We start from the raw sequence: 72,089 nt of genomic DNA, 5'->3' as shown, positions 1-72,089 counted from the left end.
GGACACACTGTCCTCAGGCTCCAGCTTTATGTTTTATGTTGATAGTATTAAAACAAAGAAAACAATCTGAAGTTGGTGTTTTTAAGTTATATATACCATGATTTTACCGGTCCGGCCCACTTGGGAATAGATTTTCCTCCATGTGGCCCCTGAGCTAAAATGAGTTTGACACCCCTGTATTAGATGAATCCCAGAACATATCCCAGTCTGTACTAGCAAAACAGTCTTGTAGCCTCGCGTCTGCTTCATCTGACCACTTCCACATTGAGCGCATCACTGTTACTTCCTGTTTGAGCTTTTGTTTGTAAACAAAAAGCAGGAGAATGGAGTCATGGTCAGATTTGCCCAAGGGAGGATGAGGGAGGGCCTTGTATGCATTTCTGTGGGTAGAATAAAAGTGGTCTAGAAAGTAAACGCCCCTAGTGACTCAGGAGACGTGTTGGTAGAAGTGAGGTAGGACGGTTTTAAGTCTCCACGCGTTAAAATCTCAGCCCCCGAAAAACGCTGCATCTGGGTGAGCGTTTTCTTGTTTGCTTATGGGCCCATACATTTCGTTGAGTGCCAGAGTAGTGATGGCTTGTGGAGGGATGTAGACATCCATGATAACTATGGATGAGAACTCTCTCGGTAGATAAAAGGGTCTGCAGCTTACCATGAGGTATTCTATATCAGGTGAACAAAAGCTTGAGATTTCCTTCACACTTGAAGCAGCACACCAGTTGTTATTCATGAAAAAACACACTCCGCCTCCTTTCGACTTCCCCGAAGCCGTTGTACAATCCTGCCACTGCCTGGAGAATCCACCGAGTACTACGTGCATAGCGTCATCATCCAGCCACGTTTCAGTAAAACATATAATATTGCAGTTTTTCAAGTCTCTCTGATAAGAGACTCTAGAATGAAGCTCATCCACCTTATTATCGATTGACTGGACAGTTGCCAATAGAACTGAGGGGAGCGCCGTTCGGTTTTCTCTCCGCCTCGTCTCCCACGTCTACGCCTGCAGCGTTTTGGTAGGCCATACTCTCTTAGACTCACTGAGTCACTCAACACTCTCAGTTGGGCCAATATGGAGAGAGAAGGGAACAGAAGAGAAGAAACAGAAGAAACAGAAGAAAAGAGAAGGCCTTGCTGGTTAACGCAAAGTCCCGTCATCCTCCGACCCAATTAGCTCCAGCTGCTGTGAGAGTGCTGAATGAGAAAGCGTGGGAGTCTGCTTTACATTAAGACGGTGACGTTTTAACACACCAAAATGATCAAAGCGGAACACGTGTTCCATGCCGCCAACCGCCAACCCGTTCTGGAGGCCGTGATGTGATGACTTCACACACGGTGATGGCGGACCATGCGATAAACCAGTGACAGTGGACGGACTTCAACCGATGAGTGGAAGCAAACACAGAGCCAAGGCGGAAATGCAATATTCTCCTTCTACACAACAATATGGCTTCCCACCAAACCGCCTCTCTAAACAGGGTCAAGGTTTAGTCTTTAGGAGAGTCAAAGCAGGAATGTGTACTCAAGCAAGTTACACACACACACACACACACACACACACACACACACACACACACACACACACACACACACACACACACATACCATCAGCAGTATCTGTGTTGCATTATGCATTTAACCCTAACCAGCAAAACAAAACAAAAAGGAAATGCAGGCTTTGCCCAAAGAAGCCTGAAATTCCTCAAAAATCTTCGACGGTAAGATTTCTGAATGCATTTTTGCTACTCTGTCAATCAAACACATCCCACAAGCCCTCAGCGTTGTGGAGTGAGCATTGCCAAAGGTTATGGAATGTATTGTAGCAACAATGTCTTTCCACAAGAGATGGTATAGATTGCCCATACTGTAATCATAGTATGTGATGTAGTGCCAGGAGCCTGTTGTCTGTTGCACATGGTATCAGTAGCCAATACTCTTCTTTCTTTCTTTCTTTCTTTCTTTCTCCCATTCTCTCTCTTTAATTTACTGACTTTATTGTCCTCGTGGGGGAAATTATTTTGTTGCAGTATCATGTACATGTTTAAAATGGTGTTTTCACACACATACACACACACACCCTCCCTCTCTAATCATAGTTTTCTGTGTTAACAGCCCCAGCATCTATTCTCCTCATCTGACATTCTCCTCCATATATAGTGTTTCCATTCAAAATATCCTGTCAAAATCTGTTATCTGGGTAAAGCTGGAATTCCGTCAAAGTGAAATTGCGTCTTGAACAGCCCTTTCACTTTGCATCAACCTGCTCCAAATTCCCCTTTAAAAAGACGTCTGGCCAAAGTAGACTTTAATGGCTTCAAGATCTTCAGTTCGTCAAGATTACAATAGAATATAACTCTTAATATGCATACATTTCACAAGGTTTCTTGAGTGAGTTATTGCAGTTCATATGAACTCAGTCTTTGGGAAATTAACCAGAATGGTCTCTGTGTGAATCATCAAAAACAGATAGTTCCTCATCTTGTTGTCATAGAGAGCGCGAGAAAGAGACAGAGAGATCCAACACAGGGGGCTCTGACTAGCACAGATTGACCCGCTCGCGTGTTGACCTCGCTGGGGGAAGAAGACCCAGGGGGGTCCCGGTCTTTGTGGGTATTTTGACTATGTATTTTTACCTAGTATGTACAGTCTATGCATTCAAGGACCTACAGTATGACCGTCCTGGACAGATGTGAATGTGGCCCTTACAGTACAGTGAAGTATGGATCCTCTAAAGGTCCAAGAAACCATCAAGCCATCAGGTTTCAATGTGTCTTTCCTTGCTACCAATGTAAAATGTCATCATGATCTTATTGTCAAAGTGATTGACGCAGTACAGTTAGCTACTGTATGGAATCCCTTACGTGCTAAGAGAGCACTCTCCCGGTAGAATGTTGTAATGAGATAATTGTCAAACAGATTTGATGGATTACTGTAACTCATCTGGTACTGATACTGAAACTGTCACAGACCACTGAATTCATTTTGTCTAAAGACTACGATGATCAAAAGAGATGCCTCAAACTCAAAGCAATCTGTATCAACCCCCTTTACAATCTATATCAACCCCCTTTACAATCTATATCAAACCCCTTTACAATCTGTATCAACCCCCTTTACAATCTATATCAACCCCCTTTACAATCTATATCAACCCCTTTTATAATCTATATCAACCCCTTTTATAATCTATATCAACCCCCTTTACAATCTATATCAACCCCCTTTACAATCTATATCAACCCCCTTTACAATCTATATCAACCCCCTTTACAACTATATCAACCTCCTTTACAATCTATATCAACCCCCTTTACAATCTATATCAACCCCTTTACAATTTATATCAACCCCCTTTACAATCTATATCAACCCCCTTTACAATCTATATCAACCCAGTTTATAATCTATATCAACCCCCTTTACAATCTATATCAACCCCCTTTACAATCTATATCAACCCCTTTTATAATATATATCAACCCCCTTTACCATCTATATCAACCCCCTTTACAATTTATATCAACCCCCTTTACAATCTATATCAACCCCCTTTACAATCTATATCAACCCCCGTTACAATCTATATCAACCCCCTTTACAATCTATATCAACCCCCTTTACAATCTATATCAACTCACTTTATAATCTATATCAACCCCCTTTACAATCTATATCAACCCCCTTTACAATTTATATCAACCCCCTTTACAATCTATATCAACCCCCTTTACAATCTATATCAACCCCCTTTACAATCTATATCAACCCCCTTTACAATCTATATCAACCCCCTTTACCACCTATATCAACCCCCTTTACAATCTATATCAACCCCCTTTACAAACTATATCAACCCCCTTTACAATCTATATCAACCCCCTTTACAAACTATATCAACCCCCTTTACAATCGATATCAACCCCCTTTACAATCTATATCAACCCCCTTTACAATCTATATCAACCTCCTTTACAATCTATATCAACCCCCTTCTCAATATATATCAACCCCTTTTATAATCTATATCAACCCCCTTTACAATCTATATCAACCCCTTTTATAATCTATATCAACCCCCTTTACAATCTATATCAACCCCCTTTACAACTATATCAACCTCCTTTACAATCTATATCAACCCCCTTTACAATCTATATCAACCCCCTTTACAGTCTATATCAACCCCCTTTACAATCTATATCAACCTCCTTTACAATCTATATCAACCCCCTTTACAATCTATATCAACTCCCTTTACAATCTATATCAACCCCCTTACAATCTATATCAACCCCCTTTACAATCTATCCCAACCCCCTTTACAGGAGAATTCAAAAACTAACCAAAGAGCACCCTTCATTTAGTCCCTCCCTCTCTCTCTCTCTGGCATACACATTTACTCAGGCCACCACTGCAGCAGCATTTGTGCACAGAGCCAGTAACCTCATATTTCAACACATTCTCCCATTAGTTCCACGCTGCGCCCAGCAGAGTAGTAGTGGATGGTAACACACTACTAGGTTTAAACAAGATACAGATGGGCCTATACTGCAGCCTGGCCTGCCCCAGCTTGTCCTGCCAGCCATCAGGTTGAATTTGCTGTGGCCCCGCTGCAATGGTCCTGGACACCCTGCTGGAAACAGCCCTGTCCCACCCCTCTTTTCCCGTCCCTGCCACCAATGCAACAGAATCCTTTGTGGCCCCTGGCCAGCACAGACGCAGGCGGGAGGTCTGGGCGTCCTCAGAAACCTAACCTGTGGCTTCTCACTGTGGAGGAGGTTTTACGATTTACAGTTATCTGTTTGGCTGTCTGTTTTGGCTGACTGTTTTGGCTGTCTGCTTCTGTGGCTGGTTTCAAGAATCAAAGTTATGGTCACAATTGAGTTTGATGGGTTTTGTGTGTGTGACGTTGCAGGCATGCATACCATATGTAACTGCATGCATATGCTAAACTTAAACAGTGGCTGAGCAAGGTGCAAGGCTGTGCATAGCTAGTTAGTTATATAGTTAACCAAAAGTAGGAGTCATCAGAGTGCGTCCTACTCCAGACTCTGAATAACGTGTTATGCAGTGGTTTAAAAAACAAGTCGTAAAACAGTGATAACACTTTGTAGGAAGGAGGTCCTCATTGCGTGAGGGAGGCCATTCACCTGTTTGAACTACCGGCACGGGGGTCGGGATTCTTTAGGGGGGAAGGGAGGGGAATACGCCACGGTGCAAAGTGCAAACTACTTTGACACTCTTTTCGCACCTCTGTTTCTCACTCCTTTAGTCTGCCTGGCGTTGTCGGGTGGTGAGTGTCGGGATGGTCAATGCGTTTGACGGTCGGCGGTTGCCCTTTGAAGATTAAGCTCGGCGGTTCATAAAGGATGGAGGTCCTTTGGTGGCAGCTCAAACATTAACCAGACCACAGCTCGGTCATCATGCCTCATCATGGTGTCATTGTTAATAACTATTGCTGTTTTACTCAGTTTTAGAAGCCCCTACATGAAATGAAAGGTCTGAAAAGCCAACACAATACAGTATACTCTCTTTTGTAGTGTTGCTTTGTTTTTCCATTAAATCTTATCTGCAGGATCCCATATGAACATAAAGACTAGTCTATTACATTTTGACAATCTAACCGACATTCCCAAAATGCTTAACTTTATTGTAGTTAACCATTTTCCATTTCCAAAAACATGAATTAGTTATTTAAGGTGAGAACGTTTTAATTACTGACATATCATCATGCCATTGTTGATCTTTCTTCCGTCAATGGAACTAGGGAAGATTCTATCAAAAAGACATCTCAGCAAAACACTGTTTCCTCTAAGCAAGTGGTTAGAGCATTTAAGCCCAATTACCTGAAGGTGCGTCAAATCTCAATTTCAATCCACCACCACAGTCATCTTCGCCTGTCAATTAAACTGTTCAGAATAACACCTGGGAGCGTATTTATTTGACGTAATCAGGCGAGACAACCGGCAGGTCTGCTCAAATCGGCCAGATGATGTTGCGGTTTGAGGCTGGATAAATGAAGTTATCTACGGGGGGGGAAAATGTTTCTCGGGGGGATGGGGGGGGAAGTCCATGGAGATTTGGACGGGGCTTGAGGCGATGTCTGTGCCAAGTCACTGATATGCTATCTCTGTGCCAACAAAATTCTAGAACTGAGGGAAGGGCCCTCCCACTCCCCGCCCCCTCCACCCACTCTATGAACAAGTAGAAAAACTACCGTGAAGTGGTTCTCAAGAAAAGATAAAGCCTGTTTCATCAAAAAAGTCTCTCCTGTCCCCAAAAGCCCCTGGATATGTCACTCTCTCCTGTCCCTTTGTCTTTCTGTTTCCATCTCTCTTTCTCTATATCTTCCCCCTCTCTCTCTCTCTCTCATTTATAGTCTCTATTGTAGTCTCCCTCAATCTCTTTACTTTTCACTGTGCTGCAGCAGTATCCGTCCCTTCATTCTGCATGCCTCCAAGCATTCTTCTTAATCTCTCTGAATTATTCAAGACCCCTTTTCTCAACACTTTCAAGCTATGGAACCAGAAGCTAATAAAACAGGACAAACTCAGTCAGAAAATGCAGTGGAACAGTCTTGCATTTCATTTTCTGTATCTGAAAGACCTTCCTCCTAAAGTGATCGTCTTAGGGGTCTAACACATTTTCCTCATTACCATGAGCGGAATTGGCGTCTCCTTCATTCTCCTTCAGATGCTGTAGTTTCACTCTGAGTTGATAGAGTTCTTAAGTAAGAGGAAGGGAATCTATTTGATTAAATTGGGACAATTGGGTAGTTGAGCATCCTTGCTGACCCCGACCGAATTCGACACGATGAGACAGTCGTGATGAGACAGTCTATCCATCCGGCCATGTCTGTCAGGCCGAGACTGGTCACACCTGAATTGATATTGAACCCACGATTCTTCCTCCTCCATGCCTCCATTCTGAAACTCATTGCATTAGATTACAAAGACGGTCTCCCCTGTGGCCTGTGAGAATCAATATCCCAAATGGACCTGGAAGTGCACTCAGAAGTGCATGAAAGTCCTTTAAGACTCAGACGGACTAATCAGCAAAGTGCACATCAAGGAGGGAAGACGACATGCAACCTGTTTCAATGTGTTTTGTTTTTGTAAGACCAATTGCATTATAATCACTCCACAAATGCAAAGCTATTTGTAGTGGAATGCCTAGACCTTTATATAGATATGATAACCAATATCCAGGTTCAGTCAAAGACAGAGCAAGTAGCAAGATTCAAGGACTTGGACAAAGATAATCATCCAGAGAGAGATCCTGACAGACTAACTGCATGGGCTTAGGCTGTACGTATTTCTTTTTCTCAGCCATTGGCTCTTTGGACCATGATAAAAACAAGTGCCTATCATTATCTCTATAATAAAATGTAAGTACCTATCCCTATGTTGTGTTTCACACACCATAGAAGAAGATGCTGGTCTTGATGACGTTTCCTTTCCCCACCTGGTATCACTTTTGAATTCTACACTAGATAAACTCTGTAACTGAGAACATGTTATGACTGCAGAGGATCCAGAGAGAGTTGGAATCTTTCAATTTACTTACTGTCAAATAGTGCTGGAACTGTTCAATATTTCAGCACATCCAGACAAGCAGCTCATAGCAAAGCTTATCGTACAGTACAGTACATCTCGCTTTGACATCACTCCTCTGCTACTGAAGCTGTGTTCTGTTCTAGTCATATCTTTATGCTACAATTACTGATTGCAGTGGAGGCTGCTGAGGGGAGGACGGCTCATAATAATGGCTGGAATGGAGTTAATGGAATGGTATCAAACACATGGAAACCATGGAAACAATGTGTTTGTTACCGTTCCATTTATTCCGCTCCAGCCATTACCACGAGCCCGTCCTCCCCAATTAAGGTTCCACCAACCTCTTGTGACTAATTGCTATTACAGGTGGTAACAGACAACAGCACTATACCACACACACACACACACACACACACACACTGCTCCAACTCCACCTCATCCTACCCCACCCCACCCTCTCAAAAACCCTAGGAGCCTGCCTTCACACAGAGGTGTCAGGCAGACCATTCTTCTCCCTGTTTGAGAGATGAGGCGGTGTTTGCTTCAGCAGAAGGTGTGCGACCCCAGCACCCCTCCGCACCTCGCTCTTCATTTCCACGCCTTGTCTGACGGTGTAGGCGGCCCGCAGCACAAACAGCCCAGAGGAATGTGTTTCTACAGGGTGTGTGTGTGTATGTGTGTGTGCGTGTGTGTGTGTGTGTGTGTGTGTGTGTGTGTGTGTGTGTGTGTGTGTGTGTGTGTGTGTGTGTGTGTGTGTGTGTGTGTGTGTGTGTGTGTGTGTGTGTGTGCTGACAGAATGATGGATACAGTGAGTGATACTCCTTTGTGGACCCGTGCGAGACACACACATGACACACACACGACACACACACATCCTGGTCCGGTAAAAAGAAAGTGTCAAGGATACTGGGGATAGCGGGGGAACAATTCATTCTTCATTCCTATAGCGGCGGGGTTGTGTCTAAACAAGTCTGTTTGCTTTTCCAGGATGGGAGCCCTGGCGAACCAAAGAGGAAGGCACAGCCTTCCTTTCCTCCTCACAGAAACCGCCACTGACAATCACTTATTCATTTGTATTCATTTGTCACTTTGTGTTTCACCTATTTGGTCAACTTAATTTAATCATTGTCACTCTGTGTTTCTCATAGTTGGCCAACTAGTATAAATCTTGGATTTGACGGCAGGGCTTAGAAATGTAGCCTGTAATATGGAGGGCTGCGATCGGGATATTTTGAGAGTGATATATTATCAGATTCAGAGCCCTCTTAATTGTGGTAACACATCACAGTTTTATACACAACTGGGGTGACTGTCTCCAAAGTGTATTCGTAGCCAGTCACTATAGTAAGAGCGTAGATATTTCCACAAGGCTCAAGCCTGTTTATCTGCCGTAGAGAACCACTCTGAGCTGTGGCAATGGAAACAAACAGCAAACGAAACCCTTTTAAACACCTGCTATGTGTCAAAACAGTCGACATGTGCCATGGATGACTGTCAAACAATCCAGCTCCACTTTCCCCCGACAACAGTCAAATAGACATAAAGACAAAAGGGGAGTTTGACTCAGTTCCTGTTACTACAGGTCGACTGTAGGGCTCTCTGATGCAAACAATATGGGGTTGAATGAGGAGCCTCCTCACACCATGATAATTAATGTGTGCCATGCAATCGCAAATCCAATCTAGAGTGGGTTACAGAGAGAAGTCGAGGTTTATCCACCTTCATCATCATCCTCATCTTTTCCATCAGCATTGTCTCTTGAGACACACAGGCCTATTTGCATCCACATTGCATGCCCTAAGAGATGCCCTTGCATGCTCTGAGTCTTGAACTATTATTATAAATGTTGGGTATACAATGCCAATGAAACACTGCACATTTGCAGAGTTGATATAAAGTACTGACACATACATTATGCAGCAATGCAGTTGATGAAGTCATTCGGGTACTATGGGCTGGGGAACCATCCTCCACTAGGCCTACCTTTCATGTTAACCTTGAAAGCATGCATGTATAGGGCAGTTACTTTGCTTATAAGGGGTGAGATATTTAACAAGGAATCAATTCTCTTCGCCTACATCAACAATACATAATCACAACTTTTAACCACGATCATCATGATAAAATCGTATACAATATTTGCTAGACAGTCAAAACACAGCCAAGTCAATATCAGACTACAATTTTCCAATAATTAATTATCCTTTATCTAAAGTAGGAGCACTCACATTCTCACCAAGCTCCTGCATGCTCTCTCTCTCCTCATCTATGCATGAATACATATTATCTTTAAGTGGTTCATAGGCATATCTGGCAATAAAAAGTACTACCATATCTTTGATCCTGCTGCGGCATTGTCCCTATCTCTATAGCAGCTGATGTATCCTCGCTATTGGAAACAGTGTACTGAATGAATTCAATGAAAGCCACAAAACACAGCCAAGTGGCCGCATTTTGTCCGATGTGATAACTTCCTCCATGTGCTTTATTTGCCTTCATGGGGACAGATGGGAAAGCATACATCTAAAAGGGCCAGTTCATTGAAGATAGGAATCCATATCTACTACGATTACTTTTCTTCTTGTAGGCCTAAAGTGTTCACATTCATAAACTATGTCCGATGATATCGTTGAAGACCAGCACATAATAAAAAGCTAATAATATGAATACTAATAATAGCCTATTAATAATATTTAGAATGATTACAATAGTAATGATAACGTGTTATGGTTGTAATTAATAATGATTGCCTAATAATATCACATTTATTTGAGTATTAAGGCTTAATAGGTGGATTAACATTTTGCAAATTGTTTCCAAGGAAGGCAAATTCCTATTTTATTGTTTTAAAAAATTGCAATACATTTGATATAATAACAATAATAATAATCATAATCATAATGGTTTCGGGTTGAAATAAGGATTTTTTTCAATATACTTTTTAAAAATCGTTTTATGATACATCAATTAACGTAATTTAGACCTATAATTAACTTTGATTCAAACGACAATTAAATGGGCAGAGAAGACTGTGTTCAATTACTGTGGTGGGGCAGTTTAAATGCTCTTTAAATAAATTACAGTGCGTCGCTTTATTGCAGTGATGAAGTTGGAACTGTACATCAATTTGCCCCATGAGAAACATTTCAATGCGGTGCATGATTAGACATTGTGATGTGGCGGTCTTTCTGAAGTGGGTGGTTGTTATAAACCTCCATTTGAGCTATGGCGGTAACGGCCTTTAAGGTTTTCAAATTGAGAACTCATTGCATGTGACTTTTTATGTGCATGGACGCGCGACATAATTTCATTAAAATAGTGCATTTTGTGTTGGGCCTAACAGTGGTTTTGATTTATCCTTAATTCAGACCTCTATAACAACCGTACAGCCTTGTTTTTGATAGCCTACATTTTCAAATCACATCAGTATCATGTTTTAATGAAAGCATGGACTATTAATACAGCGTGGGCTGATCAGACAAAAATTGACATAGCCTAATAAAATGCTTACAACTATAAAAATTAATTTCGAGACTAAATTATAATAACAATAATAATGATCATTATAATAACATTTTAATACTAATAAGGATTTTTAATTGTTTTCCATAACTATATAAACTACAACAAAGGATGGGCAATTTTTCCTCGAGCCTTGGAGTTGGAAACCTAAATTACACAGAAGGTTTTGTAAAATTGTGTGAACTTGATGGGGCGTAAAATGATGTGCTACAATCCCATTTCTAATTCATGACAATACAAATAACTCTTATGGTATTTCGACAACTTTCATCCAGAGAAAATAATAGGCCTATCTGAATCTTTGTTTTTCACCAGAATTGACAAAGATTACCAAACTTAAAAACAGCCAAATCACTCATGACTGTCCAAACAAGAGTCACCAAATAATTCAATTTATGCCAAAGGTATTTTTGCTTGTGATACAGACATTGTGTGGAGAGGAAACTGCTGCAGTGTTTAAAGATAATTTGGATGATTTTTTAAGACAAATATAATGTTTTGACTTACCGACACATTCGTTGGCTTCTCTAGCTGTTGCGCGTTGCCACGGCCGATCATAATGGAAAGGCTTGCACCTGTCGCACTCCGGTCCCGCCGTATTATGTTTGCACTCACAAACAAGGTTTCCATCCCTGTCTTTTACGCACCGCGAAGCGTGGCCATTGCATTTGCATCGACCGCCAACTTGCAGATCGGACACCGCATAGAAATAAGAGTCCCGGGATAGCTCCGAGTCATCCTCGTTCTCATCACCGAAAGTGTGCAATCGGCTGAACGTCACCTTGATATCCGTGGCGGTGACCCAGTCCTGGAGCACTGGCGAGTTGTCGAAGTCGTGCGCCGACGGTCTGCCGTCCAGAGTGCTGAAGGCAATGAGACCGCCGGATAGAGGGTGCATGTCCGTGTGGGAGTCCGTGCATATCGCCTCTTGTTCGTTCTGTTTGGTAATGGTGGCCTTGCTCGGTTTGGAGTACATCTTCCTGCACTGGGCGGAATAGAATTGGAAAGGTACCCAAGATTTGCCGTAGTCCATAGACTTGAAGATAGCCATAGATTCGGGTCGAGGTGAGCAGAACTGCAGGCTTACGTAGGTGACTTCGAATTTCTTGCCCAGTGACAGTGTTATGGTGACGTTTTGGGGGTATTGGATGTAATTTTCCGATTGCCAACATGTGAGGTTATGGGGGTTGTTGAGATCCGTTAGATATGCCGGTGGGTGATACTTTTTAGGGTCCGAGGCATCGCAAGTATGGCAGTTCCTATTTCTCTCGTCGCCCTTCTCAGTTACCAAGCAGTACCTACCCGGGGTCTTACCACAGGTGCTGGAAGTGCGGACTTCCTTCCCGAAAGCGGAGTTCACAAAATCGGGGATGCATCTCCTTGGGTTACCGTTCTCGTCGTAGCAAGGGTCCGGGGGAGATGTTTGCGCTGCGAACATGCTCATCCCGTAGCCACCGAGCACCCCCTCGACCACAAAGGAAACGGTCAAGACAGTGACCACGGTATCCAAAATCCTTAGCATTGTATTCCTAGTTCTTCAGTGTCTCGTGCGCTGAAAAACGCCAGCCGTTCCCTGAAAAGACAGATAAGAAATGACACTTTTGCATGATGTCCAAAAGAGCACTGCAGATGTAAAGCTATGAATTAGAATAGAAAAGCAACACCTCAATTGATATTTGAATTTACCATGCACATAGATCGAATAACATTTTCATAAAGATTACCATCACATGAATAGCCTACATAAAACATAATTTGAACCGTTATTAATATGAACACACTGTCAGGAGAAATGTATCGATTTATAACATTAGCCTATCATAATGCACCTATTAAGTGAAATAAATCGGCTTACGAGGTTAAGAAATCTCCACATATGACACTATTCCTCGGAATAATAATTCAACTAGACAGAAAAGTCATTCAAATATCAGCAGGCTCGCTCTCTCTGTCGGGTGCCTGTCCTGTCACAAGCGCGAGCTGTTGTGTTCTTGTTTGTTTTATTTGGAATCTCCGGGAGCAAAATATCTACACGCGTCTAGATGTAAGAACCGCTACTCTCCCTGTGTCTGTTTCACTCCCTGTGTGCCGGTCTTTCTCATTCACTCACTCCCTCTCTCACTCCCTCCCTCTAACCTTCTATCTCTGTCTGCCGCACTGACTGTATAGAAAGTGAAGGACGATTGGAGAGCTTGAGGTCATCTTGAGGAGTGACACTCGCGCATAAAAGGAGTGAACAACGACATCCACTGGTAGTTTATCGATGACAAGAACAACAAACTGATCAAGGTTATCTGATTATCACGTAGATTACATAATCCAAGGCTTCCATATTGAAGTTGTTTTCATATTTCTTATCGAAATGGCAGCTTGTATTTCATCATGAATATTGACTTTGTCACATTAGCCTTTTATTAGGTTAATATATATGTTTTTTAATCTATTTATTATTATTACTAATGCTATTATTCTTTCTGGGGAATTATGGTGCATTTGTACTTCATAATTTAGACTGTGACCCAGATTCACTTGTTAATTAACAGTTATTAAGCACATTTTACGCATCCTTGATGGGTTTTTTCCCCATTCAGTAGCCCTATCAGTTTTCCAAAAAGTTTAAATTATCAAACCTTCATAGAAACGAAGTGCAAAGTACAAACAAGTCTGTCCTATTCTATAATATTACAAGGCTTCTGTGCATATTTTATGAACTGCTCAAGACCACTATAAAATATGCCTATTTCGATATTTCTGACTTGACCATTTTTGAAGAGAAAAAGCAGTGGAGACCATACATATTCTATCTCGTGTAATGCTTCCACAGCCTATTCATTGGGGATTACATGGAGCGCAAAATGGCTATAATACACTATATATACAAAAGTATGTGGATACCCCTTCACATTTTTACATTTTACATTTTAGTCATTTAGCAGACGCTCTTATCCAGAGCGACTTACAGTTAGTGAGTGCATACATATTTTATTTTTTTCAAATCCAAATGAGTGGATTCGGCTATTTCAGCCATACCCGTTGCTGACAGGTGTATACAATCGAGCACACAGCCATGCAATCTCCATTTACAAACATTGGCAGTAGAATGGCCTTACAGAAGAGCTCAGTGACTTTCAACGTGGCACCGTCATAGGATGCAACCTTTCCAACAAGTCAGTTCCTCACATTTCTGCCCTGTTAGAGCTGCCCTGATCAACTGTAAGTGCTGTTATTGTGAAGTGGAAACCTCTAGGCGCAACAATGGCTCAGCGGTGAAGTGGTAGACCGCACAAGCGTAGCACGTAAAAATAGTCTGTCCTGGTTTGCAACACTCACTACCGAGTTCCAAACTGCCTCTGGAAGCAACATCAGCACAATAACTGTTCATTGGCTGCTTCATGAAATGGGTTTCCATGGCCAAGCAGCTGCACACAAGCCAAAGATCATCATGCGCAATGCCAAGTCCCCACAGCAATGTTCCAACATCTAGTGGAAAGCCTTCCCAGGAGAGTGGAGGCTGTAATAGCAGCAAATGGGGGACCAACTCCATGTTAATGCCCATGATTTTGGAATGAGATGTTCAACGAGCAGGTGTCCACATACTTTTGGTCATGTAGTGTATGATTGACTGGCTCTCTGAACATGCAATACAAACCATCCTTCACATTCCATTGCAGCTTGACCTTCTTCGATGTGTCACATACCTGGCTTTCGCACGCGCATTACCCACGGGGTGCTCGAGGACTAGAAATAGGCCCTGCAGTGTAGGCCTGCTCTATTGCCAGAATAGTGTGTTAAAATCGACAAAGTTCTAGATGGTTGGGTGTATAACGCAAACGTCTAGCAACCCAAAGTTGCCTCATCATTGACAACTTTAGCATTTTAGCTTATTAGAAACTTTTCAAATACTTACTACTTTTTAGCTACTTTGCAACTACTTAGCATGTTAGCTAACCCTTCCCCCAACCCTAACCTTAAACCTTTTAGCTAACCCTTCCCCTAACCCTAACCTTAACCCTTTAACCTAACTCCTAAACTTAACCCTAACACCTAACCATAAATCCTATCCTAGCTAACGTTAGCAAGCTAGCTTACGTTAGCCACCTAGCCACCTAGCTAGAATTTGTAACATACTGTATCATACATTTTGCAAATTTGTAACATACTGTACGTTTTGCAACTGCGTAACATATTGTACGTTTGCAAATTCATAACATGTCAAACGTTTTGCAAATTCGTAACATATTGTACGTTTTGCAAATTCGTGACATATAATACAAATTGTAATTTGTAACATATCATACGAAATGGGTGATGGACATCCACAAATTAATACATACCATACGAAACGTAACAAATCATACTAAATGGTGTGTCTCGGATTTACATACAGAATAATACAGTTTGCAGCTAAAGATGATGTGCAGGAGCTTGCAGGGATTTGTAGTCTTGCATGATGTCTACTTTGATGCTAAAAAACATTTTCAAATCCGAGAGTAAATAGAGCCGAATATATTGATAAAAGTTACCTTGTCCGAGAGACATTTACATGGTTATCAAAACGTCATGCCAGGGTAAGCCTACACAAAACACAGCCCTTATTTGAAGTGCTTCTGAAATTCCCTATTGGAAAAATGAATGGTGGAAAAATGATTGGAACCATTTCCCTGTTTGACCGCTAGGTTTTATGGGTATTATGACACCTTCACTGTGGGGCTCTATATCTTGGGTCATGGGTCACGTGTGTAGGCACACAGGTGACCAGGAAGTGGGAATGCACAGGTATGGAGAGCATACATTTCACCGTTTACACCTTGGAACTGTGATTTCGCCTACGCTAATAGGCCTGTATGTAATGCTTTCAGTGTATTTATCTTTGCTGCTAATAAATGGGCAAAAGACTCAACCAAAGATTACATCTGGAAAGTGCTTTGTTTGGCATGCGTTGATGGACATTTGCAAACACCTATGCTAGAGTGGCTGTCAGGAATGTTTAACTAGGTTGCCAGTACAATAACATCAGCAGCATTTTTTTGTTGTTTATTCCATTTATCTCTTCAGATGGCTGTGGAGAGGGAAGTTGATGTTCTGCATTGTTTATCAAGCACCTGTAGCACGTTGATATCCTGAGGCTGTGGAAAGAGCGTCATCTTGTGGGAACAGGTTGGAACTTGGTAAGTTTGTTCCAAATCATCGTCAACAACAAAAATGCACCCACCATGACCTGTAAAACCAGTCTGACTTAAAACGTTGAGACAATGTAGTACTGTTTATCCAACATTGACCAATATTAATCTGGCAACTTTTGATATTCTGTGGAGAAGTCAAAAAACGTTGGAAGTTTCATGATAACCCACATCAATGTCCTCACCACTGCTGTAGTCTAATGACTTCATAACAGGAGGTGGCAGTGTTTCACCACTGTTGTTGTAGGTTGGCTACTCTGACTGGCTACTGTACTTAGTGGGGTCTATTCAATCTCATTGGCATGATGGCATCTGTGCAATAGTGGAGAGCCATCTTTATTATTAGACTGGGCCTCTTCTCCCAATATCTCATATGCACATTTAAAGCCAGTTTAAATGATATCATTTTCACCTTTGACCTTTCTAGAGCTATTGTAGTAATCATAGACTTCAGACTTCCAGAGTAGGGCCTATATAAAAAAAATATGATAAGAATAAAGTAATCCATCCCAAGCCCAGAGCAATACTGGAAATACTCATGAAATACTAATGAAATACTCATGCTCACGTTCCCCTTCATTGTGAACCTCATGAATTTACTGTTTATTTACTGGGTCCTGTTCCCTCTCAGAGAGAGGGGGAGAGAGAGGGTGGATTTACCGTAACACATGAAATGCAAATCACAGTCAAAGTGGCTTCAGGGGAAGTAGGGAGACTAAGTGCTGCTCTGAGTGAGAAGAAAACAGCTGAGTGGGCGGAGAGAATTACAGAACTGCTGAATTGGACCTGGAACAATGGCTGTCCCAATGAGCCCAGATGCATTTTTCATTTCAAAATAGGCTTGTTGTTATTTAGATAGTGAACTTTAGGAAGTCATTTTAAAACTAAAAGTACTTGTTTTTTCTATTAGTTTCCTTTTATTATTCATCACAATTCAGAGTTCAATTGTCCTCTGTCATGTGAACTAACTTGAACTTGGACAAACTCTCAAGTGTATTTTCTCTCAAGTGAATCGGGTAGTGATATGTGAAAACTACCTTTGCAAAGACGAGGCAAAATACTATTTGGATTAGTAATAAATATAGTTAAAGCCCAACATTCAAAACAATGAAACACGTGTTTATCCATGAAAATAGCAGGGAAACAAACAAATGAGACAAATTACTTCCTTTAGGGAGGCCAACAGACACAGACACCCACACTCTGCCTTCCTCATTGTGCTTACATGCACCTCTCTCATTCACTTCCTGTTTGACACAAGCTCTCTGCGTGTGGAGGGACTATATCTCCACTACTACTACTGCGGCTACTGTGACTGGTGGTTAGTCTACAGCTGTTGTTTTTCTGGGGCCATACACAGCACTAGTAAAGGATGTGGCTCATCTGCTCTCCTCCTCTTCTCTCTTGTGAATAAATGGCTGTGGGATTGGAGTCATTGGACCTGAGGGGCTTTCGCACAAACTGACGCCAAAAGGCTATGGATGTTACTGGACGATAACAGTAGGTAAGCAGTGTGGAGGTCTAGTGGACTATCTCCTGAAGGGGATCTGGTGCTTTATCTGTGGTTGTAACCCTACAAGGCTATTGTCTTTTCACAATGTATGAGCATGCTTTTGTGGCACAGTCGATGGTGCACTGGGCTTCGGGCCAGAAGGTTGAAGGTTAAGGGCGAATTTGGTGGAGGGGAGTAGCCCCGACTGGGACTCGAACCCGGGTCCAGTGACTCATGCCAACTAAATTACTGGAGCCTAAAGATCCAGAATAATAGGCAATAGAAAAGTTTAGAAAATATAACATCTGGACAATCTGTAAAGTACTCAGCAAGTGTCTATGACTCCAGACTCAGATATTCACAATGATATTTTCTTCAAATGTAGACATTTGACCTTGGATATGAGTTACTAGAATTGTCAGTTGTCTTCATCTGTGGATGATGCCTTGTCACTGAACATTTCTACTGGCCATTGTGCCCACAACTGCAAACAGAGAAAATACTGGTGCCATACATCTGAGAAGGGAACATTTTATTTTGTACTAATCCTTGGACTAGACCAGCCAATTGAATAAACCTAACCAATGCCCAATTGTCATATCATTGCCTTAATGCTTGTGTTTCTGAATTTGTGGCTGGCTGTTGGTCCAGGGGTGTAAGAAAAGGGTACTGAGACAGTATTATAGTAATAAGGATAGTTAGAGTACTGGTGATGGGCTATTCTGGTTAGATGAGGTCGTCATCCATTAAATTGATATCAAATTATTTTACTTGCAAATTCCACAAATGGACTTGCACTCCATCAATAAAACTGTGGTGACTATCAGAAACCACACCTATAAACCCAACTGTGCTTATTACACGGTTCATGGTAGATTCTGTTACAGTGCTAGGAAAGGAGCTGTCAAAATGATGTCACTGACACACAAGGAAGTAAACTTGCAGACCCCCACCAAGCAGCATTTTTGGAACTTATTTTTAGACACCCTGTGATTGTACTGTCATGCTTCTAATACACAATGAGGAAGTAGATGAATAAGCATGTGTTGGTTGCATGGACACAGTATGCATGCAAACAATGATTATATATGCCATTTAGCAGATGCTTTTATCTAAAGCGAATTAGTCAAGCATGCATACATTCTTCATATGGGTGTTCCCGGGAACCAAACCTTTGATCCTGGCGTTGCAAGCGCCGTGATCTACCAACCAAGCCACGGAGGACCACAGTTATAATACTCTAATACCTCAGCTGTCACTTACAATAAGCCTATGTGTTGACTGATGCACGACTTACAGTAGACCTATGTGTTGACTGATGCACCCCTTACAGTAGGTCTATGTGTTGTCTGATGCACCCCTTACAGTAGGCCTATGTGTTGACTGATGCACGACTTACAGTAGACCTATGTGTTGACTGATGCACCCCTTACAGTAGGTCTATGTGTTGTCTGATGCACCCCTTACAGTAGGCCTATGTGTTGACTGATGCACCCCTTACAGTAGGCCTATGTGTTGACTGATGCAACACTTACAGTAGGCCTATGTGTTGACTGATGCAACACTTACAGTAGGCCTATGTGTTGACTGATGCAACACTTACAGTAATCTGAAGCTATAGGTACCTGGAAGTCCTTCACAGTCATGTATTTTTCTACTCAGTGTTTTGCTCAAAGATTAGTCAAAGATTGGGAAATGGCCTCTGCAGTTGGGTATTGCAGTTTTTCTAAGAATTATAGTAATGTTACATAAGGAACTACTTAATCCATATCCCAATCATGAGTGTGGATTTACTGTTTCGGCTTTTTAATCTAGCTTTTAATTGAAAACTTATCTCACTTTTATCAGAATTTGATATTTTGTCAACACAATTATTTTGCGAAGGCAGAATGAAACGGAATACTTTTTCATATCTCCAAATGCTCCTTCTAGCAACCTGCTATTGATGTGCAAGTGTGTTTCCGTTTTAGGTTTCAGTCTATTGTGAGCACTGAAAATATTTATAACACTAGCAAGGTGTTAACCAAAATTTAGCAGACACTATTATCCAGAGCGACATACAGGAGCAATCGGGCACATCAACAGATTTTTCACCTAGTCAGCTCGGGGATTCGAACCAGAAACCTTTGTTACTGGCTCAATACTCTAAACTGCTAGGCTACCTGCTGCTCTACAGCATAAGATTGGATGTCACCCACCTCCCTATTTCTATCGCCAAGCACTAGTGAAAGCAGCAATACCCATTTTTAGTAGACAAGATAATTTGGTTAGCATGCACATCAAAACGCCCTGCAGTATGATTCACACAACCTCTCTTCCTGTTTACCTCTTTACCAGTCTTATCTATCTACAAAATCTACAATTTCACTTTTCTACACTCACTCATAACTCTCCCACGTTACACCTCACTCACCCAGGGGTACGTTCAGTAGGCAAATGTGGAACGTTGCAGATAGAAATGTAATAAATAGAGCTGACATGATTCCTTATTCTACATGTCAGAGAGGCATGTTTGTTCTACGTATTTTGTTAAACATATTTCTATCTGAAGGTAACCTGAACACGCCCCAGGTCTTTCACATTGCGTACACTATATCTACATTGCACGTTATACACTAATGCTAGGATTAGAGCAGTCAAACATTATACACCTGACTGATTTTCCTTATTTACATATCATGTGCTCATGATATTCTAACTGACAGTCTAGCTATATATATATATATATAACACAGTGTGGAGGTTTGGTAGTCATGTCTGTCTTATATCAAACCTGGCTCGTAGTCCATAACATCCAGTGCAAGACCAACATCATGCAATTCAGACCATATTTGCATAATTGGCCACTCCCTCTTATAATATCTTTACTGGGGACGTGAGGATCAAAGTCTGTATAATGACACTGTTGTTCTAACTCCCATCCACCTTGTGGATCTATTGTCACTTGTCTTAATGTGTCCTGAATCTGATCCTAACATATGTGTAGGGTGTACAGTAAGGACCACACCGCAGACAGTAATGCGTAAAAAAACATTTTAATCAGATAAAAGTGTTCAGTACATAATAGTAACTGCAGATGTGGCCACTTCTTTACTTTCACCATAGAGTGTAATGAACTTTACCATCATTGATACCCTGCCGCTGCATCCCACTGTACCTGGTTGGGCCTGTACGTGCGAAAGACACCCCCTCGCCGGTAGTTGCATTGAACAAAAGAGGAAGCAATTAACAGCAGAGCATTATTGTATTATTGTTTAACTTTTGTTATTTCCTAAAACCATAAGAGGCTGGTTCTCATGCAGTAGTCCAGTGGAGAGAAATAGAGGAGAGGAAGGTGATAGGGGGAGGGGGCCTTCAGTGTTTTAAACCCAACAGAGGAAGATTGGATGGGGATATGGGACTCTATCAATTAAAGTACAATGAGACGACCCCCCTCCACCACCTCCTCCCTGGTCTGTGGGAGTCTATCTGAGAGGCTGATCACACCACAACAATGGAGAGGCACCTGTTTCCCTTCCAGAGCTGGGGAGCTATCTTCCTGTTTGGAAGCTGTTGTGATCAGGCTAGGCAAGAGGAAGAGAAAAAGGAAAGAAAAGACTTGGGAAGAAGGAAGAGTCTCACACTGTGTCTGAGGGAAGAGCATTGTAGAGGCAAAGAAGAAAGTGTAGAGCTAAGCTGGTTGCCAGATCTTTTGCTCGTTGTCATGGCTATAACACTGTTTTTGAGGGTAGGGTACCATAGAATTACATATAGCCATTTAATAGGATCTCCGTGGAGGGTACAGGCTGAGTGGGAAGCTAACCTGGTTGCCAGATCTGCTTGTGCTAACTCTTCTGTTGTTAATTTGATTGGAGAGTTGGCTAAAGTATACACAGATCTGGCAACCCGGCTAGCGGCAAACTGAAGATCTTGTTACTGTTGACTTGACATTACTTGAGGGCCTTCATCATGCCACAGCTGTGTGCAAGAGTGCTCCATCAGGATTGAGTCACATTCAGGCTTGACCTATAAATCTGCTGACAATAAGACTAAATAGTCAGGTTATGTTCGGTCAGGCTCAATATGACTCAGTTGTTGGCTTGATCGTGGCAGTCAGTTGTTTGTATTGATCCGTTGATGTATCTGATCCTAATTGATTAATTGGATGAGATCGGATGTGTCATGCTAGTACCTTGGGTTAAAATCAGGGATTAGTGGAAAACCTGCAGATGCTACACTCTTAGGAAAAAAGGGTTCCCAAAGGGTTCTCCGGCTGTCCCCATAGGAGAACCCTTTAAAAAAAAATCAAAGTAGAACCCTTTTTGGTTCCATGTAGAACCATCTGTGGAAAGGGTTCTAGATGGAACCCAAAAGGGTTCTACCAGGAACCAAAAAGGGTTCTTCAAAGGGCTCTCCCATGGGGACAGCCGAAGATCCATTTTTAGGTTCTAGATAGCACCTTTTTTTCTAAGAGTGTAGGATACTCCAAAATGATATGTGATGTGAAGGACAAAGGAGAGACCGGAGACATGGCACCTAGAGACAGATGTGACTTTTTAGTCAGCTTTCGCAACAGCTGAAAATGTGGAAGTGACCTTGTTGACGTTTGAGAGGACATTCATACATCCTCTTATGAAAGCCCACAATTTCATATATTTTCAATAGTTGCCATGCAAACAGAATGATTCAATTACTGAATAGAATTTTCCAGAACAGCCTGTTACTCTATGCTATTGTTACATTGACTATGTGAAATATATCCAACAGTCACTGATGTTTAGAAAATGTTGGTAACACTTTGTTTGAAGGACTTTACATATTACATATTTACATATTCATAATCCATACTAAATGCATTCATACCACTACATAATAATTTAAATAAGTTAATAACCTACAGTCAGCCATTATATGGCAGTGGATGACTCACTCTGAATATCCTACTGTATGTGAGATCATAAGAGTTGCTTTATTATACCCAGAGTTAACATCTGACCCTAGGCTGGATACAGACATCAGAACTTCTATGACTTATTAGTTCCTTACCATTCCACCTGACCTGTGTCCAACAATGACCAGTGGGTCATTACTGGTTAGTATCAAACAGTAACTTTCCTACACCTACTGACCGTGCCACACACCTTGCCTGGTCCCAGACCTGTTTGTGTTGTCCTGCCAACTCCTATGGTCATTGTCAACCCAAACAATGACAGATTTGGCAAGACAGCCCAAACAGATCTCAGACCAGGCTATAACACTTTTGGGGACACATTTACATTTTTACATTTTAGTCATTTAGCAGACGCTCTTATCCAGAGCGACTTACAGTTAGTGAGTGCATACATTTTTCATACTTGCCCCCCGTGGGAATCGAACCCACAACCCTGGCGTTGCAAGCGCCATGCTCTACCTACTGAGCCACACGGGACACAATACACCTTTAGCGAAGGGGGCTGAGAACTAGGCTGTATGGACGTGTTGTTTATGTAACGTCTATTATTATTGTCGGGGTTTACCATATTGTTGTTATTAACAGTAGTGGTGCTGGGAAATAATGGTTAATTACTCTGACCCCCTGGCCTTTGGTCACATGCTCTTCCTCTCATGGTTCCTTAGGGGCCTTAATGGTGGGGGCGCCCCGCCGGTTAGCTTCTGAAGCCGGGGCTAACCCTCGATTTCCCCATCCGTCTGACTATCCGGTCTCTGGCCCTGTTGTGTATGTGTGTGTCACAGGAGGCTGCTGAGGGAAGGACAGCTCATATTAATGGCCAGAACGGAGCGAATGGAATGGCATCAAACACATGGAAACATGGAAACAATGTGTTTGATGTATTTGATGATAACATGCCACTGATTCCGCTCCAGCCATTACCACGAGCCTGTCCTCCCCAATTAAGGTGCCACCAACCTCCTGTGGTGTTTGTGTGCTTCTTTGTGTGTGTGTGTCTGGCCCCCCAGACCCATCTGTACACAATGACAGTTTCCTGTCATGTGGTCAACACTGTGAAAAGTCCCACACAAGACCTAGAAATAGGGAGACTTCTCATCATGAGAATTTATAATATTGCCTTTCTCAACAGCAGTTGAATGACCCAGTTGAGAAAGCTTGGCTTTGTCTAACCCCTGGCCCCTGTAACATTACTTCAAGAGCTGGTTTCCATGACCCAAATGAAGCCTGCTCCTGGTGTTAAAATGCTTCAAATGAACTAGTACTTGTTTTGACCTGGAGCTAAAACATAAACACAGACCCTATCTCTGTATCAACATAAGGCCAGTGAGGAACACTCATAGATAAGGATTGGTTGGTCAGAATCAGCATAAGTCCACTCAGAGCAGGTGTCTGGTGGATTTTTCATTCACCGTACTTTGGTGAGATATTACCACTAATCAGCATGGCGATCACTCCTCTGACCTTTTGTGCATTTGTGTGAGTCATTCATAGGCACAGATTCATATGCAGCACGGTGCTATCTGGCACACATCATCACTCACATGTGGGATATAGGGGATTTCTCTGTCTCGATGGGGAGTTTTTGAGCCTGTTATTGGATACTAACACTTGGTGGGAGGGATTTAAGTGTATTGTCTCATGAAAAACATTTGTTTTCACTCAACAAAGGAAGCTGCACTGTCCACTTTCGAAACTCCAAACCTGGGCTTTAACCCATGGTAAAGTTCCCCAGTGGGGCAAGAAAGGACAATATAGTAGCAGCCTTAGACAGTACCATTGGTTATGTCCCTATATTGGAATCTTAGAATGTGTACAGTCGATTCAAACACTAGTAGCCTGGTCCCAGATCTGTTTGTGCTCTTGCCAACTCCTACTGCTCTCATTGTCAGGACAAAGGCATGGCAATGAGTGATACGGAGTTGGCATGATAGCACAAATAGACTGGCACTCAGGCTAATACAAAGATGTTTCTCTGTGAATGTACAGTATCCTACATTACTGTAGCTGGTCAAAAACACATCAATGACTTTGACAAGCATTTTCACAGGCCTTTCTTGAGACATCTGCAGATTGTATCATGAAGTTATAACCGAAGAACGTCCGGCTGTTGATCAATCTGCAGTCAACACATTCATACAGTAGGCTACTGTACTTGTCACTGTACATGATCAATTGGTGAGCTAGTCACATGAATTACTGTAGTGTCACCGACTACTTGAAGATTGTTGTGAAAAACAATTAGACATTTTTGTTAAATAACACAATTATTAACAAATTATTACCAGTTATTAAAGTAATAGACAGCAAATTCATCAGCCTCCAGTAGTTTTGAGGATATAATGTACATTTATTAATGTGACTGTATTGCATCTTATTATGTTGATGCAGAGACTGGATTATAGAAACATGAAACTCCTGTGATTGAGAGTGAGATTGTCTGTTATGATACAACACCATCATGCATAACAGAGGAGATTCAACACAATTATAACACGACTGAAACAAAGTCCAACCATAGAGCCTAACACCTGGGTCGAAACAGGCGTGAAACAGGAACATTTTGAAGCTGAAAAATGATTTTTGATAATATACCAGTTAATGTTCTCTGTTTCAAACCATGTTCAAATCGTTTGGTTTCTACTGAACATGCCTGTTGTGCGTCCTAATACCAGGAAATCCCATATGCTATTGTCTCTATATGATTCCCAGGAACACAGATGAGGGTGATGCCTATGAAGGGCCATATAAATATAATAAACTATAAGAAGGGCAGGAAGGAAGATAAACAAACTGATATTCTCTTTCTCCATCCCCCTGAAAATCCCTCCTGTCCTGTGGCTTTTCCACGAAACTCGTGAGGGCATTTTCATATGTCCTCTGTGATGTATACCAACATGCAAAACTGGACCTGTGTTTACTTCCTTGATCTGATAAGTCTAATATGTTTTCACGGAAAGAGAAGGTTGAATGGAGAGAAGTGTGTGTGTGTGTAATGAATGTTTATCTCACAATCCCTCTCTTCTACTCCAGGTTGTGAGAAGACATGCAGCACACGTCGTGTACTGAGGACCGGATCCAGCATGCTCTGGACCGATGTCTGGATGGGCTCAGACCCAGCCCCACGACACCACAACCCTGGAACGGTAAGCCTCATCTGGGCTGAGCAGGGTCGGACATGGGGGGTGTATTTCATCTCTTCATTGGTGACTTAGTTTTCATTCTAAGGGAAATTATTTTGTAAGAAAGGCATAATATGGTTGTTCACATGATATGGAAAGCAGGCCTGTTCACGTGTCACTGTTGCATGTAGTTCATGTTAGAGTATTGATCCAAACTGTAGGAACATTTTCTAAGTGTGGTGTTACTGAAAGTCTACATGGTATCAAATAGCATGAGATGTTTCACATTTCAAGTGTCCAGCAACATGTAACCCCTCCACAAGGTCATCTTCATTACCTGTCAGTCAGACCACACTGACAGTAAATAGTTTTTTCTCAATTTATAAACACCAGAACTGTTCATTTTGACAGGGATATTTGAAGCCCAGTAGGCCTAGTGAGTCTGTTGTTGTTAAACTGTCAGAGAAGTGTTATTATGTGCTAGAGGAAGTATCAACGTCGACACTATGGCTGTGGAGGAAGTGGTGGCACAGACCACCGCAGTGTGCCTGAAGTATGATGAGGTAGTGTGAGGGGGTAGGATCGGTTAGTGTAGTAGAGTGTAGCAGCACCAACTGTGTCAGATATGATACACCTACACACTGTGGTTTTATATGTCATGTTTTCAGATGGTACCTTGTTACCACATAGGGTGTTGAAAGGAAGTTATTAATTTGTTCCAAGAATGCTGTGTACCCTTCAGGGAAGCTGCATGTTCTAGTTTCATAAACATGTTACACAATGTGCCATGCTCCCTCTGATGTGACGTGTTTGCTTCAGTCCTGATGTGCTCGGTGGGCCAGTCTATGAACCGCTGGAGTCTGGAGGAACTGGTGAAGAGAGACCCAGAGAACTTCCTCATCCTCCTGCAGCAGATCCTCAGGAAGACCCGAGAGGTGAGTGGTCACAGGTCATTACTGAAAGGTCAGAGGCCATCATAACTCCTCTACTCAGGATGCTGCTATGACCTAGATTCTTATGGTCACATGTCATGGTGACCCCAAGCCTCTACAGAATGTAGGTGGGATTTTAGACACACAGTCTGATCGACAGTATGTGATTAGGAGCTGTATGCCACCTTGTGGTGGGAATTGAGAACTGAAACTGTAAAGTGTTTATGTGAATGAACTTTTGGGTCTCTGTATGTGTGTGCAGGTTCAGGAGCAGTGTCAGTATGAGCTGGTGGCTCCCCTCGCTATCATGTTCTCCTCCACTCTGCTACAGGTAATGGTAATCAATAAATCAATCAATCAATCAATTGAAGAAATCAAACACGAGAACCCCAACCTTAGTCACCTCTAACTATGTGTTTTTCTGGTTGCAGACCCCCTTTTGTCCCCCTGACATGGAGCTGCTGGAGGAGGCCTGTGAGGTGTTTGGCTGTTTCCTGACGTGGCCAGAGCCTTACTGCAGTGTGTGTAAAGGACTGCTCTCCACTTTACACCAGGAACTCAAGGCCCCAGGTAAACATTGAAAGACATGTGAACTACTCTAGGTTTTATACATCTATGTTTCTGTGGGGGTTTTGAACTATTCATTTACTTCATTGATGAGCAACGTGGACTTTGGATCAATATGAGGTCAAAAACAGACATATGAAAGATGTGTAAGACAGCCTTTCTTTTTTGTGAGACAACAAGTGCCTAGGTTGACTTCTCTCTCAATGGTCCGAGCCATAGTTACTCAGGAGTGTAATCATTACGCCGATTCTGTTGCAAAACGTTTTGCAATAAACTGTTTACTCCAAACACTGGAAACTCAAACAAGAGTTTCTATTGAACAAATTCAGGTAGGTCCCTCCCCGTTTCGTTCAGTTTGCTCTGTTTGATTCATTTGATTCTTCAACGGTAAATGGTTTCCGTATGAATACACCCCATGTCATGTACTGTGGCTCTGTCAACCATGATGAGTGACTGCCACCTAGTGACTCAAATAGATAACACAGGAAGATGAAACGCACAAATACGGTGCCTTCAGAAAGTATTCACACCCTTTTACTTTTTCCACATTTTGTTGTGTTACAGCCTGAATTTAAAATTTGATTAAATTGAGATGTTTTTTAATCACTGGCCTGCACACAATACCCCATAATGTCAAAGTGTAATTATGTTTTTAGAAAGTTTAGAAATTAATAAAAAATCAAAAGCTGAAATGTCTTGAGTCAATAAGTATTCAACCCATTTGTTATGGCAAACCTAAATAAGTTCAGGAGTAAAAATGTGCTTAACAAGTCACTTAATAAGTTGCATGGACTCACTCTGTGTGCAATAATAGTGTTTAACATGATTTTTAGATGACTACCTCATCGCTGCACCCCACACATACAATTATCTGTAAGGACCCTCAGTTGAGCAGTGCATTTCAAACACAGATGCAACCACAAAGACCAGGGAGGTTTTCCAATGCCTCACAAAGAAGGGCACCTATTGGTTAAAAAAAAGCAGACACTCATATCTCTTTGAGCATGGTGAAGTTATTAATTACACTTTGGATGGTGTATCAATACACACAGTCACTACAAAGATACAGGCATCCTTCCTAACTCAGTTGCCGGAGAGCAAGGAAGCCGCTCAGGGATTTCACCATGCCAATGGTGACTTTAAAACAGTTAGAGTTTAATGGCTGTGATAGGAGGAAAACTGAGGATGGATCAACAACATTGTAGTTACTCCACAATACTAACCTAATTGAAGTGAAAAGAAGGAAGCCTGTACAGAATAAAAATATTCCAAATCATGCATCCTGTTTTCAACAAGGCACTAAAGTAATACTGCAAAAATGTGGCAAAGCAATTCACTTTTTGTCCTGAATACAAAGTGAAATGTTTGGGGCAAATCCAATACAACACATTACTGAGTACCAGTCTCCATATTTTCAAGCATAGTGGTGGCTGCATCATGTTATGGGTATGCTTGTCATCGTTAAGGACTGGGGAGTTTTTCAAGATAAAAAATAAATGGAATGGAGCTGAGAACAGGCAAAATCCTAGAGGAAAACCTGATTCAGTCTGCTTTCCACCAGACACTAGGAGATTAATTCACCTTTCAGCAGGACAATAACCTAAAACACAAGGCCCAATCTACACTGGAGTTGCTTACCAAGAAGACAGTGAATGTACCTGAGTGGCCGAGTTTTACAGTTATGACTTAAATCTACTTGAAAATCTATGGCAAGACCTGAAAATTGTTGTCTAGCAATGATCAACAACCAATTTGACAGAGCTTGAAGAATTTTGAAAAGAATAATGGGCAAATGTTGCACAATCAAGGTGTGGAAAGCTCTTAGAGACTTACCCAGAAAGACTTACAGCTGTAATTGCTGCCAAAGGTGCTTCTACAAAGTATTGACTCAGGGGTGTAAATACTTATGTAAATGAGATAATTCTGTATTTAATTTTCAATACATTTGCAAAAAAAATCTAAAAACATGTTTTAACTTTGTCATTATGAGGGATTGTGTGTAGATGGGTGAGTATTTTTTAAAAATTTAATCAATTTTGAATTAGGCTGTAACACAACTATATGTGGAATAAGTAAAGGGGTATGAATACTTTCTGAAGGCACTGTAGATATAACATAATCGGATGAACTTGATCACCTCAAAGTGATCAAGTTAGGTAAGTTAAGAGTCGAGTCAAGTTAGGTAAATGTGTCTGCTCAAACATGTGCCATTGATAATGGAGAAGTGATTTAGGGTTCTGTTGTAGCCTGTTCTTTGAAAGCGGATGTGCGATATTTCAATTCACAAAAGAATGAAAAGCAGAACTATGACAACCTCTCAACTACCTGGAAGAGGATAGTGACAGATCAAATAAAGAATACCACTGAAATCTGAGAAAGTCACGTCAGGTAGAGGCCAATGAATGAATGAACTTGCAGTGTTGTGAATGGGCCTCACTATTTTGTGATGTTGTGAGATCAAATTATTATGTAATTGTGTGCAATACAATACTTTAGTGTGCAAGGAACAATCAATTTATTCAGCGTGTGTGTTCATTTCACAGGGATTTCCTATCACAGACTGGTGAGAGAAGAGCAAGGCCTGGCCACCTCAAAACATCACTCAAAAACAATGTAGGTTGTCAACAGCTCAACTGCTATATTTTACTACAGCTTATTAGAAAGTATTGTGCATTTTTGTCTTGCACAGGTCTGGAAATCCCCTTCAGTTATTGATTCTCCCCACCCACTCCCAGCCCAATATATCACTACTTCCGTTTCACTCTCGTGTGTTTTTCTTCTGTTAGCATTCCCCTTGTTCTGTTTCTGTGTTACTGGGTGTGTATTTATGTGTGTAACAAAGGCATTTGTATCTTGCTGTTATACAATTAGTGAAACAAGGAATAATAATATTGACTCGTTTTTAGAGTGCAGACCTCTATCACCCCTGTGTTTCCACCACTATGCCATCTCATCCCTATAGGACGGTTCTGTTGATGAACCCTGGTGAGGTGCCTCCTGAGTTCTTGTCTGTGGCAGAGCAGCTGAGTAGTATCCAACAGTCCCAGAGAGAGACATACATCACACTGGTCAAACATGCCTACCAGGCTACTCTGGGCACCAAGTACCTCCTGGCCAACATCCACAAAGCCCTGCAGGTACTGGACAACACAATATACCACTAGAGAGCTATAGAGATACCGATAGAAATAAAGTGATTTTAGCGCAGATTTTGTTAGTCTCGATGGCTGTGTAATCTGTTAGTTTTTCATCATGGTCAAAATGAATGTTTAGTAGTTTGATAGTTTGTTAGTGCCTCTGAAATGGACCACCTATCTTCTGTACAGTAACAAAACATAACTATCTCTCCACAGGTCAAGAGTCTAGAGGAGCTGGCGGAGATCTTCTCCATGGTAACCGACGTCCTGGAGACGGCCGCTGCCATGGGCGACCCGGTGAAAGGCCGTGATCATGTGACCCAGGGCCTGGAGGGGCTGAGGGAGAGGATTGGCGTCCCAGCATCCAATGGCAGGAAGTCTGACGGTGAGAGGGCGGAGCCTAACCAGTGCAATGGTTTGTCAAAATGATAGAGGCTTATGAAAAAAATGTCCATACAATGTGTGTAAATGTTGTTTAGTTGTATTTATTCTGTTTTTAGGAATGCTGCAAACTCTGCTGCAAACTCTACCACTGCCCACAGCCAAGTGCTACATGTTTCACTGGGACAAGGACAACTTTGGTAAAGGACTTTGGTCTTCACTCTCTCCCCCCCCCCCCCCCCCCCCCCGTTGAGTCTGGTTCCTCTCAAGGTTTCTCCCTACCTAGGTTGACTTTCCTTTCTCTTTGGGGATTTCGACTTGGATTGTGACGAATTAATTTGTAGACGGTGCTTTACAGTACATGTAACTGATAGACTGTGTCCTTGTGATTTTCAGACATCCTCAACACCATCCTGGAGAACGAGCATGACCTAACCGGCTTCCAGACCTCCAGTGATCAGGGTGACGGCGAAGATGAGGAGGAGGAAGGGGCAGAGTTCGACCTGGAGGAGGAAGAGGGAGAGACGGAAGAGGGAGAGGAGGAGTTTGTCTCCGCCATGTCTATGTACAACTGCTGCAGAGTGGACCACCGAGCCTCTACCTTCTCCACCGTCTCCTCCCTCTCCACTGCCTCTAAAGACTCCATGTACTCCACCTTGTCCTTGGCCTCCGGATCCCACGCCCCCTCCGTCCTCTCAGTCACTTCCGGCATCGACAGCGACTTCTACGAAGACCCAGAGGACGGCACCGCCACCTCCACCTCCAGCCCCTCCCCTTCGGAACGGAGCCCATCGTCCGGCAAGTCAGCCAAAGCTTCGGCCCGTCTGAGCCAGCACCTCTCCCGTCTCTTCAAGACAAAGACTCAGTCCCTGACCAGAGCCAAGAGCCTCGGCAGCCCAGATGCTAAGGACTTGGTCGTGGTTCGTTCCAAGCGCTCCAACTCCCTCCCGCAGCAGGTGCATCTACGCAGCCCAGACTCCCTGTTCCAGACCCCCTGTACCCCCCAGGCCCTCAAGCACGTGTGCTTCCACCGGAGGCCCATCCTGAGCAGTGACGAGGAGGGCAACAGTAATGCCACCACCCTGAGGGTGGTAGTGTTTGGGGCCGACCACGTTGCGGGCAAGGTGGCGAGGGCCTATAGTAACCTACGCCAGAGAGAGAACGTTTGCCCGCGCCTCAGCAGAGCCTTCCGGCTGCAATTCTACTTTGTGCCCGTGAAGAGGGATGGTGTTGTGAGGTGCCCCAGTCCCAGGTGCCCTAGCCCTGGAGGCCAGTCGGCAAGCCCACGGAGAGGAAGTACATCCTGTACAGTGAGTCCAACTCTTATAGTATAGTGGCCCTATCAGGGTTGGGGTCAATTCTATTTCAGTTCAGTCAATTGGGGAGATAATTGACATTTGATTTGTAATATTGAAAAGTGCTACTTTTTAAGTTTTTTCAATTCATACATTTAACTTCAATTCCCTTCCTGAATTGATGAGGTTGACCCAAACCCTGGTACAGTTTATGGTGCACCATAAGAGACATCAGCTCTAAAGCTTATAATTCTAGATTATGGGTTGAGTGCTTTTTAGGATACGTGACTGTTTCTGTTTGCCTGGCGACCCATCCACATCGCACCGGCCAAATGCCACGCCCACTAGCGTTTCTTCTCCACAATGAATGTATGGAGAGATTGATAGAGCAACGGAATTCAATTCAGGATGAGTCGTCAGGCAATGTTTCTGTGGCCATACAATACTATTACTACTGCAGCTAAAATGAAGAGAGACTGACGTATTGTGTTGTATTGTTCTTTTAGGAGCTCAACAATCTGGGCACAGAAGACAGCACTAACGACATAGCCCGTTTCATTGGTATGCTGGACCCCTGGTACGAACGCAACACCTTGAGCCTGCTCAGTCTACCAGCCAACGTGGTGTGTCAGGTAAGACCGCATTTTGTGTGTGTGTGTGTGTGTGTGACATATCAAATGCTGAATTTTTTTTGTCTCGCACATAGTCAATGGTATTTACTGTGTCTTGCAGCAAACCTCTAAGATAGAGTCTGAGCTGTATGATAGTTCCTACGAGGATCGTCTGCCCATCCTGGCTGACCTGGTGTTATACTACTGTCGCCATGCCACCCGGCCTGCACTGATGCAGCTCTACCAAGCTGAGGTGAGGCCTGGAGTCTGTCTGTCTCTTTCTCTTTCTCTCTCTCTCTCTCTCTCACTCACACACACACTGCACATCTCCTATACTCAGCCTCCATGTTATAAATGTGTGTATTGAGTGTTTGATGTCCTTGGGGTTGTAGATGACGTTAGCTGGAGGCGAGAGGAGGACAGAGGTGTTCATCCACTCCCTAGAGCTGGGCCACACCGCGGGAACACGAGCCATCAAGGCCATGGGTACTTACATCTGCCTCAGCCCAGTCTCCTAGCAACCAGCCCATAATAAACAACAGGCAGTTAAGATTTTCCAAACAGAAAATATGCATCTTGACTTCAGCCGGGAGTCCAAGGTCTGGATGGATTATGGTTATGGGAACATCTGCTGTTTCAATCTATGATTCAGAGACTACATTTGTCTAATTTGTTCCTCCATGTCATTTCTTTTATGATACATGACTGAATCTCTTCCACCGCTTTTTGCTTATTAAAAATTTTGCTTATTCGTATTCATCATCATCATCATCATCATCATCAATGATAGATTATTCTTCATCATCATCATGTTCAGCTCTATGGCTGTACCCTAATATGAAGCTCTGTGTTTATCCTTTGTAGGTGCCGCAAGCAAGAGGTTTGGGATTGATGGCGACCGGGAGGCAGTCCCTCTGATGTTAGAGGTGGTTTATAACAGCGTAAGGTGGTGTTCAGTAGCTCTTCATCCTTCTAGAAGCATACTGACGTGTCAACTGCATAATAAATCATCAATATCTTTGCCTGACGCATTTCTGATGTATTTCTCTCTCTCTCCTTCTTCCTTTTCTCTTTCAGGTGGTTATCAGTGGGAGAAGTCAATGGACGACAAAAGACAAAGTTTGCACCTCCATCAACCTGACCAAAGCCTGCAAGAATCCAGAGGAACTAGGTAATATAACTACAGCAATAAAATAAACTACAGTAATACAATGTTCTGCGGTTCATTCATGAATTGGACATTTCTTGGCTCACGCATGTCAGAGAGCAGCGACATCAGTTAGGTTTGAACGTTTGTTTAAAAAATGCAGAAATCGTGTTTTGATCCTTTCCTCCCCCCACGGTTTAGATGCAAAGATGGAGTGCTTGCAGTTGACAATGACAGAAGTACTGAAAAGGCAAAACTCAAACAAATCTAAGAAGGGCTACAATCAGGTGAGCAGGATGTTGTCAGATCGAGTTTGTGTGACTTGCGGTTAGACAGCGTTCATCAACAACTTTACATAAACCACTGTGCTCTATAAGGACTCCATAAAGAGGTCTGTAGCAACATCTCTCATACCCTGAGAATGAACTTATTTCTAGATCGACCTGATAAGAAACCCAATGCACACTTTCACAAACACATCTCAGTTTCTACCTTAACAGAGCACGACTTTCACTTGAGTTTTTTGTTAATTGTCCAACCCTTTTCCTGTTCACTTGATCTTACATGAATATGAGACACTGCATCCTGTAGCTCCGACAAATATAGCATTAATGCCACTAATAAGGCTTTTATTTTGCCTAGTCCTAAACACTTTCACTGGAGATTCTCCTTTGGTCATGCTTTTAAATCCAGGACTATGTTTAATCTGTTTCTGGGAAAACGACCCTTAGAGTCCCAAAATATACTTGTATTCCTTCTAATGGTCAGTTTCTACTTGACAGCAACTGAGCATTACTGAGGTGAAGGTGGACAAGGTGCAGGTTAGTGGGGTTGGTAACACCACCTTCGCTGTGTGTCTGGACCAGGATGAGAAGAAGATCTTCCAGGGTGTCACCAGGTACAGGCATACACACACACACACACACACACACACACACACACACACACACACACACACACACACACACACACAGTCTTGTACAACTAACCTTGTGGGGACACACAATTCAATCCCATTCAAAATCCTATTTTCCCTAACCCCTAAACCTAACCCTTACCCTAACCCAAAACCTAACCTTAACCCTAACCCTAGCTCCTAATCCTAAAACTAACCATAGCTCCTAACCCTAAACCTAATTCTAACCCTAACACTAATTCTAACCTTAACCCAAACCCCCTAGAAATAGCATTTGACCTTTTGTGGACCAACAAAATGTCCCAGTTGGTCCAATTTTTGTTCGTTTACTATTCTTATGGGGACTTCTAGTCCCCACAAGTATAGTTAAACACGTCAACACACACACACACTGACCGCACCGTCTCCTTCCCTCCATCCTTCTCTCCCAGGTGTGAGGTATCTGTATGCTACAAGCCTGACAGCTCTACAGACTGGAGGTTAGGCCAGGGCCTGTCTGCCCAGATCCAGCCTCTCCACCCCACCTTCTGCTCCCTCCTCTGCCTGCCCATAGCCACCTTCAGTGGAGCACAGCCCTGAGAGCAGTGGGCCTCTCCCCTGAAGGGGGTGACCAGCCTTAAAAATATATATACTTTAATGTATTTCTGACACTTTTTTTTAGACAGCTGGTAACATAGGGGGAGACTGGCAAGTGGAGGTGAGAAGCCTTGAGTCTGTGGACCAGACTAAAATGAATGGATGAGACTATTTTTGGAGCCAAGACACATTATGGCTGCTGGATGGTTCAGCGAACCACCCTCCTGTGATGACTAATGTTGCGCTCACACAGTCTTGTGACATTCAGGAGACCCGGTTCGATACCCAGTTTCTAAAATGGACACTATGGATTATGTAAATGATGTACATTTGTATACTATATATTTCTTCCCTGAAAATAACTTCAACATTACACTGTAGCTACACCGGCATTGGTGCAAGGTATTTGAAAGCACTGAAGTCCTCTCTTCCTGCACTGCAATGAGCAACGGTTTCCTGAAATGGAACATTTCTGAAATATCACAGTAACTACTTTAGACCAGTAGGGGAGGCTATTGTGTTCACTTTCCCACACTAGATTAATGTATGGCAGGTTAATGAGGTAGGAAAAGCAGCCTTTCTCAGGACTCCACAGACTGATCCTATAGCAATTACATTACATGTTGTGTTTTTACATTTGAATGTATATATTTGACATTGTATTAAATAATCCCATTTTGACATTCCATTGTACATAATATAAGGTGTATCATACTAAGTAGCACACTGTAATGTTTATTTGACACTGTATTTGACATAATATAAGATACATGTTTTTATTTAGCTGATACTGATGACCGCAGGGACGCAGAAAGGATATAGATATTCCAGGGTATATTGACCTGGTGTCATAGACCAGTCTATGGTGCTACAGAATAGACTCATCCAGACCATGTCCTTTTGTTAATCACTTGTCTAATTTATTGCTGTCTACAGCTTTGCACTGCAGAAAAGTGAATATGGTCACAGTAATCAATCATAAAGCTGAATAGAATGCACAGTAAAATAGCCAGTAAAATTGCTTAAAAAAGGGTGAGGTTGGTATGTTAGAAATCTTAGTGTTAAACATGGGTAGGGCTCTGGGTTTATCCTGACTGTGACCTAACCAGTTTTCCTATGATGTCAGGAAAACACCACAGGTTAATACATTACACATGTACACCGAGCGTACAAAACATTAAGAACACCTTGCTAATATTGAGTTGCACCCTCTTTTGCTCTCAGAACAGCCTCAGTTTGTCGGGGCATGTACTCTAAAAGGTGTCAAAAGCGTTCCACAGGGATTACATTTACATTTACGTCATTTAGCAGACGCTCTTATCCAGAGCGACTTACAGTTAGTGCATACATAATTTTTTTATACCCCCTGTGGGAAACGAACCCACAACCCTGGCGTTGCAAACGCCATGCTCTACCAACTGAGCTACATCCCTGCCGGCCATTCCCTCCCCTACCCTGGACGACGCTGGGCCAATTGCGCGCCGCCCCATGGGTCTCCCGGTCGCGGCCGGCTACGACAGAGCCTGGATTCGAACCAGGATCTCTAGTGGCACAGCTAGCACTGCAATGCAGTGCCTTAGACCACTGCGAAACTCGGGATGCTGGCCTATGTTGACTCCAATGCTTCCCACAGTTGTGTCAAGTTGGCTGGATGTCCTTTGGGTGGTGGACCATTCTTGATACACACGGGAAACTGTTGAGTGTGAAAAACCCATCAGCATTGCAGTTCTTGACACATGCAAACCTGTGCGCCTGGCACCTTCTATCCTACCCCGTTCAAAGGCACTTAAATATTTTGTCTTGCCCATCACCTGAACGGCACACACACAATCCATGTCTCAAGGCTTAAAAATCCTTCTTTAACCTGTCTCCTCCCCTTCATTTACACTGATTGAAGTGGATTTAACAAGTGACATCAATAAGGGATCATAGCTTTCACCGGGTCAGTCTATGTCATGGGAAGAGCAGGTGTTCCTAATGTTTTGTACACTCAATGTATATTGCTATATAGTTAACTTCAATAGACAGGTATAAAATAAACAGAAATGAAAGGTACTGTACATGTTACAAGATATAACAAAATTGTGTTGTCTTGCACTTCTGTTTTCTCCATATGGTACCAATTTTGATGTTAGTCTTCATTTTGTGTTTTATCAATGTCCTATAATTGTGTGTTTGTATAATCTGAGAAATCCTACAAGAAATAAATAATGATGATGAAACAAGATAAAATGTTAGGCTACATTTAAAAAACTTGTTTCTCTGGGTATCTTTGAACATACAGTAGGCTGAATTTCAAACAGCATATCAACTGTGTTTGAAATCTATTCAAAGATGAGAAACCACAACCAGCACAAAATACAGGTATATATTGTAGGCCTATTTGATTAGCTAACGCCTCCTACCTAGATCACCAGGGAAACATCTGAGACATCCTATTGGTTAAATAAATCCTCGGTGGGCGTTGTCATACTGTATTACCACCTGTGCTGTTGTCACAGCTGCACTGTAGCAACTTGTGAAGTTGCTTTTGCCGAGCAGAGTTCGATCACCTTCATAGAAAGCTAATGGATTTCTTTGCTGAACGGAACCGCAGGTAAATAGTGATGTTGTTAACAGAAATAAGCTCTCTTAAATGTGTGGCCTTTTTGTTTTGTGAGTTTGTTCATTTTGAATGGTTTTACAGTAAGATAATTGCTCTTGGACCATTGCATGATTCATGTTTTATGTTCAAGTTGCACAGTTTTGAACCTAAATACTGCAATAATGTTGCACTGTTAAACTCACTACTGAGATGAAGTTGAACTCTTTTTCTGATATGGTGCCAACAGAGCTTTGATGCATATTTCAAAACAGTAGTCATCAATGCATGACTGAGCCATTTTCTAATACAAGCAGTGGATTGTTCTCAGTGTGCCTTTTGTATTTTGGGGTTGAGAGTTAAAACAACTCATGACAAGATTACTGCGTATTTTGTTTGGTTCCACTCTTTTACTGTTGCTGTTTATGTTTTCCATTGAATGAGAATCAGGTGCATTCTTTATCAGTGTGGTACTACACTTCATCCAGAGAACTGAGAGTTCAGAATCTGCCACACTGTAACCTAACCAGCCCGATAGTGACTCATACAGATATCCCACTGAATGAAAGGAATATGGATACAAAGAGGGGATAAACAGAGTAGACATGAGAAGAAGTTGTTCTATTTTTAGTTTTTCCTTTATAAAAAAAGTTCCTTGCCATCATGCCTGTTCAAACACACTACGCCTTAACTGGAAGACACAAAGGACAACAACCATTTTTTTTTCTCTCCTGAGATAACAACATTATGATAACACAATGCATGATTGAAGGTCTGGCTCTGTGGGCGATGTGTGTTTTGTCTTGGTGAGTCTAAAGCACAGCTGTCCTCAAGTTTCCTTGTTTTAGATTCAGGTTTCCTGGTAGTTCTGGGATTCATTGTAGCCTGGTCCCAGATCTGTTTATGCTGTCTTGCCAACTCATATGGTCAACAGTCAACAAGACATAACAAACAGATCTGGGACCAGGCTAGATGCGTGGTTGGTTGTTGGTGATGTTTGGGCAGGGTTTGAATTACTCATTGAGTGTTGGAAAGGGTTGGTGCCCATTTCCAGCTAATTTAATTACAGTGTTACTACACCGTTATAAGAACTACTTAAAAAACCGCTCTGCCATTTCCTGGTTGCTAGAATTCTAATAGTTTGCCTAATTTCAGTTTATGTGACAAAACAAGCAAGTATAGTGTAGAGAATCATTATACCATCTAAACCGCTATGAAATATATTTTCCATAACCAAAAATATTGGATTTTCAGCTGTTTGAAGCTGGGATACAAAACCAAAAGTAAAAGACACAAAAATGAAACTTAAGAAGAGAAAGCATAGAAATAGCACACATAGAACATATCTACCGCTTCTTAGACTTACTTTCAATGAGAATGACAGATCTATAACTCACATTTCTATGTGCTTTTTGTCAGGTCGCTCAAAAAGTTACATATTGCAGCTTTAATGTATGGGTAAAGTAGTAATTGCTGGATCAATGTTCTTATTATGAACACTTATGTGGGTTCCCAAATTTTATATTTTAAATGCTTTATAGCGGTGCTCTGATTTGTTATGGGAGTGTCCATAACCCCTGGCCACCCCTGAATATGGACCCTCAATGATATGACCCATTGGCTTGGGTCTTCTGTATGGGATACTGGTAGTGTACTCAGCTGAGGAGAGGAGAGCTTAGGCAGTGTCATTATAGGGAAAGCTCTCTGTCTCAATGGGGTTATAAAGTAGCAAGCCAGGGGTCACTGGGTCCAAACACTCTAGGTTTATGGCATGCCTATGTTGATGTAAACATATTCCCTAGTGGGAATATGGTAGCCTGGGTGCCAGCCTGTTCCGCTGTGCCTGGTTTCTTGCCTCCTTATGGAAAGCAGAAACAGACTGGCACCCAAGCTAAGAGTCTGGCATTAGAAATGAAGATTTTGTGTGAGCCATGAAGCTTCCTTGTTTAACTGAAGAAATGTCAATTGAAATGATACCTTACTCACAGTCTAAGCCTGACGCTATGAGCACATTGAGGTGGCAGGCAAACCGCAGACGCACTTCAGCTCAGACGCACTTTCCTAAAGAAGAATATATAAACAAATGGCCACACTTTTGGCATCGTCGTGTGTAAAGGCTCCTGGGAGGTTGTCTCCACAATGGCTGGACATGCTCCCTGCCAAGTGTGTGTGCACGTGTGCGTGTGTGTGTGTTGCGACCACGTCTAGTCTGACGCCCTGGGTACATCCTGTCCCAGTGGCGGATAGATTGCATTACACCAAACAACCTCCCTCGATATATGTTTACTCTAATGTTAACATGGCTTATAATGACCACGTACAGCAGCAGTGTATGTCAAAACCAGCCCTACTAGTTTCTACAAAACCATTCCTTAGACATTCAATGGAAAAATGCCATTTACTGTATGCTTAGCCAATGTACCACACTACTAGCCTGAAATCCTCAAGCACTCTTGTTACTGAGTTGTCACAGGGCCCTAGTTGTAGCTATGGTAACAACCTTGTGTTCAAGCCTGGATTTTTGCTTGATAAGAACAGATTAAGCATTATATTTCCCGTTAAGGAATGAATGAGAAACCGTTAAGTGCAATGTTCTTAACACATTGATAAGAGGGAGGCCATACACTTTTGATATCGTGCAAATTGTATCATTTTAAAACCTTGAACAGTATCCGATGGTTGTAAAAGCATAGTCATGATAAACCAGGATCAGAAGTAAGTTCTGTACTGTAGGTCTTTGTGGAAGTTCAATAGTTCATGCCGATAGTTCATGCCAATAGTTCAATAAAGTAAATGTCATATTTATTTTGGTTAGGTTTACAGTAGTTTTTGTGCGTGCTTGTGTAAACATGCGTGCATCCATGCGTGCAGGTGCACATTTGTGCATGCATGCATGTGTGTGTACAGTACTGCACAGTACAGTTGGCCCCTGAGTGCTGGTGCCCAAACAAGAACCAGCCAAGGAGCGACATCCTCAGGTGATCCTCTGTACAGGGCCCAATTCACACCAACAGCCCCCCGTGGGGACCCCCTCTTTACCCACCCCTCTTCCTCCTCTCTTCCTCCATCCAGCCTGATGGTTTTAGCACATGGGGTATAAATCTTCCCCTTAGCCCCATTGTGTCCTGTCAGAATTGTGTGTGCGTGCCAGCGTGCGTGCCTGCCTCCTGAATGTGTGTGTGTGTGTGCATGCTCATGCGTGGGTCTGACGCAATGTGATAGGGGAACTTAGGGAAGCTTAGCCAGGTAGAGAGCCAGAGGGTTGTGAGAGTCCAGTGGTCTTGAAACACTTCCTCACATTGTTCCTGCTGTGAATGCAGGAAATATCCTTGATTGATATCCCCCCTCACACCAGCAGCATAGAGGCTGCATCTGAAATGCCACCCTATTCCCTGTATATCTACAGTGCACTACCTTTAGGACATAGCCTATGTTTATGTTCTTACAGGTACTTCTGCCACTAGTGGAGGAGAATCATTGACCGCTTTATCTTGTATGTGTTATGGTTACATTAGGTGTTATGGGTTAGAGACGTTGTATGTAGATTTTTGCTTAGTTTGATGGTGGAGGGAAATACTGTTGGTTTTCAATGGTGTCCTTTTTAGATTTTTTTCTATACTGGGTGCCTTGTTTGTACGGAAATTATCCAAGAACAACATTTGCACCACTTGTTACTGGACTGGTTTCTAACAAAAAAAAACTTGGTAGTGTTAGTTTGTGACGTGCGGGTTAGCGTTTTTCGTCATGAATCTTGTTCTGGAGGCAGCTATGTGGAGTGGTCACTAGCTAGCACAGCCACAAAGTCATAACATCTGATTTTAAACTTAACCTTAACCGCACTGCTAACCCTAATGCCTAACCCTAACCCTAACCTTAAATTAAGACCAAAAAGCTAATTTTTGTTTTCATAAATTTTTACCATATAGCGAAGTTTGACTTTGCAGCTGGCCTGTCTAAGGGGATGTCGCTCAGTTCTGCCTCCAGGACAAGACTCATGACAATAAACGTCAACTTGCTTGTGACGTGAGGCATTGCTCAACAACATACTGTAGCAACACAATCTAAGAGTTACTTTAGCTGGGACATTTCTTTGCCTATGTCATGAAAGGAATGTTCTAGTGTACTTGCCTGGTTTTTCAACTGTGACATAATAACCACTCTACATTTTGTTACATTACAGCCTTATTCTAAAATGGATAAAATAGTTTTTTCCCCCTCATCAATCTACACACAATACACCATAATGACAAAGCAAAAACAGTTTTTGTGAAAATGTTGCCAATGTTTTTTTTTTTACCCAGGAAATATCACATTTACATTAGTATTCACACCCTTTACTCAGTACTTTGTTGAAGCACCTTTGGCAGGGATTATAGTTTCGAGTCTTCTTGGGTATGACGCTACAAAGTTGGCACACCTGTATTTGGGGAGTTTCTCCCATTCTTCTCTGCAGATCCTCTCAAGCTCTGTCAGTTTGGATGGGGAGCGTCGCTGCACAGCTATTTTCAGGTCTCTTCAGAAATGTTAGATCTGGTTCGAGTCCAGGCTCTGGCTGGGCCACTCAAGGACATTCAGAGACTTGTCCCAAAGCCACTCCTGCGCTGTCTTGGCTGTGTGCTTAGGGTTGTTGTCCTGTTGGAAGGTGAACCTTCGCCCCAGTCTGAGGTCCTGAGTGCTCTGGAGCAGGTTTTCATCAAGGATCTCTCTGTACTTTGCACCTTTCATCTTTGCCTCGATCCTGACTAGTCTCCCAGTCCCTGCCACTGAAAAACATCCCCACAGCATGATACTGCCACCACCATGCTTCACCGTAGGGATGGTGCCAGGTTTCCTCCAGACGTGACGCTTGGCATTCAGGCCAAAGAGTTCAATCTTGGTTTCATCAGACCAGAGAATCTTGTTACTCATGGTCTGAGAGTCTTTAGCGGGCTGTCATGTGCCTTTTACTGAGGACTGGCTTCCATCAGGCCACTCTACCATAAAGGCCTGATTGGTGGAGTGCTGCAGAGATGGTTGTCCTTCTGAAAGGTTCTCCCATCTCCACAGAGGAACTCTAGAGCTCTGTCAGAGTGACCATCGGGTCGCTAGCTTTAGGAAGTCTTGGTGGTTGCAAAGTTCTTCCATTTAAGAATGATGGAGGCCACTGATTTCTTGGGGACCTTCAATGCTGCAGAAATGTTTTGGTACCCTTCCCCAGATCTGTGCCTCTCGACACAATCCTGTCTCGGAGCTCTACAGACAATTCCTTCGACCTCATGGCTTGGTTTTTGCTCTGACATGCACCGTGGGACCTTATATAGACAGGTGTGTGCCTTTCCAAATCATGTCCAATCAATAGAATTTACCACAGGTGGACTCCAGTCAAGTTGTAGAAACATCTCAAGGATGATCAATGGAAACAGGATGCACCTGAGCTCAATTTCGAGTCTCATTGCGAACGGTCTGAATACTTATGTAAATAAGGTATTTCTGTTTTCACTTTGTCATTATGGGGTATTGTGTGTAGATTGCTGAGGAAAAACAAATATTGAATCAATTTTAGAATAAGGCTGTAACATAATAAAATGTGGAAAAAGTCAAGGGGTCTGAATACTTTCCGAAGGCACTGTACATGTGAGCCTACAGTATATATATTATTTTGCTGCTCACTGTCCTAACGTGGGGATTTCCAGCCTCACACACTTACACACTCACATGCACGCATGCACACACACACGCACCTCACCCACCCTCAACCCCCACTCCCTCCAATTCCTATATTCTCTCTCTCTCGCTGGCTGGCTCTTCCTGTTTTCAGAGGCATCTGCGGCAGGCCTGAACGGAATTGAATCCCCCTGTTTTTCACTGCCTGAAAGGTTGTTTTCACTAGGCACCAAACGGAAGAAAAGAGGACGAAAACAGGGAGGGACTACCTGATCTTGTCCAAGAAGAAAAGCACATGTTCATTTTACCATTGCAAAACGCTTTGCTATGGTGGGCACACATTAATATGACCCAGTTCTACAGACTGAGGCTCTACATGTGGATGTTAACTGGTAAAAAATGATGTGGGTAAAACAAAGTGCGGATTAAAAGTACAAATCTCGGAGCATCGTAGCACCATTAGGTGCAAAAACACGACATACCCAGTCTCTGCCCACTTTTTGGAAGCGAACCACTCGATTTCGTCCCTACGTTATATCGGCATCAAAAATGTCACCCTCCCTAGGAGAGGGGGTGACCTCGACAACTTATTGTTAAAACGAAAGGCTGCCTGGATCTTTAATTTAAAGACCCTTGCTCCCTTCGGTCTCAACATAGACTTTGATTTGAAGCCATTATTGTGATTTTGCAATTCATTGTAAATGTTTGTGGGCCTATGTAGCCGTTGTATCTATGATCGTATGCTATCTATTCATGTTTTCTGTATGTTCTGTTTATCTGTGAATTAACCAATGATATCAGGCCACACCCAGCCATGATTACAGACACCTGTGTGTGTCCTTTGACACTATATAATCTAGTGACCCGGAGTGTTTGTCATTATACCCTGATGAAGACTGTCGAAACATTGGTTATTAGGTTATTAAATGATTGCATCTGAGCTCTTAGAGTGTGCGGCTCTCCTTTTCTTTTTCAAGTGTTCTACTCCGTTAGCCAGCACCTCGCCTAAATAGGTGTGCGTTTCTTTCGCCTCTATATTAACTGGAATCCTCCAACCTGCGGTTGTAACTGAGAGCAGGAACTGAGCCAGCTCTGTCCTGTAAATAATAGGCAGGGCTGGAAGAAGTTAGTTTACTTGACACTGCCAGGCTGTAGTATGTCTGTCCTTGTTGTCATCGGCATTAACATACCAGCCAACAAAACGTAGCACCGATATTATGGATCATACAGTATCATTTGAATGGTAATCTCTCAAGCTGTTTTCTCTAAGGAAAAGAGGGAGACTTGGCTATGAAATGCAGTGGGAGGGTTGAGCGAGACTACAAATTCAATGACAGCCTACTTTTCTATACTCAAAGGAGAGAAAAACATAGCTAGACTGTTGTTTTACTTTTAAACTGCTATTGTTTTTAATTTCGCAAAGTAGCTTGTGTTTCATAACCAGGCAAAGGGTAGCTAACTAGAAGGCCGGTGGTTAGCTACGGGGAGGCAACAGAGTCGCCTGCGCGATGTGTATAATTGGAGGCGGAGCCGGAGCAGAGCCTGTCTGCCAATACTCATCGTCTGCTCCCCCGCAGCTCACCAGCTGATGTAGGCTGTGTGTGCCGGGTGTGTCCTTCCCACTGCTGAACAAAACTGCGCTGAGCATCTGTGCTGCTAATATTTATTGTGCTTATCAATGAAAAGCTCTCAATCTCTTCAAAAACTCTTCTCCAGTTGTCTTAGTAGTCAGATTTTAGTCACAGAGATAATTTTGTCTCGTCTCGTTTTAGTCAACTGAAATGAAAAATAATGTTCATGTAGTTTCTGGTACTATTTTGTCAGTTATAGTCTCATCAATTGCCACTGAAAAGTAGGTGTTTGATGAATATTTTAGTCACTATTCTTGTTGACGAAATGAACTCTGTACTGTACGTACTATTTTATTTTCAAAATTATATAGTCTATACACACCACGTAATTATATTTATATTCTGGGTTCTGACTCTGCTCACTCTAATATATCTACTTGGATTGTTAATTGATTTCTTGTTTAAGATTCTTCATTTTTTTTAAATGTTATTCGCTAGAAATTGCACTGCACTGTTTGAGCTAGTAACATAAGCATTTCACTGCACCTACTATAACACCTGTAAATCCGTGTACGCGACCAATAAACTTTGATTTGATTGATTTTGATTTGAATAAAGGAGCAGGAAAAGACACTTCAACAATCTGCATGTTTGGATAACGCTTTCACACATAAACTGATTACAATGACTAGGCCTACTAGACTTAAGATGCCCTGGTCATAAATGAAATCTCAGCCATGGACTCTACACCTCTATAGTCCTGCACAGTAGTCTTTATAGGCTGCGTGTGCGTGCGTGCGTTCATGCATGCGTGTGTATGAAACCTTAGTCATACACTTGAGTAGCCCTGCACGTACTGTAGGGTGTTTACAGGTATGTGATCATGTGAAAGGGGTGTGGCTAGCTGGGAAAACGCAGTCTGTTTTTAGCCATGTACCATGTACAGTTATACAGTCTGATAAGGGTATGTTTGATTGACTCAACCTAAAGTATTGTAGCACATTGTTTGTGAGTGTTCATGTCCACCTGAGGCTTGGGGTTTTGTGGTCCCGGTGGTAGAGCACTCACTGCAAACTTGGACTTCAGTCTTGTACTTCTTTCTTGAAGTACAAGTTGCTAAAGCACCTTCTTTTACCATTGGTTTTGGATACTCTTATCAAAGCTCCAAATCTCATGCACAATTTACAAAAGCTCCAAATCTCATGCACAATTTACAAAAGCTCCAAATGTCATCCACAGGCAGAGCTCTAGTTGTGTGCCACTTGCCACACCCGTATCAAATCTAAACGATATACACACCTATAATTGTCTTGCAGATCACTCATTGTTGCGACACGTACACTTTCCTCCCTCAGTTTGCAAGGACATGCTCACTTAGTGCTGAAACTGACATTTCTGAACTGACATACTATTTTTAGGCTCTTCATTTGGCAACACATGAATGAAACCTCTGGGGCACACACACACATACACACACACACACACACACCCACCTCTGGGGCTCCAACCTAAATATAGCCTGTTGAGCGTGGTGTAGGCCTACGCATTCACACAGACAGGAAATGTTGCAGGTCCTGTCCTCCCTCCGCACAAATAGGTTTTAAAAAAAACAATATGTTAGTGTGTGAGAGATGGAGAGTGTTGAAGAGAGAGAATGAGGGGGAGAGAGAGTGAGGGAGGATGGAGAGAGAGAAAGGCAGAGGGAGTGAAGGACAGAGTGTAGAAAGAGAGAAAGAGTGAGAGAGAGACAGACCAAGAGTCAGAGAGAGAGCGAAAGAGAGAGTGAGGGGTGCATCAGCGACAGGAAACGTGTGGTCACCCAGGCAGTTGCTGAGGCAGCGCTGTTCTTCCCCGTGTTGTGCTTTTCTTGCAGGGATCCAGGCTAAATCCCCTCAAACTAAACCTCCATTTTGCTACTGTAGCCTCAGGAACAACCCCCAGGACAGCCTGAGGGAGTGGGAGAAAGAGAGGGAGAAAAATATGAGAAAAAGATCAGCACAAAGAGAGATACAAGAAAACGGAAAGACAAAAGGAGAGAGAGAGAGAATGCAACACTAAACACAGTTCAAACAGGTTGCTGCTGTTACCTCTCCCCCAAACATCCTCCTCCAAACCTCCAGCTCACTTTCCTCCTCCCCCTCTACCTCTCTCTCTCTCCCCCCTCTCTCAGAACACTGCTACCTCTTTCTCTCTCTCCCCCTCTCTCAGAACACTGCTCCTCTCTCTGTCACCACCACCACCACCACCTCGTCACTACCTCCCAGTTAGAGGAAGTTCACTCAGTAAATTCACTTCACTATTCTCTCTGTCAGACCCTGCAGCAGCACGCTGAACACTGAGCCAGTGTGTCGGATATTAAACACCTCAGGGAACCTTTTGTGTATCACTGAAAAGAGGAAACTTTCTGGGAGGGAAAAGGTAGGGGGATTTGTTTTTTTGGCGGTTCACCTGTTTTGTGTGCTTTGGTGGGTAGGTACTGGATGGTGGATGTGTCTGGGATAGAACTGTGAACTTTCAGTATGAGAACTAACATTGAGAGAGAGAGAGTTTTGAGAGAGAGAGAGAGAGAGCAAGAGAGACATTTTGGCATGCTCTCTGCCTCTGGCTTAGGGAACTGTTACAGGGTTTGTCAGATAGTCCTTTCTTTCCAAGTTTTGACTGGATAGGAAATGTTTCAACAGAACATTTGGTGCAACTTTATAGACCAACTGTTTTTATATCAGTATGGTGACATTCATTCATTTCAGCAGTGTCATTCTGGGTCAGGCTATTCAAAACTGAGGAAGTGATACAGTTAATTATACTGAGTATGTTTCACTTTTGTAAATGTCTTAGTATGCTGTTAGCTGAGGCATGTGGTGAAAGTCAAGTTGGTGGTATAGTTGTTGCAGAAACAATGCAGCATATTCTATTTGGCAATTTAATTCAAATTGAAAATTACTTTTATTTTCTTTCACTCCGGTATCTATCTCTAAGGCAAGTTACAGTAATACACTTTTTTATGCTCATGTTTATAACTCCACAGCAGTTTCACTAGTTCACTAGATCTGTCTTGTGTTGTGATTTACATTTACATTTACATTTACATTTTAGTCATTTAGCAGACGCTCTTATCCAGAGCGACTTACAGGAGCAATTAGGGTTAAGTGCCTTGCTCAAGGGCACATTTACGTCATTTAGTAGACGCTCTTATCCAGAGCGACTCACAAATTGGTGCATTCACCCTATAGCCAGTGGGATAACCACTTTACACATTTTTTTTGGGGGGGGGGGGGTAGAAGGATTACTTTATCCTATCCCAGGTATTCCTTAAAGAGGTGGGGTTTCAAATGTCTCCGGAAGGTGGTGAGTGACTCCGCTGTCCTGGCGTCGTGAGGGAGCTTGTTCCACCATTGGGGTGCCAGAGCAGCGAACAGTTTTGACTGGGCTGAGCGGGAACTATGCTTCCGCAGAGGAAGGGGAGCCAGCAGGCCAGAGGTGGATGAACGCAATGCCCTCGTTTGGGTGTAGGGACTGATCAGAGCCCGAAGGTACAGAGGTGCCGTTCCCCTCACTGCTCCATAGGCAAGCACCATGGTCTTGTAACGGATGCGAGCTTCAACTGGAAGCCAGTGTAGTGTGCGGAGGAGGGGGGTGACGTGAGAGAACTTGGGAAGGTTGAACACCAGACGGGCTGCGGCATTCTGGATGAGTTGTAGGGGTTTAATGGCACAGGCAGGGAGGCCAGCCAACAGCGAGTTGCAGTAATCCAGACGGGAGATGACAAGTGCCTGGATTAGGACCTGTGCCGCTTCCTGTGTAAGGCAGGGTCGTACTCTCCGAATGTTGTAGAGCATGAACCTGCAGGAGCGGGTCACCGCCTTGATGTTAGCGGAGAACGACAGGGTGTTGTCCAGGGTCACGCCAAGGCTCTTCGCACTCTGGGGGGAGGACACAACGGAGTTGTCAACCGTGATGGCGAGATCATGGAACGGGCAGTCCTTCCCCGGGAGGAAGAGCAGCTCCGTCTTGCCAGGGTTCAGCTTGAGGTGGTGATCCGTCATCCATACTGATATGTCTGCCAGACATGCAGAGATGCGATTCGCCACCTGGTTATCAGAAGGGGGAAAGGAGAAGATTAGTTGTGTATCGTCAGCGTAGCAATGATAGGAGAGGCCATGTGAGGATATGACAGAGCCAAGTGACTTGGTGTATAGGGAGAAAAGGAGAGGGCCTAGAACTGAGCCCTGGGGGACACCAGTGGTGAGAGCACGTGGTGCGGAGACAGCTTCTCGCCACGCCACTTGGTAGGAGCGACCGGTCAGGTAGGACGCAATCCAGGAGTGAGCCGCGCCGGAGATGCCCAGCTCGGAGAGGGTGGAGAGGAGGATCTGATGGTTCACAGTATCAAAGGCAGCAGACAGGTCTAGAAGGACAAGAGCAGAGGAGAGAGAGTTAGCTTTAGCAGTGCGGAGAGCCTCCGTGACACAGAGAAGAGCAGTCTCAGTTGAATGACCAGTCCTGAAACCTGACTGGTTTGGATCAAGAAGGTCATTCTGAGAGAGATAGCAAGAGAGTTGGCTAAAGACGGCACGCTCAATAGTTTTGGAAAGAAAAGAAAGAAGGGATACTGGTCTGTAGTTGTTGACATCAGTGGGATCGAGTGTTGGTTTTTTGAGAAGGGGAGCAACTCTCGCTCTCTTGAAGACGGAAGGGACATGGCCAGCGGTCAAGGATGAGTTGATCAGCGAGGTGAGGTAGGGGAGAAGGTCACCGGAGATGGTCTGGAGAAGAGAGGAGGGGATGGGGTCAAGCGGGCAGGTTGTTGGGCGGCCTGCAGTCACAAGTCGCAGGATTTTATCTGGAGAGAGAGGGGAGAAAGAAGTCAAAGCATAGGGTAGGGCAGTGTGAGTAGGACCAGCAGTGTCATTAGACTTAACAAACGAGGATCGGATGTCGTCAACCTTCTTTTCAAAGTGGTTGACGAAGTCATCCACAGAGAGAGAGGAGGGGGGGGGGGGGGGGGGGGGGGAGGATTCAGGAGGGAGGAAAATGTGGCAAAGAGCTTCCTAGGGTTAGAGGCAGATGCTTGGAATTTAGAGTGGTAGAAAGTGGCCTTAGCAGCAGAAACAGATGAAGAAAATGTAGAGAGGAGGGAGTGAAAAGATGCCAGGTCGGCAGGGAGTTTAGTTTTCTTCCATTTCCGCTCCGCTGCCCGGAGCTCTGTTCTGTGAGCTCGCAATGAGTCATCAAGCCACGGAGCTGGAGGGGAGGACCGAGCCGGCCGGGAGGATAGGGGACACAGAGAGTCAAAGGATGCAGAAAGGGAGGAGAGGAGGGTTGAGGAGGCAGAATCAGGAGATTGGAGGGAGAAGGATTGAGCAGAGGGAAGAGATGATAGGATGGAAGAGGAGAGAGTAGTGGGAGAGAGAGAGCGAAGGTTGCGGCGGCGCATTACCATCTGTGTAGGGGCAGAGTGAGTAGTGTTGGAGGAGAGCGAGAGAGAAAAGGAAACAAAGTAGTGGTCGGAGACATGGAGGGGAGTTGCAGTGAGATTAGTAGAAGAGCAGCATCTAGTAAAGATGAGGTCAAGCGTATTGCCTGCCTTGTGAGTAGGGGGGGACGGTGAGAGGGTGAGGTCAAAAGAGGAGAGGAGTGGAAAGAAGGAGGTGATGCATCCTGCGTGTATACTGTCAGTGTACTCATCACAGAGTATCAAGAAGTCATCGTCTTTCACTGTTGGGAACTTTCATTTGACATGATTGGCCATTTTACATGTGATGAGTGAAGCTGTCCCATAGACCTCAATACACCCCCTGTCATTTTAGCCTTTGTTATGGGGGATTGTGAGAAACAGGTGGGTAGATGACTTATTTCTACCGACCGCCAAAAAACAAACATGTGGGATGGGGTATAATTATATTTGTGCGGTGATAAACTAGACTGTGAGAAAGAGAAGCAGAGAGAGAGGTTGTTTTATGAGGCAATGAGAACGATCAGCCATGCTCTATTTGAACAGTACTGTGACTGTGACCGCAGCACCTGCTGCTGAAACTCATTATGGTTAGTGTTATAGCTCAGGGTTGTGTGTGTGTGTGTGTACGTGTGTGTGTGTGTGTGTGTGTGTGTGTGTGTGTGTGTGTGTGTGTGTGTGTGTGTGTGTGTGTGTGTGTGTGTGTGTGTGTGTGTTTTTCGTGGTCAGGTCACTGGTTCTACTTTTGGAGACTCACAAGTCCTAACACCTCTGTGCCACAATAATGTCCAGTATATCATTTAGGTCTACAGCCTTTTTCCTGGTTAAAAGCCCATGTCATCCCTCCGGTGGGTGCCGCTAACAGCTTTTACTTTCTTCCTGCCCCGTCCCTATAGACACCAGGCCGTGTCCCCACCATGCATGTGAGACATGACCAACAAGGCAGCCTGGGATAGCTTGAGCAGCCCCACGAACAGCATGGAGCCTATAGGTACTATATAGGGAATAGGGTGTCATTTGACACGCCACGATTTCAACAGTGGCATGCATGTACATTTGATCCAAAATGGAACATTTGCTGTAGGACTTTTATTAACATTAACTCCTAACTTCTGACCCTCCAGGAAGCTGTGCCCCCTCGGCCTCAGAGTCGGACATCTACCGCAGCGTCCAGGCCGTGCTCAGGGAGCTGGAGAGCCAACACCCCTCCTCTGTGCTCAATAAAGGTAAGCCCACCAGTAGTTTCCACTAGACTCTTTATAGGGTTTACACACTGTTGTGTGAGCATGGCTCCGTATAAAGTCAGCCTGCTTTTGTTGCACATTGCTTATTTCCAGTCTGGTTTGGTCAGGGGTGTCGCTAGCGGGCTAGCTTCAACTGGTAGTGCTAGCTAGATGCATAGCAAGCTTCATCAAGTAACCCCCACATTACTGACCCTAAGCTCAATAAAGATACATATGGGTACCCTTACATCACAAGAGGCTGGTGAGAGGAGGACGGCTCATAATAATGGCTGGAATGAAGTGAATGGATTGGTATGGAAACGATGTGTTTGTTACCGTTCCATTTATTCATTTTTCTTATTATGTTTTTGTATTTTACCCCCTTTTTCTCCCCAATTTTGATCTTGTCTCATCGCTGCAACGGTCTCGGGAGGCGAAGGTCGAGTCATGCGTCCGCCAAAATGTGCTTCTTAACACCCGCCCTCTTAACCTGGAAGCCAGCCGCACCAATGTGTCGGAGGAAACACAGTTCAACTGACGACCGATGTCAGCCTGCAGGCGCCTGGCCCGCCACAAGGAGTCGCTAGAGCGCGATGAGCCAAGTAAAGCCCCCCCGGCCAAACCCTGCCCTAACCCGGACGACGCTGGGCCAATTGTGCGCCGCCCGATGGGACTCCCGATCACGGCCGGTTGTGATACAGCCCGGGATCGAACCCGGGTCTGTAGTGACGCCTCTAGCACTGCGATGCAGTGCCTTAGACCGCTGCGCCTCTCGGGAGGCCTGTTCCATTCATTACATTCCAGCCTGTCCTCCCCAATTAATGTACCACCAGCCGCCTGTGCCTTACATACAAAGCATCTAGGTCTAAAATGGACTAAAGGTCCCTGACTTGCCTCTCTGCTCCACTGTGCAGAAGGAGTTGATCCTCTTTAATGTGCCAACCAGGCCTTATCAATCTGCCCAAACCACATGAGGATGACACGTAACGCTGCCTGCCAATAATCGGAAAATTGCACTCAGTCAGCTATTTGTTTTAGCCACAGTTTGGATTAGCTGTGCAATGGAACAAAGCATTGACACTGAGTCACACCAGCTATTTGTGTAGAGCTATGGAAACAACAGAGAGTGTGAGTGCTGTTTAGCGCCATGTCTGTGGAAATGTTTGTGCTGAGTGTGTGTGTTTCCATTTGAAGGGATGCTAAGATGGACGCTGCACAAGAAGGTTCGGAACAATCCTGCCAACAGTCTCATTCTGGTGAGAGTCGTCGTCAAGGAGCTGGAAAAGGTATGTCATCAATGTGTGCCATTAGACCATTCCGTGGCCTTATATGGAGAAATATAAGACTCTGGGCCATTTATTATTAGTCATTCCATTTGGAGTGTATCCAGTGCATATGGTACGTTAGATTTCACTCTAGTGTCAAGAAACATGATAAGACAATCAACGATTGCTACCCAAATAAACTTGTTTGCCACAGATGAAAAGAACACAAAGATTGTCAAGGACATTGTGCAACGATGTGAAACATGAATGTTATGTCTAGTGGAACCAGGGGCGGATTGGCCATCAGGCATTTCAGGCAAATGCCAGATGGAATGGTTTATTTTTAGCCCAGTGGGTCTGTCAAACTTGGGTTTTTTTACGCAAAATGATCATTAACTTGCTGATAATGGGCCTGTGTGGAGGCCTCAAGGAAAATAATGTTCAATGTGTTAGAAATGCCAGGGCCGATTTCTGGTCCCAGTCCGCCCCTGGTGGTAACAGACAAGCTATCTTCTACAGACAAACTTTGCATTAGTGAGTAACTGACTGACACAGTTTGTGTGTTTGTCTCTTGTTGTCTGCAGGCTGAGAGGGTAGATTGTCGGATACACATCATCCCCCTGCTCCACACACTCATCTATGCTGTCATACAGGTAGGTTCTGGGGCTTACATTACACAAAGAAACACCTGTCAGACATGATAACACCATCTTTACAGACCGACCTGTCTCAGGGTTGGCTGGGGAGGAGCTTTAATTTGGGGGATTGGATCATTTCCTATCACTGTTTTGATGATCTCAGATTTGATGAAGTCTTATTTCCTGTTAATCGTCTCTTATACTTCCTGGTTAGGCTAGGTCAGGACTCTGTCCTGTAGTAGACCTTTATCTCTTCTTTATCTGTTAGTGTCTTAAAGAGACAGTTCTTGTTGTTACCGGTGTCATCGGTTCATTACAGTAGAATAGAATAGAATGGGATAGAAAATAATAGAATATTACAAACCATTAACGATTGCTTGTTTTGGGAAGTTTGTACAAGTATTTATGGAGGGAAATAGTACCATACTGTATTTGAGGGTTGTGTGTACCATACCAATTGTGTTTGGTGGTTTAGTTCAGTCTTAGGACAGCTGTGACTGACTGACAGTGCTAACTGTGCGTATATCTGTGTATGTTCCAGTCAGCATATCTTCCTGACGACCTGTACAAGCGGGTGTATGACTTCTGTAAGAGGCTACTTACCCTCCCCCAGCCCTACTGTACTGTCGGCCTCAGCTACACCAGACGCATGAAGACAGAACGCTACACACCAGGTACTGAAACCAACATACATCCTTGGTCTAACTTGTCGAATGATGTATTTTTTTATTATGTAGTAGATAAGACTTTATTGGTAGAATTTACTGTCTTCAAAGGTGATCATCGTTTTACTGTAATACACTTTATAATGAAGAGGGATGTTTGTTTCAATGTATTCAATGGCTGTAGTACGAGAATGTCATGTGTTTTATCTGGATAGTAAATATTTTTGACCCACAGGAGTGCTGTATCAGAGGATGGTTGTAGCAGAGCAGAGCTTGAAGAATGTCTACCATCCGTTTCAGGAGAGGTGAGAGAACAACCTAACTTGATGTTGTATACACACGGTGACACAGAGAGAAGCCATTTTTCCTTATGGTATAGAATGATATGCTGTTTGTAGATAAAGTAGCTTGTAATAACAGCAGTTTGCATGTGAACTGCCAACCAAACAATTAGGTAACTGGTTAATCAAGGAGAACCAAAGGCAATAACTCAATCTCTCCTATGGTCTCCTAGGGTGTTTGTGTTCGCCGATCCGGCGGTCTTCTCCGGACCCCTCGGTGGGGCGCTGAGGTGGGACATCGAGGCCTCAGGGTCAGGGGGGTATCTGAACCCCCTTGACTACATGCGGAGCGTGGTCCAACACTCCATCCAGGCTGCTCTAGGTGGGGAGCTGTGCCACAGTCATAAACTGGCACAGGTACTGAAGGTCAGTGTGCTTGCGGTTGCGCTGCGGTTGGGTTTATGTTTGTGTGTGATTCATGTCACACAGCCCAACATTGAGTTTCACTATGATGTTTCTTCTTCTGTTCAAGTCTTTGTTCTTTCGCTATGCGTATGTGATGATGGGTTTCAGGGTAAAAGTTATTGGTAAAACCCTTCTTTTACTTTGTTTTCTTTCTTTATTTGTCCATCCACCCCTCTTCGGAGAAGAGTGTACATTGTACACACATTTTACATATACAGCACTTTTTACACCGTAGAAAAACCTTTTGGGTTTGACTTCTGTTCTAGAGTAAAGAAACCTGTTTTATGGTCTTGATAGTTACTTTGATGTTTACTTTGGTTTGACTTTGGTTTTGTCGTGTCATTTCACAAATGTTGCTGTGTTCAAAGTTTGTTCAAATTGATCTAAATCAATATCACTTTGTGTTTGATACTAGTTTCTATTTCAGTGTATTGCGCAATCCCCTTTGTAGCAAAGCTCAGTAAGCTAAAAGGTCTCTACTGGTGCCTCATACATGCCATCTCAGTCATCTTCAGCAACACACTTAACCAGAGATTATCTATAATGACTCAACAATGTGTTGTTTAGTTGTGTTGTTCCATGATCTAACAGAGGTTGGCACCATTCCTAATAAAACACACACACACACATACTTACACACACTGGTCCTAATATAACACTCATCTCAACAGGATGTCTCAAACTCAGACTTCCAGATGTGTTTGTCTGGACACTGGTGGCCTTTCACCTGTATTCTATTGATAGACGGTGTGTGTGTGTGTGTGTCTGTCCGTCCGCATCCATGTGTCTCCACGTGTGTGTCTGTTTGTGCGTGTGTGTGTGTGGCAGGAAATGGGCCAGGATGTGGAGCCGTACTTCCAGGAAGTGGTGGCCAGTCTGGAGCAGAGTGTGGAGGAGGGCAGCAAGGGGGAGGGGGTGATGCTGAGGGGGAGACTGAGACAACTCTACAGAGAGATCCTCACCCATACTGACACATCAGGTACTGTATCCTTATCATAGAGGGGTCATCTTTTGACAAGTGAACATGGAGGGGTACTATAGATTACAGCTGGTACATGTATATAAGTAGTTATACATTTTTCACATAGGGCTTATTCAGATAAATACTGCCAATGCTGTCAATTGTGTTGGTGTGTCTTCAAGCTGACACATACCGTTCAGTGCAGCAGTCACTGACTTCGGGAACGTTATTAATAGATCGCTCTATAGCAGTCACTGATTTTGGGAATGTTATTAATAGATTGCTGTATAGGTCAGCTGATCTTTCACACTGTATTCCTCCATGTCTAAATCTGTCGAGTCAGGCCCCCCCCCCCCTTTAAGACGGATGTACAGTGTATTTCCCTTTTCATCCATATTTATTATTCTCATCATAACAACTATCCTTCAAATTGACCTCTCTCACAGACCAGCTGTGAGCCCATATACTTAGTGTAGGGCAGGGGGACCAGGAAGTAAGCGGGTGTTGTGTTGTTTTTTGGTGTCATTGTGACAGTTTGGGCTCTTCCTGGTTTAGACATATTGTCCTCCGGTGGCGGGGGATCCCTGTGTGACACGCCACTTCCCAACCCGGAGATGAGCTTCCACCTGTGGCAGGAGGATGAGGAGATCTGTGAGTGGCGAGATCTGTTGTTTATACACACCAATGGGAGAACTCTGTTACATCAACTCTGTTACTCTGTTTAATAACAAATAATACATTTTTTCTCAAAAAGGGTAGGGGTCAAAATTATTGACACCCCTAAAGATTCTTCGAAATAAAGTAGTCAAAAGTTTAGTATGTGATCCCATATTCCTAGTACGCAATGACTACATCAAGCTTGCGACTCGTATTGGATGCATTTGCAGTTCGTTTTTGGTTGTGTTTCAGATTATTTTGTGCCCAATAGAAATGAATGATAAATAATGTATTGTGTCATTTTGGAGTCACTTTTATTGTAAACAAGAATATAATATGTTTCTGAACACTTCTACATTAATGTGGATGCTACCATGATTATGGATAATCCTAAATGAATCGTGAATAATGATGAGTGAGAAAGCTACAGAGGGTCAAAGATGATGATGATTATTATTGTCATTATTTTAATTATTAATTTTATACAGTCATTATTGCTCATCTTTATCAAGGGTGTCAATCATTTCGGACCCCACTGTATGTTAAAAGGGGATCGATGTTATTCTGTTGTAGCTAGCACACTGTGTTCTCACCCAATGGGAACTTCCAATACTATAGCTCTTTCTTGTCTCACTGTTTCATGTTCTCATTGACCTGCATTGACATACATTTTATAGAGATACAGTAATCTAATTCCTATTTCTCTGATGTCACGTCTTCCAACAGGGCGCGAGCTGGCCAAGTGTGTGCGCTCCAGCTCCATGTCGTCGGAACACTTCTGCCTCGACCAGGAGACCGACTTTGACCTCGCCGACCTCCCAGCCGACCTCACTTCCTCCTCCGCCATGCCCCGCCACTCCGTGATGTCCACCGACAGCGGCATCGAGAGGGACCTTCCCCCTGGGGTTGAGCCATCAGTGGTAGAACCCTCTGGTGGTTTGGAGGAGGGGGAGGCCAGGTTAACCCGTCGAGGAGGCATCAAGATGAGGCCGTCAGTCACGGACAATATGGCCCTGATGCAGGACGCTCTGGAGGAGAGCGGGAGCGTGGCCGGGGGAGGGGGAGCCATTGGAGGGGGGAAACTTCAGAGGAAGGCGGGGTGCAGCGGGACCCCCTCATTCTCCAAGCAGCAGAAGCACTTCACGGCCCGGATCGTGGTGTTGGGGGATGACAGGGTGCTGGGGAAGCTGGCTAAGGCCTTCTACTTTCTCAGGTGAGGGACAAGGATCATGGGTAATGTAGTCTGGGAGACTGCATGTAGTTTGTAGTGGATATTAGATATATTAGAATGGATACTGGATATGATAGATTTCTGTTAGAAATGATCATAGTACAGTTTTTGGAGACAGTTCCACCTACAACATCTCAGTTTGGTTAGCCTTATACTATGCTGTTGAAAATGTTTTATTTCCTAATGTCCAAAAATGGAATCAGAAACTAACAGTCCATATTTGTATTTCCATGGTCTAGTCAGGAAGAAGAAAGTTGAATTGAAACCATGACACATTAATAGTTAATGCGTCAGAAATATACAATGGGATTATTCCGACTAACTCAAGACTGGTTACAGCCATTTTGGTTTCCTGTGTATCATGGTTTTAGGGTTAATTAATCATTTGGTTTCACTCTGCAGGAAAAGGGAAGCGCGTCGTCTCTTTCTGACGATGAAAGTCAACTTCCAGTTTTACTACATCCCTGTCTGTGAAGATACCAGTCCCACCTGTCCTGTCAAAGTAAGACCACAAACTAACACCTCACTCCTATCAGTTTACAACCTGTCAAGAGACAAAGATATGACTCATTTCAGTGTTTCAGTATGTGATCACCCACACACAGTATGTGAAATGATCACATCAAAATAATGTAGGTTGAAATGGCAGATTTGGGCACTAATAAGGGCCTACATTGGAACGTAGTGGCTGTACAGTAATATGCTGTAAATGACGTCAGAGCTCAGGCTCTGTGCTTCACAGCGCTGTATGGGTTTTGACTGACAGCCGTTCTGAACTTGAGCACCACGCGCGACAAGAAGTTGCCCCCATCCCTCCTTCTAGTTGGACAACTTTTGAAATGTTTTGTTGTCTGAGTGAGGGAAATTCTGTCAATTAAGAGGACTCGATGTTTTTTGAAAGATAAGATGTTGAGAATTATAATAAATACTACTTTGATGTCATACAAGCAAAACACCAAAATGTCAAAATGTGCACTTCACATTTCCATATCATAAAACTCATGTAATATACTGTCAAAATGTATGATCACTGTGTTTGATGTACAGTTACAAGATGACATCAATCAATCAAATGAATTTATAAAGCCCTTTTTACATCAGCAGATGTCACAAAGTGCTATACAGAAACCCAGCCTAAAACCCCAAACAGCAAGCAATGCAGATGTAGAAGCATGGTGTCATACCCTGGGTTGTTCTGAACAGAATCTCACTTGGCAAAAACTGGTTGAATCAATGTTGTTTCCACGCCATTTCAACAACAAAAAATCTATGTGATGATGTTGAATTAAGGTGGAAAACTGATTGGATTTGAAAAAAGTCATCAACATAAATCTAATGACGTAGTGACATTGTTTGTTGATTTCACGTTGAATTCACATTAGTTGACAACTCAATCAAATGTAAATCAAAACTAGACGTTGAAATGACGTCTGTGCCCAATGGGATGTTTGTCTATTATGAAGAAAATCCGTCACGGAACACGCAGCTGAATGCACCTGTCACGGTTTCGGCCGAGGCTGCTCCTCCTCCTGGTTCGGGCAGGCTTCGGCGGTCGTCGTCCCCGGAGTACTAGCTGCCACCGATCTATGTTTCATGTTCGTTTGGTTTTGTCTTGATGTTGTACAGCTGTGTCTTGTTAGTCCTCGTTAGTGTCCTATTTAGTTCTCGTTGGTTGTGTGTGTCTTTGTGTGTGATTGCTCTTCTGTTTCGTGTTGGAGCTACTATTTTCCCTCCAGTGTTTTGGAGAGGTTCTTTTGCACATGCTAGTGCGCCGTTTGTTTTGTCGCCTGTGTGCGCCGTGTATTCGCCTTCGGGCTTATTGTGCTTATGTATTTTGTGAATATTGCACTAAAGCCTTTGGACTGAGCCTCTGCGTCCTGCGCCTGATTCACACACCACACCCACCTTCAGCACCCGTTGACAGCACCTGAATGCACGCATGACTCCTTTTGATGCGCACCAAAATTACGATATGTTCTCTGAATTGCCCTGTGAAAGCCTAACACTGTAAGATCGTATTTTATAACTTAGCTAGTCATGTTGGCAATAGAACAAGCTTTCAAATTATGCCCACCTGACCCAGATTGCGATTTATAATGGTCCGTCTTTGGATTGCGTAAACAACAACAGTAATTATGTGATGGTGGTGATGCAGTATTGTGTTCCAAACAAAACAACTACAAGTCTGCTTGCTGTAGTTCCTCAATGGCACAGCTAGGAGAGCTCAAAAAAGCACCTTATAGTTGAAGACTCTTCTTTGAGTCATAAAAATGCATTGAAATTACTTAGAAACTGAGCACACTTTGGAGAGGTGTGTGGCCACTTGGAGACAATTGTTTTTGTCTTATGTTGCACCGACCTCACATTTTCCAGGAATATTCTTATCATGTTATTGAATGTATTCAGAGTATTTTTTAGAGATTCTGTTATCAATAAATGTGGCGAAAAGTACAGTAAATGTAAAATACGCATTAAATCAACAGTGTAATGTTTGGATTCAATCTTGTGTCAGGTGAACTGTGTCCTCAACTTTGGTATTATAATTTTCCCATAATCTCCAAACTGTTCCCTTTCAATTGCTACCATGGTTATGCATATGTTTGTTTATATTTCTTCTGTAAGAAGCATTTCAATTTAGCCCTATCCATATAGGCCAATTCCCACGAGTGTAAAGGGTTAATGTTGTTCTCTGGTTTTACACTTAACTTGGCTGTAGTTGAGTAACCCTAACAGTTTAATACAGTAGTGTATCTATAATATACCATGTTGTACTTCTCTATCAGGAAAACCTCTCCCCATCCCGGGACAACCCCTGTGCCCTGGGTTCCTACTTGGGAATGGTGGATCCATGGTACGACTGCAACATCAACAGTCTGGGCTCCATGATCCCCAAGCTGGCCAAAATGGTACAGTAACCTACTGTTTCTACGTTATATTGAAATGACAGCATCAAATAGTGTTTCTGTTCTCTTTTGATACTTTGATTGTGCCTGCCTGGAATTCTAGATGGATAGGGTTTGCACTTTCAGGACTATTCCATTGGTTTCATTGGACCAATCAAGTGTAGCTTTCAGGATTTTATGAGTAAACAAAATACTAGTCTAATCTAAAGTAGGTCTGATCTACAGTAGATAAAGTTATGTGTGGTTATGTTGAATGTGGTTTATGCTCTGCAACTGGGAGTCGGGACCATAAAATAAATGTCCACAAATTACTGTTTGCATGTTGCTAGGCATCTTGAATGATTAGCAAAACCAAAGGAAATTGCACAGTACTTTACAGTAGTTGCTTGCTTACAGGAAGCGAAAAAAACATCTGTGGGCTCTTATCGAAACTAACAAGCTATGAGTACTGTATGCAAATAGTTTTGCTGTTATTGGTCATCAGCATTTAGCTGGATAGAGGGAAGAGAAACTGAATGACACAGTATAGGGAAAGACAGGGAAGTATTGCGGGGAAAAAGATTGTGAAACGTAGCAGGAGCACAGGGTCAGGTTATCATTGTTTAATGCTGTAGTTTCCAATCAATAATGACCTATAATGAATTACAACATGAGGGAAATAGAACAAAAATAAGTTGACGCTGCAAAGTAAAAAAGCCTTGGTACAAACAAACTTCCAGAAGTAATCAAGGCACTCATGTAGTGGAAAAATGAAAAAGCCTTTATTGCAACGCGTCGGTGGGTTTTTATTATTGTCATGCATAAGCCGTAAAACAATAAAGGCTTTTGAATTTTTCCACTACATGAGAGTGCCTTGATTACTTCTGGAAGTTTCTTTGCGCCATGGCTTTTCCGGCATTGTTTACTATCCAGCATTATAATATAATATGCCATTTAGCAGACGCTTTTATCCAAAGCGACTTACAGTCATGCGTGCATATATATATATATTTTTGTGTATGGGTGGTCCCGGGGATCGAACCCACTACCTTGGCGTTACAAGCGCCGTGCTCTACCAGCTGAGCTACAGAGGATCACAGCATTAACCCCTTATTTTTTCTATAGTATCATCCCATGATCAAAGAGCACAATAAACAAAACAAACGCTCCTCTCCTGTGTCTCTACAGCAGTGAAATATAGTTCCTTCCAAAACATGATCATTCAGTGTATTAAAAAGCTACTTTTATTTGTACCCCTATCTGTCTTGGTCAACCCCAGGCTCCTTACTAACATGAGCCTATCTCTCTCCAGCAGTCCAAAAGCAGCAAGCAGGCAGAGCCAAACCCCTTCCTGTCTGATGTAATTTCCTACTACGTGCGGACCGGACTGCAGCCTGTTTACTTCACCATCTATTCTGTCAAGGTGAGGAGACATAGGATGCATCTGAAATGGCACCCTATTCAGATCCCTGTGGGTCCTGGTCCAAAGCAGTACACAATAAACGGAATAGGGTGCCATTTGGAACACAAACATAGCCATATGCTTTACAAACAGCTCTGGTTATCGCCTATATACTATAGAATCTCTCTACCACTGTCTGTTGTTCATTGTGTGATATAATGACAGTTAAGTCTGCAGCAATGGACTGAGCATAGTTTACGTTTAGTCCTCTAGCATGTTCAGTCCTCACTCATAGACCAAAAACACCAAATGCAAGAGTGCACATTATCTGAATTGTAATATATTATAAATATATGCCATTTAGCAAACGCTTTTATCCAAAGAGACTTACAGTCATGTATGCATACATTTTTACATACGGGTGGCCCCAGCGGGAAACAAACCCACAACCATTGGTGTTGCAAGCGCCATGCTCTACCAACTGAGCCACAATTGTCCGATAAAAAATCCACTGGTGTTTGTTTGTCATCCCCTTGACTATGTTCTAGATCTCCTTCTCCAACCTGACCAAGGACCCAGTGGAGGACGTGTTTCTCTCTCACTTAGAGCTGGACTTCCCCGAGTTCAAACAGTCCCCAGCTACTTTGAAAGGTAACATTTAGCCTGTGTACGCTGATCGCTGCACTCAACATTCTCTGCATCTGATGTTTTTTAAACTGATTTAAAGTGTGTGTGTACGTGTGTGCATGCATTGGTGTGTGCACGTGTATATGTCGCTCGTCCGGTCTGATCACGTCTGTCCTCCTTCTCTCAGCCATGACCATCAAGCAGAAGAAGAACACTGGAGATGTATGTGGTGCTGTCGTCTCTGTAAACTACACAAAGGTCAGCGAAGTTCAACCGTTTTTTAAATATTACCTCATCAATGTACATCAATGTAAAAGTGCTGTAGCTGACTATAAAGCTAATGATTGATACTGTTGATGCAACTTCTGTTTGTCTCTGTTTAGAGTTTTGAACTGCTTCATGAGTGTGAACTTAACTGACCTGAAGAGAGATCATATAACCTGTATTTGACGTTTAGCTCTATTTTGATAGTGTTTGTGATTGATACTGTTCATGCAATGTCTGTTTGTCTCCGTTTAGAGTTTTGAACTGCATCATGAGAGTGAACTGACCTGAAGAAAGATCATATAACCTGTATTTGATGTTTAGGTGTTAGTTTCTCTCTATGACCTCTGACCTGTGTCTCTGTCCTCCTCTCCAGGTGTCGTTGAGTGGTAGAGACGTAGATAAGGGTATGTCAGTGAGGACCTCAGGTGCTCAGATTAGTGCCATTCCCTCCAATGAAACTGAAGGTATACAACATTAAATATCACACACGATACCGCTATTAATGTAATTAATTGATAGATTCAACTGTATTATGATCAGTGGTAGCTAAGTTGTCACCCATTGGGCACAGACGTCAATTCAACATCTATTCCAAGTTGGTTCCACGTCATTTCATTGAAATGACATGGAAACAACGTTGATTCAGCCAGTGTGTGGCCAGTGGGCAAAGTCACAGTGTAAAAAAGTAGTGCATGTTCATGCTGTTAAAATTGATACAATTGTGTGAATGTAAAAATAAGTTCTGAAATGTCTACTACTTTTCCCATATTATTCTGTATATTTGTTGAGGCCTGGCTTATGTTCTTGTTCCTTTGTTGTCCTCAGATCTGAACTGTCTTACAGTAGCTTTCAACGAAACTAAACCCAAGAACACCATGGTAAGTTTACACAATTTTAACACAAAGACTTCTGTTAGTGAAGGTTGTTATAAAATTCATAAACATATTTACTTAATCCTCTTGATGTTCTTGGGTCTCCATATTGTTCTTAAGATCACAAAGGCCTGGTTCGCTTTACTAAGCCTTGTGGCCACATCGCTTATGAACTCATAAACCTAAAACCAAACCTAACACATAAACTTAATTCCACAGGAGGCCAAGATCCGTACCTGTAACATTAAGATCAGAACCCTGGAGATGAAAACCTGTACTGTGACCCTGGACAAAGACTCTAGGAGGACCTTCAAAGACGTACAGAGGTGAGAGCTGTTGGTGTAGCTGTTGCCAACGGTAGGCCTACCATGTCAACTTTAAATAGATGAAAACAGGTCAGTGGTTTGGTGGATAGACAGATGATCTTGTTACCAGAAGGTTGCTGGTTGAAATTTCTTCTGAACCATGTTGGTCTAACCTCATTTGATTTGCCCTAGTCATACTGTATATGTTTTAGCTACATATGCACATATTATATGTATTGTGTCATGTTGCAGTATTAATTATATATATTGTGTCATGTTACAGTATAAATTATATATATAGTGTCATGTTACAGTATAAATTATATATATATTGTGTCATGTTACAGTATATATTATATATATTGTGTCATGTTACAGTATATATGTTATATGTAAATAACTAAATGCACATACTGTATATGCTTTTAGAAAGTGTCATATTATAATCCTCAGTCAATGTTCAATGTCACTAAAGCCCAAATAAAACGGGCAAACATACTTATCTAACGCTCATAATTTGACATGTCCTCTATCAATGAATTCATTTCCAGCATAGAGATCACCCCCTGTCTTGATCCTGGGTACTGTGTCCAGAAGACCATGCGGTCCAAGTTCAGTTTGGGGGAAGAGGAGAGGGACGCTGGCCTCAGCAAGTACATGAACAAAGGACTTCCTCTTCCAATCAACACCTTCGCTGGTATCATCAACTGACTGATCCCACAACCATCTGGATGGACTCTCCTATACAGAGACTGAAGGGTTGAGACCATCCACATTGTATGACGATCACGGATGCGCTCAGTACTCAAAACAGAGCCTCAGTGTACCTTGAGGGGATGTGGAAAGAGAACCCGGGTGGCAGCTAAGGGTAAGCCAGGGTTATTTACCTGGTGTAACCTTGACAAGAAAACCAATTGAGTCTGACAAGTGTTAGATGTGTCAACAAACAAATGAATATGCCATGGGTATTGGATCTCGTTCCAGTTTCTGCTTGTGACAGAGTTGTATCATATACTGTACCCATGGGCATATCTCTGACTGACAGCGTTGTCAAAAAACAATATTGCCTCTACAATTTACAATTTTATGAGAGTGTATGAGGCATGAGAGTGAAGCTGAGGTGGTATTAGCTCCTAGATAGGCTTTAGCTCAGAGGGCTAACATAAACTTGACAACCTGGGTTCAAAATCTGGTCCGTCTGAAGAGTAGCCCACCCTCCCAATCATCCATCCCTTGACGTCAGGGTTGGGGTGAATTCCATTTCAATGCAGTAAAGTTATGGAGTAAACTGAAATTCCCATAGGAATTGACTGAATTGAAATGGAATTGATCCAACCCTGCTTGCCATGTAAACACACTACCTGCTGCTCTTTGTGTTCCAACACTGAATCACCCTGGGAGGGACATTTTCATTACTAAGCTTGGCAGAAGAATGACTTAAAGATAGTTTGATGTCTTGGTGCGCTAACAACAGAAGCTCTTGAAGCAGTCACTTGTTGGATTAACCAGTTCTTTAAAAAACAGGTTCCATTAAAAGGTGCATATAGCCTACTACAGGCCAAGTCTGCTCTCTGAGCTCATCTAAGTTCTTATAAGTTGGTTACAATTGACGGAGTCACCCATAATTCACCAAATTATATTTTGAAGGAAGAAACAAAGTACTTTAAGCATATGTTTTCTTTTCAGTCGCCTCCATCTCCTCTAACTGAAGCTAATTGTAGAGAATTTTTTTCTATTGATAATGTCAAATTAACAGCCACACAGAAAGACTCATGTGAAGGTGAAATTACAGAGGAGGAACTTCTGGATGCAATAAGACTTTAAGTCCGGGAAAACTCCAGGGTTGGATGGCATACCAGTCGAGGTATACCAAACCTTTTTTGATATACTAAGAGGACCGTTATTAGCATGTTTTAACCACTCCTATGTAAATGGTAGATTATCTGACACTCAAGAAGAAGGTCTTATCTCATTATTACTGAAACAGGATACAAGTGGAAAATATAAAGATCCAGTCCATTTACAAAATTGGAGGCCCCTTACACTTCAGTGTTGTGATGCAAAAATCCTAGCAAATGTATAGCGCATAGAATTAAAAAGGTATTGTCGGATATTATTCATTCTAATCAGACAGGTTTTTTACATGGAAGATACATTGGAGATAATATAAGGCAAGTATTGGAAACAATAGAACCCTATGGAAAATATGGGAAACCAGGCCTGCTATTCATAGCATACTTCGAAAAGGCATTTGATAAAGTTCGACTGGGGTTTATATATAAATGCCTGGAGCATTTCAATTTAGGAGAATCTCTTATAAAATGGGTCAAAATCATGTATAGGAACCCTAGGTGTAAAATAGTAAATAATGGCTATTTCTCAGAAAGTTTTAAACTGTCAAGAGGAGTGAAACAAGGTTGTCCACTATCGGCATATCTATTTATTGTGGCCATCGAGATGTTAGCTATTAAAATCAGATCCAATAATAATATCAGAGGATTAGAAATACAGGGCTTAAAAACAAAGGTGTCATTGTACGCTGATGATTCATGTTTTCTTTTAAATCCACAACTAGAATCCCTCCACAGCCTCATAGAGGATCTAGATACATTTTCTAACCTCTCTGGATTACAACCAAATTATGACAAATGTACTATATTACGTATTGGATCACTAAAAAATACAATTTTTACATTACCATGTAGTTTACCAATAAAATGGTCTGATGGTGATGTGGATATACTCGGAATACATATCCCAAAGGAAATAAATGATCTCACTTCAATAAATTTTTATAGAAAGTTAGCAAAAATAGATAAGATCTTACTACCATGGAAAGGAAAATACCTGTCAATTTGTGGAAAAATCACCCTGATTAACTCTTTAGTATTATCCCAGTTTACCTATTTGCTTATGGTCTTGCCTACGCCTAGCGAACAGTTTTTTAAATTATATGAGAAAAAAATATTCAATTTTATTTGGAACGGCAAGCCAGACAAAATTAAAAGGGCATATTTATATAATGAATATGAATTCGGAGGACAGAAATTATTAAATATTAAAGCATTAGACCTATCACTAAAAGCTTCAGTCATACAAAAGTTATACTTAAATCCGAACTGGTTCTCAAGCAAATTAGTAAGATTGTCTCACCCAATGTTCAAGAAAGGCCTTTTTCCCTTTATTCAGATTACAACCTCTCACTTTCAGTTATTTGAAAAGGAAATAATCTCCCAAATATCACTATTGCTAAAACAAGCCATAGAAAGTTGGTTGCAATTTCAATTTAATCCTCCAGAAACGACAGAACAAATAATGCAACAAATATTGTGGTTAAATTCAAATATACTAATTGACAAAAAATCTTAATTTTTTGACAGAATGTTTAAAAAAGGTATAATCTTCGTAAATGATATCATCGGTAGGACTGGTGGAGTTATGTCGCACATGCAGCTAACAAAAACATATGGAAATGTCTGCTCTACCCAAAATTACAACCAAATAATTGCAGCCTTACCGCAAAAGTGGAAGAGGAAAGTGGAAGGGGGAGAAAGTAAGGAACTTGTCTGTCGGCCTTGCATTAAAGAACATAATTGGTTAAGGAAAACTGTGATAAATAAAAAAGTATATCAGTTTCACTTAAGGATCAAAGGATTGACTGCTGTCCCATATAGATTGCAAAATAGTTGGGAAGAGATCTTTGACGTACCGATCCCATGGCATAGTGTTTATGAACTGACACGCAAAACGACACAGGATTCAAAAATTAGAATCTTTCAATTTAAATTATTATATAAAATTCTTGCTACCAATAGAATGTTATTTATATGGGGGATACAATCTTCCCAGCTCTGCAGATTTTGCTGTGAAGAGACAGAATCATTAGATCATTTGTTTTGGTTCTGTCCATTTGTAGTTTGTTTTTGGACACAGGTCCAGGAATGGCTAAAGGATTGCAATATTTACCTGGAGCTAACCTTGCAGATAGCATTACTGGGTGATCTGAAAAGTCATAGTCAATCAATCAATAATATAATAATACTTTTAGCAATAAAGGTTTGAATGCACTGTGCACAAGCCTTCAGTAAAAACATGACACAAAAGAACAGACACCTTTTTTAAGATCCCTATAGAACATGTTGCATGACAGGAAACTGACTGGGGGGGTTTCAATGTTTGGTGGCTTTCTGCTTATGACTTTGTATGCTATACTAACATGTGGTGCGATATCCAGTGTGGTTGATATTACCATGCTAGGAGGTCTATGCTAAAATGAAAGTAGAACTCGGAGCCCTTCACTTGTTTCAAGGTCTGAATTTATTGCACCTAACTTGAAGGTGATAGAACACAGTCACCGCTGAAAGACCCTGGCTGGTTTACAATAAATGGGGACTAGTTATCATATATGCACCCAGAAAAAGTATGTAGATGAGCGAGAGAGAGAGAGAGAGAAAGAGAGACACTGACTGACTGATTGACTGAGGCCACATCTATAAAAGCCACTGTCATAATACCATTGAAAAAAAATTAGGGTCTTAAAGAGAATCTTAAAGAGAATTTGGTAACTTAATTCATTTGATTATGGGGTCTGATCACCAGCCAGTATGTTTGTAATGCATCGTCAATCATCAATAGACCTTTTTGCACACTAGTCTATTTTAAAATGTAATGTATGTAAGACAAATCATTGGAGTATGGTATCATTGCAATTACTTGTTTAATAGTGGTGTAAATATATGTATTTGATATAATTACTGTATATTTTATATAAAAAGAAAGAATTTGAATCTGTTTACTTTTTCTTAAATTAGATATGAATGAGCTGATTATTCTATTCTTAAAGGGATAGTTCACCCAAATTACAAAATGACATGTTGGTGTCCTTACACTGTAAGCAAGCAGTCTATGGACAAGGTATGGCAGAAATAAATACATGCCTTGGTTTAGTTTTCCTGACACTGTTTACACTGCTAACGTTTTAGCATTTAAGGCACAACAATATACAGTACCAGTCAAAAGTTTGGACACACCTACTCATTCAAGGGTTTTTCTTTATTTTTACTATTTTCTACATTGTAGAATAATAGTGAAGACATCAAAACTATGAAATAACACATATGGAGTCATGTAGTAACCAAAAAAGTGTTGAACAAATAAAAATATATTTTATATTTGAGATTCTTCAAAGTAGCCAACCTTTGCCTTGATGACAGCTTTGCACACTCTTGGCATTCTCTCAACCAGCTTCATGCTTTTCCAACAGTCTTGAAGGAGTTCCCACATATGCTGAGCACTTGTTTGCTGCTTTTCCTTCACTCTACGGTCCAACTCATCCCAAACCATCTCAATTGGGTTGAGGTCGGGTGATTGTGAAGGCCAGGTCATCTGATGTAACACTCCATCCCTCTCCTTGGTCAAATAGCCCTTACACAGCCTGAAGGTGTGTTTTGGGTCATTGTCCTGTTGAAAAACAAATGATAGTCCCACTAAGCGCAAACCAGATGGGATGGCGTATCGCTGCAGAATGCTGTGGTAGCCATGCTGGTTAAGTGTGCCTTAATTCTAAATAAATCACTGACAGTGTCACCAGCAAAGCACCCCCACACCATCACACCTCCTCCTCCATGCTTCATGGTGGGAACCACACATGCGGAGATCATCCGTTCACCTACTCTGCGTCTCACAAAGACACGGCAGTTGGAACCAAAAATCTGAAATTTGGACTCATCAGACCAAAGGACAGATTTCCACCGGTCTAATGTCTATTGCTCGTATTTCTTGGCCCAAGCAAGTCTCTTCTTCTTATCGGTGTCCTTTAGTAGTGGTTTCTTTGCAGCAATTCGACCATGAAGGCCTGATTCACGTAGTCTCCTCTGAACAGTTGATGTTGAGATGTGTCTGTTACTTGAACTCTGTGAAGCATTTATTTGGGCTGCAATCTGAGGTGCAGTTAATTGCCGATTTCTGAGGCTGGTAACTTTAATGAACTTATCCTCTGCAGCAGAGGTAACTCTGGGTCTTCCTTTCCTGTGGCGGTCCTCATGAGAGCCAGTTTCATCATAGCGCTTGATGGTTTTTGCGATTGCACTTTCAAAGTTCTTGAAATTTTCCTGATTGACTGACCTTCATGTCTTAAAATAATGATGGACTGTCGTTTCTCTTTGCTTATTTGAGCTGTTCTTGCCATAATATGGACTTGGTCTTTTACCAAATAGGGCTATCTTCTGTATACCACCCCTACCTTGTCACAACACAACTGATTGGCTCAAATGCATTAAGAAGGAAAGAAATTCCACAAATTAACTTTTAAGGCACACCTGTTAATTTAAATGCATTCCAGGTGACTACCTCATGAAGCTGGTTGAGAAAATGCCAAGCGTGTGCAAAGCTGTCATCAAGGCAAAGGTTGGCTACTTTGAAGAGTCTCAAATATAAAATATATTTTGATTTGTTTAACACTTTTTTGGTTACTACATGATTCCATATGTGTTATTTCATAGTTTTGATGTCTTCACTATTATTCTACAATGTAGAAAATAGAACAAAATAAAGAAAAACCCTTGAATGAGTAGGTGTGTCCAAACGTTTAACTGGTACTGTATATATACTCATATTAGCGTTTTTCGCACATCATGTTCAAATCATCTAGAAGTGACTTTGTTGAGTCAAATACATTTGAGATACTTTCAGATGATTTGGACTTGATGCGTGAAAAATGCTAATATCGGTACCACGACTTGAATGGGATTTGTGCCACAATGCTAAAAAGGTGCCAGGGGAATTAAACCAAAGCATGGATTGCTGTCATACCTTGTCCATAGACCGCTTATGCTGCATTCAAGACAACTTGGAAACACGGAAACCTCATAGTTAAAATGTGCATATGTTTTTTGTGTAGAGCTTCCAATTGGTTGATTCTGATACTTTCCAATTGGGAAACTCGGACCTCATCTTTCTACAACGAGTTTCCATGTTGGACATTTCAGAGTTTCCTAGTTCTGAGTTGCCTTGAACGCAGCATTACAGGGTAAGGAAACCAATTTATCATTTTGTAATTTGGGTGAGCTATCCCTTTAAGGACAGTGCTGTTGAATGAGAGAGATACTGTGGGGGAAATGTATGTAGTACCACCGATTATTAACGTTAGGTGGCGCCATGGTGTAATATAAAATTATATATTCCAGTGTAGGTATTGAAAACATCGTCAGCCTTTGCTCGAACACCGCAAACTCAAACAACGGCAAGAGCGTTACAACACCAGCAGGTTGTGGAAGCGTTTTTACCAAATGATCTGCCTTTTAAACCCAAGTGCCATGCAGCTTGTTACTTCATGAAAGACTGCTCCAGTTGCCTTTTCTTGTTAGTTTTCCTTCGGTTTCCAAGACAGCATTGTATTTGTTCGACAACGCATCCTTGACCAGTTTGGAATCGAACCCACGGTGGAGAGATGGAAAAGGAAAATAAACATGGATCATCACATCAGTACGGCTCTCTGGAATGCACAAATTGGAATACAGACACTTCCAAAACAGGTAAATAAGTCGAACTGTTTGTGTGTGCATAATTTACCTGAGAAAGTGAAGACAACAGTATTACAGGTCAAATGCTTGCAGTTGCATGCAGATGTTGTTTGTTTCATAATGCACGTCTACAGGTGGCAGTCAACAGCTGTAACTAGAGAGCTTACTGTTTAGTTTAGTTCATTAGGATCTCCATCAACTACTGCACATGCAGCAGCTAACT

At 42.5% G+C, this 72,089-nt stretch overlaps 3 protein-coding genes across 3 annotated transcripts in view; 2 read left to right on the top strand and 1 right to left on the bottom strand.

Moving 5' to 3' along the window:
• LOC311130330 (netrin-1-like) overlaps positions 1–13,019 on the bottom strand; it is a 53,642-nt gene extending 40,623 nt beyond the window's left edge. The window contains exons 1-2 of the mRNA XM_084163059.1: positions 12,931–13,019; positions 11,583–12,648 (exon numbers count right to left, since the gene is read on the bottom strand). Coding sequence (XP_084019185.1) covers positions 11,583–12,597 — 1,015 coding nt within the window. The 5' untranslated portion in view covers positions 12,598–12,648; positions 12,931–13,019. The remainder of the gene's footprint in view (positions 1–11,582; positions 12,649–12,930) is intronic.
• Positions 13,020–17,533: 4,514 nt separating this feature from the next.
• LOC311130170 (phosphoinositide 3-kinase regulatory subunit 5-like) lies at positions 17,534–37,577 on the top strand. Its single transcript, XM_084162864.1, has 18 exons — positions 17,534–17,759; positions 25,708–25,820; positions 26,616–26,731; positions 26,991–27,059; positions 27,160–27,298; positions 29,839–29,908; positions 30,258–30,432; positions 30,649–30,817; positions 30,933–31,013; positions 31,210–32,123; positions 32,615–32,740; positions 32,841–32,972; positions 33,112–33,205; positions 33,584–33,660; positions 33,797–33,890; positions 34,068–34,153; positions 34,649–34,764; positions 35,214–37,577. The coding sequence occupies exons 2-18, from the start codon at positions 25,721–25,723 to the stop codon at positions 35,359–35,361; spliced, it is 2,706 nt and encodes a 901-aa protein (XP_084018990.1). The 5' UTR covers positions 17,534–17,759; positions 25,708–25,720; the 3' UTR covers positions 35,362–37,577.
• Positions 37,578–37,860: 283 nt separating this feature from the next.
• Positions 37,861–66,462, top strand: LOC311131368 (phosphoinositide 3-kinase regulatory subunit 6-like). Its single transcript, XM_084164329.1, has 20 exons — positions 37,861–37,954; positions 51,502–51,596; positions 51,730–51,831; positions 53,023–53,114; positions 53,678–53,746; positions 54,273–54,405; positions 54,632–54,701; positions 54,911–55,103; positions 55,971–56,121; positions 56,659–56,754; positions 57,487–57,973; positions 58,394–58,493; positions 60,775–60,897; positions 62,186–62,296; positions 62,824–62,926; positions 63,090–63,160; positions 63,543–63,633; positions 63,995–64,047; positions 64,261–64,367; positions 64,898–66,462. Exons 2-20 carry the CDS (start codon positions 51,536–51,538, stop codon positions 65,055–65,057), a joined length of 2,373 nt encoding a protein of 790 aa, XP_084020455.1. The 5' UTR covers positions 37,861–37,954; positions 51,502–51,535; the 3' UTR covers positions 65,058–66,462.
• The last annotated feature ends 5,627 nt before the right edge of the window (positions 66,463–72,089 follow it).

The sequence above is a fragment of the Coregonus lavaretus genome (genome assembly GCF_964263955.1).
Source record: "Coregonus lavaretus genome assembly, chromosome: 6".
NCBI classification, from domain to species: Eukaryota; Metazoa; Chordata; class Actinopteri; order Salmoniformes; family Salmonidae; genus Coregonus; species Coregonus lavaretus.
Note: the sequence above shows the minus strand (reverse complement) of the source record. Positions and strands in the feature narration are given on the sequence as shown.

Bases quoted from the DNA above. Each gene is read 5' to 3' on its own strand.
- LOC311130170 (XM_084162864.1), top strand. From the start codon at position 25,721: ATGCAGCACACGTCGTGTACTGAGGACCGGATCCAGCATGCTCTGGAC. The intron at 31,014-31,209 runs GTAAAGGACTTT...TGTGATTTTCAG, and splicing joins CTGGGACAAGGACAACTTTG to ACATCCTCAACACCATCCTG. The intron at 34,765-35,213 runs GTACAGGCATAC...CTTCTCTCCCAG, and splicing joins ATCTTCCAGGGTGTCACCAG to GTGTGAGGTATCTGTATGCT.
- LOC311131368 (XM_084164329.1), top strand. From the start codon at position 51,536: ATGACCAACAAGGCAGCCTGGGATAGCTTGAGCAGCCCCACGAACAGC. The intron at 53,115-53,677 runs GTATGTCATCAA...TGTTGTCTGCAG, and splicing joins TCGTCAAGGAGCTGGAAAAG to GCTGAGAGGGTAGATTGTCG. The intron at 63,161-63,542 runs GTCAGCGAAGTT...CCTCCTCTCCAG, and splicing joins TCTCTGTAAACTACACAAAG to GTGTCGTTGAGTGGTAGAGA.